The sequence below is a fragment of the Sminthopsis crassicaudata genome, chromosome 3, assembly GCF_048593235.1.
Source record: "Sminthopsis crassicaudata isolate SCR6 chromosome 3, ASM4859323v1, whole genome shotgun sequence".
In the NCBI taxonomy this organism is placed as follows: domain Eukaryota; kingdom Metazoa; phylum Chordata; class Mammalia; order Dasyuromorphia; family Dasyuridae; genus Sminthopsis; species Sminthopsis crassicaudata.
The window spans coordinates 637,140,068-637,201,894 of record NC_133619.1 but is presented as its reverse complement, the minus strand read 5'-3'; the positions used below and the strand labels follow the sequence as shown (position 1 = coordinate 637,201,894).

At 42.8% G+C, this 61,827-nt stretch overlaps 5 protein-coding genes across 12 annotated transcripts; all 5 read left to right on the top strand.

The window, feature by feature from the left end:
- Positions 1 to 1,259: 1,259 nt before the first annotated feature.
- On the top strand, positions 1,260 to 12,271 carry CD22 (CD22 molecule). Of its 8 annotated transcripts, none has more exons than XM_074306768.1 (14): positions 1,260 to 1,307; positions 2,481 to 2,631; positions 2,950 to 3,315; positions 4,120 to 4,428; positions 6,146 to 6,409; positions 6,649 to 6,912; positions 7,533 to 7,787; positions 8,130 to 8,393; positions 8,508 to 8,771; positions 9,699 to 9,795; positions 9,922 to 9,997; positions 10,543 to 10,652; positions 11,228 to 11,306; positions 11,588 to 12,271. In XM_074306768.1, exons 2-14 carry the CDS (start codon positions 2,595 to 2,597, stop codon positions 11,720 to 11,722), a joined length of 2,520 nt encoding a protein of 839 aa, XP_074162869.1. In that variant the 5' UTR covers positions 1,260 to 1,307; positions 2,481 to 2,594; the 3' UTR covers positions 11,723 to 12,271. The 8 variants fall into 8 exon arrangements, with proteins under 8 accessions (XP_074162869.1, XP_074162875.1, XP_074162868.1 ...); XM_074306774.1 differs by having other exon boundaries at positions 1,260 to 1,311; positions 2,567 to 2,631; positions 3,173 to 3,315; XM_074306767.1 differs by having other exon boundaries at positions 1,260 to 1,311; positions 2,525 to 2,631.
- Positions 12,272 to 15,085: 2,814 nt separating this feature from the next.
- On the top strand, positions 15,086 to 16,269 carry FFAR1 (free fatty acid receptor 1). The gene has a single exon (XM_074306765.1). It carries the CDS (start codon positions 15,155 to 15,157, stop codon positions 16,052 to 16,054), a length of 900 nt encoding a protein of 299 aa, XP_074162866.1. The 5' UTR covers positions 15,086 to 15,154; the 3' UTR covers positions 16,055 to 16,269.
- LOC141562581 (free fatty acid receptor 3-like) lies at positions 16,076 to 19,256 on the top strand. Its single transcript, XM_074302585.1, is given in 3 exon segments — positions 16,076 to 16,108; positions 17,905 to 17,952; positions 17,954 to 19,256. Coding segments are annotated over 3 exon segments (1,029 nt in total). The 3' UTR covers positions 18,902 to 19,256.
- A 2,108-nt stretch (positions 19,257 to 21,364) lies between these two features.
- LOC141562580 (free fatty acid receptor 3-like) lies at positions 21,365 to 22,489 on the top strand. The gene has a single exon (XM_074302583.1). The coding sequence runs from the start codon at positions 21,524 to 21,526 to the stop codon at positions 22,487 to 22,489; it is 966 nt and encodes a 321-aa protein (XP_074158684.1). The 5' UTR covers positions 21,365 to 21,523.
- Positions 22,490 to 34,229: 11,740 nt separating this feature from the next.
- Positions 34,230 to 37,888, top strand: FFAR2 (free fatty acid receptor 2). The gene is given in 3 exon segments (XM_074306764.1): positions 34,230 to 34,330; positions 35,676 to 36,510; positions 36,512 to 37,888. Coding segments are annotated over 2 exon segments (996 nt in total). The 5' UTR covers positions 34,230 to 34,330; positions 35,676 to 35,679; the 3' UTR covers positions 36,677 to 37,888.
- The last annotated feature ends 23,939 nt before the right edge of the window (positions 37,889 to 61,827 follow it).

The following is a 61,827-nucleotide window of genomic DNA, read 5'->3' as shown; positions in this document are numbered from 1 at the left end:
AAAAACCTTGTGCTCCAAATTTTCTTTCTTTCCTTTCCCCCCCCAACATGTGTAATTTTTCTATATGTATTTCCACAATTATTGTGCTGCACAAGAAAAATCAGATTAAAAAGGGAAAAAATGAGAAAGAAAACAAAATGCAAGTAAACAACAACAAAAAGAGTGAAAATGCTATGTAGTGATCTACATTCAGTTCCCACAGTCCTCTCTCTGGATGTGGATGGCGCTCTTCATCACAAGACCATTGGAACTGGCCAGGATCACCTCATTGTTGGAAAGAGCCACGTCCATCAGAACTAATCATGGTATAATCTTGCTGTTGCTATGTACAATGATCTTCTTGTTCTCCCCATTTTACTCAGCACCAGTTCACGTAAGTCTCTGCAGGCCTTTTTCAAATCATCCTGCCTTTTGTTTTTACAGAACAATAATATTCCATAAGATCCATATACCATAACTTATTCAGTCATTCTCCAACTGATGGGGATCCACTCAGTTTTCAATTTCTTGCCACTACAAAAAAAGTTGCCATAAACATATTTTTGTATATGTGGGTCCCTTTCCCTCCTTAAGATTTCTTTGGGATATAGGCCTAGCAGAGCTACTGCTGGATCAAAGGATATGACAGTTTCATAGTCCTTTGGGCATAGTTCATGGATAATTTTAAAATGGCAAATAATTTACAATGGGGCAGCTAGATAGTACCTTAATAAATAGAGTGCTGGATCTGAAGTCAGGAAGACTCACTTTCCTGAATTCAAATCTGGCCTCAGCCACTTCCTAGCTATGTAACTCTGGTCAAGTCACTTTACCATTTGCCTTAGTTTCTTCATCTGTAAAATGACTCAACAATGATAACAAATCCACAATGTAATTTCTATTTGACTTCATACTGCTATATATAACTTTTTAAACCATATTGACCCTCAAGATGTTCTGGGCTTATAGATTGTATTGAAATAAATTTAATTTCCTGAGCTGTGTTGATAGAAAAGGGAAAACAAGAGAAGACAGTGGCCAGAGGCATGCTAAGGGTAACCAGCCTGATATTAAACACATTTTGCTTTGTGCATTCCATTATTTGAATAACCAAGACCTGAATCCAAGTAAATTAGTACTCTTTGCCCCCCAACTTTTTCTCTCCCCACTCCACAAAAACTTTCAGATTGGTTCTCAGTTTTCTCAAGACGGGGGAGGAGACTGATTGAGTCACGGATCTGGGCTAGATGTAAAAAGCAAAGAGCTTCCTCTTTTTCATTGATGCTGTTCTCACCCATAAGAAGGAAGAAGCGGAGGATATTCAAGAAGTAGGTAAAAAGGCACCCTGCTCTTTCCTTATGCTATATTTTCCTTTTCTCTCTTGTCCCCTCCCCATCATCCTTGTAATCCCATTCATGTTGCCAAGTGCCCTTCTTGGTCAGCACTGATTTTCTTCTCCTTGATGTTGCCTTGAAAACAACTTTAACATAGGCTACAGTAAGTCCTCCATGTCTGGGTCCTGATTGGTCCCTAATTTCTCTTTCTTTCTTCCTGGATCACTACACTAAGATGGTTGTCTGAAGCAGAGGCAAGTAGTCTAAAACTCATCCATCTCCTTGTGGGGGCCTGAGCCAGGTTACTGATCAGGGTGTCAGGAGGGGACTTGGCCCAGAGCTAAGGAGGTTAGGGAACTGGATGCCACGTACTTAATGATAGAGAAGGATGATCATTACTGTGGTATGGCCCCTTCATCCCTGGGTTCAGCCCACTGAATCTTGGGAATCTCTCCCCACTTCTAACTTGTTGAATTCTATTGATCCCAGAGCATAGCTTTGCCCCCCACTCTCACCCCAGCCAATGGGCCGCTTCCATTTTCCCCTTTGGACCTTTGCCAGCTTCCTATATCCCAATACCTGTCCCATACGAGTTTTTTTTTTGTTTTTTTTTTGTTTTTTTCTTAGACAAACTTTAGGAGAAGAGCCATATAGGGAGGGCAAAAAGGGTAGAGATGGGAGCGAATGTGATGTGACAGGAGACACACTCTATCGGCACATCCTGGTCATTCCCCTAGAGGCCCTACTGAAGGCACCTGCGTGTAAATAGAGACAAATTTAACTTTATGCAAATATTAATCACAACTTGGGTCATAAGAGGCAATATGTGTACATTCAGAAAGTGAGAAAATTTGGGGTGGGGGTGAAGGAGAGCTAAGGGCCACCCGGCTAAGCCCCACATGATGTCTTTACTCTCTCATCAATCTGGCTTAGTGAGACAAAACCTGGGGACGACTCTCCTCTGTGTAGAGGCCTAGACAGAGAAAAAGCAGAAGAAGGCTACTTATTTCCTGTCTCCTAATCTAATAAGTAAGACAAGATATTCAAAAACAGTTATGAACAGACGTGCCCCCAAATGTACAAAGGAGTGATGTACCCAGACAACTATGGAACAATGTAGATATTCTGAGAAGTGTTGAGGGGACTTAGAAGGAAAGCAACGGTCAGAGCTAGATGGGGGCAACCAAAGAACGCATTCTGGAGAAAATGAGTGACTTTCCTGACTGAACCGAGAACTGATTTTCCATTTTCAGGAGCTCTGACCAGACCAGAGGTGCCATCATGAGAGGTCTCCTTCAGCTTTCATTTCTGGCTGTTGGTAAGGACTGTTTCTAGTACCTGGGAGCTGGAGCTGAGGAGGGAGATAGGTTTTAGGCAAGAGCACGCTGTTGGAAGAGGGATGAGAGAAGCTGACTCCATAGGAGAGCCCACCAGGGAGTCACTTCTCTTAACAGACTCGGTCTCCCTCTTTCTCCACGGTTCCGCTTGGTTCTGTATATGTGTTTTTCCCCTCAGTCCAGTCTGTATGTTACTGTCTGTTTCTTGTTCTTTCAGTCTTGCTGTCCCTCAGACAGAATTGGTTTTCTTTCTTGACCCTACTTCTTCCCTCTTTCCCCTGCCTGCCTTTGGGTTCCAGGATTCCCGTTTCTGGGGCTCTGTAACTGGAATGTCAAAGTACCAAAGGACATCTATGTTTGGGAAGGCACCTGTGTTCAGATCCCCTGCAGCTTCAAGATCAACAACGGCGCCCAAACACTAGACGATTTTCTCTTGTACCACAATGCGGTGTATGATAACTCCACCCGGCAATTCCAAGGGACCATTCTCTTCTACTTGCATGATTCCACTGGGAACTCAAGGATAAAGTTTCTGGGACACCAAAAGAAAGAGGACTGCAGTCTGCTCATCCGTCGGGTGCAGATGTCCGACAGTGGGACCTTGGGGCTGAGGATGATAGCCCGGGAAGACAAGTGGATGTCCGAAGTGCGTCTCAACGTCACTGGTGAGGGGCCGGGGGATGGACAAGAATGGGCTTCCCCTTAAGCCGAGGCACACTGCTCATGGCCGCCTTCCCTGAGCAAAGCTTGCCGGGATTTGCTCTAAACAAAAAGCATGCACGAGTTGCTCTGCATTGGATCCTGGCAGGGAGACACAGAAGGAGATGCCAGCCAGCAGATCCTAAGTCCTAAGGAGCCCATGGTCTGGTGGGAGACAGTGTCCCTGCTCTTGTAGAATTCTCAGCTGGGCACATGAGCAAGAATAGAAAGAACATCCTTCTCTATAAGATAGGCATGATACTCATTCAACAATTCTTTATTAAATACTTACTCTGGGTCAAGTACCATGTTAGGAGCTGGGGATACAAAGAAAAATGGAATAGTCCCTGTCCTCAAGGAGCTTCCATTCTGGGGTGAGGGGAGGGGCAGGGAATAGAATATGTGCAAATAGCTAAAAAATAATTTCAAGAAGGGGAGAGGGAACACCATAAACTTGCACTCCCTACCACACCCGGAGGGGCTTTTGTGACCAGTGTCTTATCAACTTTAAAGGCATGATATAAATAGGAAGTTTCATTTGTTTTTGTTGCTCCTTGTTCCTGTTACAGTTATTAAAATTGTTACTACGGCTACAACGATTTTATAAAGTAAACTACCAAGAAGGCAACATTTCTATGGAGTCAGGCAGGGCTAATGGGGAAGTGGTCCTGAAGGAGATCCAGGCTGAGCATCCCAGATTAGAGCTAAGAGGCTCCCCTTCCTCCTCCCATCCTAGACCCTCCTTTTTTTTTTTTTTTTTTCTCCCTCAGCAACTGTGCCTCAACCACACTTTCAGCTCCCCCACCAGCTCCAAGAGTTGCAACCAGTCACTGTAACCTGCTTTCTGAACTATTTCTGTTCTGAGTACCCTGTGAGCTTGCACTGGTTCCTGGATGGACAGGAGGTTTCACCGGACCAAGTTAAGAACCTAGTCTACAAATCACCCCAGAAGATCTCAACAGAGAGCCAATTCACATTCAATCCCAGTTGGACTCACCATGGCAAGGAACTGGCTTGCTGTGTCTGGGACTCGGAAAATCGACAACTCTCTGAGAAGATCGTGCAGCTGGATGTGAGACGTGAGTCTCCCTGAGCGTGTTGTTTTGTGGAACCCCTGTTCCCTAGCTATGAAAGACTTTCTATCATTAGCATTTCCATAATCCCAGATATCTTGATTAGGGTCTGCCCAGAGAGCAGTGGAAAAATGACTCAATCACCTACATCTAAGGATGAGCTAGAGGCAATGGTGGATCCCACTGGAGTTTCCATCTGCCTTCCACACCCCCTTTCCCAACGCTCAGATACAAGGATGCTGGAGTGCCAGCTCCTTCCACCCTGAGTCCCTGACCTCAGAGATTATAGACTTATTTTTAATATCAGCCTCAGGCTAACAGAGCTGAAGGTAGATAGACAATAGAATGACATTCTAGATCCATAAACATTTAAGTAGGTTTGTTTCTCACCCTGATACTCTACTTCCCATCCTTGTGCATTTGCTCTGGCTATTTCCTGGGCCTGGAAGGCTCTCTCCTTACGTCCTTCAAATCTCTACTAAAATCCCACTTTCTCTAACAGGCCTTTCCCAGGTTACTCTACTTCTAGAGATTTTCCCACTGAGATTATCTCCCACTGACACCCCATATGGTTTGCCTGTGGTCTCCTCAGTTAAAATGTGATTTCCTTGAATATAGGGATTGTGGTTTTCCCATTCTTTGTGTCCCTGGCTTAGAACAGAACCTGGAACATAGTAAGTGCTTGATAAATATGAGTCAACATGATTGAATCAACGGAAAAAATATAGAGATAGGAGAGAGTTCTTGCCCTTCCTCAAGAAGTTACCATTCTACTGGCCCAAACATGTATATAAGGAAAAGTAATTCTAGGAGCAGATGTGAGAGCAGAATATCTCAGGACCTTCAAGGAGGCCTTACTTCTTACTTAGGAGAGCCGGTGCTTGGCTGAGCTTTCCTTCACCAAAGCTACAAATTCTGAGGAACAGCATGATCCAGGGAATTATGGGTTGGACTTAGAGGCACTCAAAACCCAAGTTCCATTTTTAAAAATAGGTATCCTCGGGGCAGCAAGATGGCACAATGGATAGAGCATTGGTCTTGAAGTCAGGAGGAGCTGAGTTCAAAACTGGGCCTCAGACACTTAACACTTCCTAGCTGTGTGACCTTGGGCAAGTCATGTAACCCCAATTGCCTCAGGAAACAAAAGAAAATAAAAAATAATAAAAATAGGCATTCTCAATATATAATCAGAGTTCACTTTTGACCCATTTAAAAATTCATTTAAAATTCATTTTTTATTCATTTTTAAAAATATTCATTTTTAGAAGACTTTGTGTTTCACATTTTTCTCCCTCCTTCCATTACCTTTCCTCTCCCCAAGACAGCAAATAATCTGATATGTTAAATATATACAATTCTTTTAAATGTATTTCCATATTTGTCATGTCATACAAGAAAAAAAATCAACCAAAAGGGAAAGAAACTATGAGAAAGAAAATAAAACAAAGCAAAATCCCCCAAAGTCATTTGGAAGCTAGGAAGTGTTAAGTGTCTGAGACCAGATTTGAACTCAGGTCCTCCTGAGCTCTATCCACTGCGCCACCTAGCTGCCCCCCATGCAATCACTCTTGATTTCCTTCCTATTGATGTCCATGTCTTCATCCCTAAGGACTTGTAGATCTCACCTGCAGGGTTCCAAAATCCTAGACCTTTGAGTTTCCAGCTTAATCTCAATCTCTCTGAAAAATTATCTTTTTATTTAATTTACTCTCTGCCCTTCCAGATACCCCAAAGGTAACCATTGGAGCCATCCACCCTCTAGAAGTGAAGGAGGGAAAATCAGTGACTCTGAAGTGTTTGGTCCAAAGCAGCAACCCCGAGATCCAAGGTGGATTTCTCTGGTTCAAGGATGAAGTCAATCAGCTGTATCTGGATGAAAATCTGATTCTGTCCAATGTACATTGGCAACAGACTGGGAATTACCAATGTGCAGCAATGAATGAAATAGGCCAAGGGAAATCAGAAGCGGTGCATCTCCAAGTCCTATGTGAGCCGATCATGAGGTTGAGGTCTTAGAGAGGGATCAGGGAGTCTTTGGAGTAAGTTTGGGGAATGGAGGAAGAATGGTAGCTGATTAATGATTTATTATTATTATTATTATTATTATTATTATTATTATTAGTTTTGTGTAGGACCTTGGGGGCTTGTATTTGAGGGGAAGAGATATTTATTGGTCAGTGGGATCACCCCACCAATCTCATGCCAGCTTCTCTCCTCTCCCTCCAGATTCCCCTAAACTTTCCAAGGTTCAGCCTAGTGAATTCATTGTGCTAGAGAACAACACTGTGGAGCTGTATTGTACAACCAAAGCCTACCCTCCTCCAACCAATTATACTTGGTATCGAGATGAGAAGCAGATTCTGGGAGAGACAAACGAGAAGCTCAAGTTCCAAAAGGTCAACCGACAACAGACTGGCCAGTACACCTGCCTGGCTGAGAACAGTGAGGGCTGGGGTGAAGTCAGTGAGAAATCCAGGCTGGATGTGCAGTGTAAGCCTGGTCATACGATGCTGGGGCTGGGCAAAGGTGGGGTTGGGGGGGGGTGGGAGTGAGAGGATTTGGGATGAGCAAGGGGTTATGTACAGAACTGATTCTGGACATGGAAGTGATACCTCATTGCCATTGTCATCATTAAAACACTAATTTATACTAACAACAATATAATAGTTGGCATTTATGTAGCATTTCATGGCTTACAGAATACCTTCCATACATGATCTCATTGGAACTCTCAAAAGTCATAAAGAAAGTATAAATAAATATATGCCCTTTGTACAGATGAAGAAACCAAGGCATAGAGAGGTTATAGGATTGACCCATAGCTAGAAAGAGCCATACCTTGCATTGGACTAGAGTATATTCCAAAGACACAGTCTATACTCTCAGGAAGCTCACAGCTATAGACACACTAATAATGTAACAGGGGGGCAGAACAAAAACACTAGATTAAAATGTAGCAAGAGAGGGCTTTCTGCCCTTCTCCTGTGGGATACCTAAGAAAGGCCATCAGCTCAGGTAAGTTTAAGGGATAGAGAAGAGGTAGGGTGGAAAGTAGGGAGTAAAGAGGTAGGATGATTGGGTTCCCTACTAAATCTCTGTTTCTTTCCCAGATCCCCCAGCTAGGGTGCTTGTGACAATTATTAGTCAGACACCAATCCAAGAAGGTGACTCTGTGACCCTGGCCTGTTCCTACGAAAAAAGTCACCCCCCCGTCAACAGTTATTTATGGAGGTCACCGCGCTCCAAAAAAGTCAATTCCAACATTTTCAACATCTCCAAAGTCTCCTGGAATACTGAGCCAATCACCTGCTGGGCCTGCAACATTAAATGTTCTCCATCAACTCCTCTCAATCTGGATGTACAATGTAAGAGAACAGAGGAGTGTAAGAAGAAGTGGGGGGGGGGGAGGTCTGCAAGGGAGAGCTGAGAGCTGGAGGGCAGGCTGACCCAGGGAGCTTCAAAAGAAGGGCTGAAAGATGGGACTGAGATGTTTAGGGGTTTGAAAAGAGAGTTGGTCATCAGGAAGGTGAGTGTGAGCAGGGTGTATGGGGGGGAGGACTGGAAGACTAATATCTTGAGTTCTTGAAGGAGAGAAGAGCCTTGAAGGAAAGCCTGAGAGAAGATGTTCAGGAAGTCTTGGTCCTGGGAAAGCTAATACAACAAGCCATCTAGGACCTAGATAAATCAGCAGTAAGTTCTCTCCCTAGATGCACCAAGAGATGTCAAAATCATTCCGGTAACTCCCAAATCTGCCATACGATCTGGAGACCATGTCCAACTTCAATGTGACTTTGGGTCTAGTCACCCCAAAAATGTTAATTATTCCTGGACTCTAAATGGGAAGCACTTCCACGAGGGGAAGTACCTGAATTGGAACTCCATCTCCCCAGAAGACTCTGGACTGTACACCTGTATTGTCACCAACTCTATTGGACGAAGCCATTCTCAGGGATGGGACCTGAATATCCTGTGTGAGTGGCAGGGCTTGGAAACTAGGATGAGTGGGTCTAAAGGGTCAAAGGCTTTGGTCCCGGGAGGGAGAATGGCTAGAATCTCTGGGTTTCTGACTCTCTGGCTCTTTGCAGATCCACCCAGACACCTTCAAGTGTCCATTAACCCAAGTGACATGGTGATGGAGAAGACAAGCGTGGTCCTCACCTGTGAAGCTGATGCTAATCCAGCTATTGACCTTTATACCTGGTTTGACTGGAGAGGGCAAAAGATTAACTACTATGGTCAGAAGCTGACCTTGTGGCCTGTGATGACCTACCAGTCTGGGGCTTATTGGTGCCAAGGGACCAACAAGCTGGGCACAGGACAGTCACTTCCTGCCATGCTAACTGTCTATTGTAAGGCTTCCCCCATCCTTATCCCCACTCTTTGTTTCTCCATAAAGTGAACATTTCTAGTATAATATTGAATAGTAATGGGGTTGGGGGACAACCTTGTTTTACCCTTGATCTCACTGGGAATGGTTCCAGTTTATCCCCATTATATATGATGTTGATGATTTGAGATAGATCCCATCCCTACTTTCTGTTTCTCCTCTTACTGACAAAGCAAACATTTCTAGTACAATATTGAATAGTAATGGTGATGGGAGCAACCTTGTTTTACCTCTGATCTCATTGAGAATGCTTCTAGTGTGTCTCTATTATATGTAATGTTTGCTGATGGTTTGAGATAGCTCCCATCTGCAGTCTCACCCCAAGAGATAACCCTGCTCCTCATCCTGTTTTCTAGGTCTCTCTCCCCATATATACCAACTGCTTCCCATCTCTCCTTCCATTATTCCCCACCAAGCTCCTGGCTCCAGCCAAATTCCTTTGCCCTTTTCTCTTGCTATGCTTTCACAGAGGCCATTTGCCTTCCCCAGGGTAGTTTCCCCCACTTGATCCACCTTTTGAACCTGGCTCAGGGCTTGCCCAGGTGAACCCCATCTACAATGAACCCTCCTTCAGAATGGATTCCCTTGGTTTGCAGAATTCAGTTTGTGCTTGTTATTTTGCTGCAGTGTCCCCAGAGTGGTCCTGTTGCCTCTATGGCTCTCCAAGGGGAAGGGCTTGGGCTCGGGGCTCCACAAGGTCAGAGGGGTTCTGTTTCCCTCCTCATAGCACCGGTAGTCCCTTGTCTAGGATGCTGTAACCCAAACTGAATTTGGCTGGAGCAGGGTTATCCCTCAGGGTGAGAGTGCAAATGGGATCTATCTCAAACCAACAGCAAGCCCAATGACTAACCAGCTGCACCCACAAAGGAGTTTTCCCTTCCTTCTCCAGACAGCCCAGAGACCATTGGCAAAAGAATTGCATTGGGACTTGGAGTGTGCCTGGCTATCTTCCTCCTGGCCCTGCTGGTCTTCCAATATGTCCGATGGTGAGCTTCCTAACCCTCATGTCACTAATCTCTCTCCATCCAACCCCAACCCTTGGCTCTGCTCCATGACCCAAGGGTCCGAGAACTGGAGTCACCTCTCCCCCTTTTACTCTCTTTTGCCTCTAGCTGGAAGAAGATCAGAGAACAGGATTTCCAGGAGCGGCCCAGTAGACAGGCCTCCTTCTTTATCAGGAACAAGAGGGTAAGAATCAAGATCTAGGGGAGAGAGGGAAGACGGTCCCCAGGAGGTGTGATGGGGCAGGATTGGAGACAGCCTAGTATGAGGAAAGGGGACTAGCGTGGGGTCCTGAAAAAAAGAGTTCAGGCTTGAGAGGTGGGAATTATTGGCTGAGACTCTGAACAAATGACTAGCCACTTAGTCTTAGCAAGTGAGGACAGAGCACTCATGTTCACCTCCCAGGGCTGAAGGGAAGATCAGACTTTATTTAAAAGCCATTCAGGGGCAGCTAGGTGGCGCAGTGGATAGAGCACCAGCCCTGAATTCAGGAGGACTCGAGTTCAAATCTGGTCTCAGACACTTAACACTTCCTAGCTGTGTGACCCTGGGCAAGTCACTTAGCCCCAGTCTCAGGAAAAAAAAAAAAAAAAAGTCATTCAAAGTGCTTTGGACCATAGAGCAGGACTCAAAAGTGAGTGGTGATTTGTGATGCTTTTGTGGGGAGATCCTGAGGGACGACACTCTCACACAGACAAAGGAGAGTAGTTGAAGCCTTGTTTCTTTCTCAGATGAGGAAGCCCCCCTCCACCGCAGCTGCCCAGTCCTCGGGTTACTACAATCCTGCAGCAGAGGAGAGGATCGATTATAGCACTTTGCAGTTTCCTCTTCCCAGTTCTTCGTGAGTACCAGGAGCTGGGTCCTGGGGAGGCAGGGGAAAGGGAGAGACATTTATGTGGGATTGGAGAAGCTTGGGGAGTTGGGGGCCAAATGTGAAGTAGAGATGAGGATGTGTTGGGGGAGGAGGAGGAAGAAAGGCCCCAGAGGGAAGAAGGTGAATGTCAGGAGGGGAGATCACCCCTGGGATGTTTGGGGCCTGGAAAAGGAGCCAAGGAAAAGGTGGCCAGGCTGGGCAGAGGGCTGTTAGGTAAGGGAGGCCATAGTCTCGAGGACTAGAACATGGCTGGCAGGCAAGGGGGTGTTTCCTCATACCTGCTTTCTTTTTTATAATTTTTATTTTATTTTAAAAAATAATAGCTTTTCCTTCCCCCCTTACTAATAACTTTTTATTTTCAAAATATATGCAAAGATAGTTTTCAAGCTTTCACTTTTCCAAATAACATGCAAGTCTTCACCATTTACCTTTACTTGTGTGTTCTAAATTTTTCTTCCTCCGTCCCCATCTCCTCCCGTAGACAGCAAGTAATCCCCCAGAGGTTAAACATTGCACCTACTTTCATTTGTCCCCTCGCCCAGGTATCTGGAGACCTCTCCAGTTAATATTCAACCTGAGGATCAAAGTGTTACCTATGCTGTGGTAAAGAAACCCTCTAAGGTGAGGAGGCCGGGATGCTGAGGAGGGGGGAGAAAGCCTCCACTGAGCGAGGGGCTGCTGGACCGAGGCTGAGGCAGAGCCTGAACCACACGTCCCAGAATCCCTCAGCTTAGAGCCCATGTGGACAGGAGCTTTTCTGAGAAGAACCAGATTCTCTGATCAGAAGGGAAGAAGCTGAATGAAGCAGAGGGAAGAGGCGGGCAGAGGGGGAAGCCTGGTGAGGGAGAAGGAGAAATGACAAGAAGATGACTAAGGCCTTTCACTGCCCACTTTCTCCGCAGAGTGATTATGAAAATGTGACCCCACAGTCTCCTCCAGAAGAAGAAGGATTGCATTACTCTGAGCTGATTCAGTTTGGGAATGGTGGGAGGCTCACTCCACAGGAAGGGGTGGAATATGTGACTCTGAAACACTGATGGGGGAGATACAGAGGCCCCACATCTCGACAACCCTGCCTGGGGGCGGCCTGGAGGACTCAGTGCCCCCCTGACCAGCTTGGTGTCCGCCACCCCCTCCCCTGCCAGCTGTGGGGGCCCCCAGCTAATGCTGTGCACTTGCTACCCAGGGCTGAGGGGAAGGCCTCTGACACTTCCCTGGGCTTTCCTTTCCTGCTCTGGCAGTGCTCCCCCACTTTCAAAAGCCATGCCCTTCCTACCCAGCCACACGTGTGTGCGGGCACACACAGCACAAGCTCCAGCCCTCCCTTCTCGCCAGTCACTTCCCCCACCCCATTCTTATCTATCCTTTTCTCCTCTCCCTAGCTGAATTCCCAACTCCAACCTGCCTTCCATGGCACAGGAAGGCCCCACGACAGGGGGAGGACCTGAGGTGTGCCCAGGGGAAGATGGGCCGGGAGCCCAACAGGGAGCTGGGGTCTCTCTGTCAGGCAGTCTCCCTTCCTGCTTGTGCTAGAGCTCAGGGGAATTTCTGAGGCAGACAGAGGGAAATAAAAAAGCTTAAACAAATCCTAATGTTCTCAGAGCTATTTTCATTCTATATAGGTTAGTGCATTTGGGGCTAGAGGAGACAGGGAACAAACAAGACATTATGAGGGAGCCCCCCGATATTTCATGGCCAGATTGGCAAAGATAGGAGAAGTTATCACAGTGATTCTGGAGAAACTCATTCAGTGTGTGTGTGTGTGAGAGAAAGAGAGAGAGAGAGAGAGAGAGAGAGAGAGAGAGAGAGAGAGAGAGAGAGAGAGAGAGACAGAGACAGAGACAGAGAGACAGAGAGACAGAGAAAGAGAGAGACAGAGAAAGAGAGAGAGAGAGGAGAGAGAAAAGAGAGAAAGAAAGGAGAGAGGAGAAAGAGATAAGAGAGAGAGAGACAGACAGAGAGGAGAGACAGAGAGACATAGAGAGAGAGACAGAGAGGCACAGAGAGACAGAGACAGAGAGGAGAGATAGAGAGAGAGAGAGACAGAGACAGAAAGAGACAGAGAGGAGAGACAGAGAGAGAAAGAGAGAGAATGAGACAGAGAGGAGAGACAGACAGACAGACAGAGACAGAGAGTCTGAGAGTAGGGGAAGGGGAATCAGTCCATCCCAGTTGGATGCAAATTGAACTGGGAGAGAAGCTGACTTAGCCTACACATTGTTATAATAGCTAACATTTACCTACTGCTTACTTTGTGATTATCTCAATTCTGATCTCTCTTGATCCTCCCAACTGTGCTGAGGATAGCTGCTATTACCCCCTTGTACAGATAAGAAAACTGAGGCAAACAGGGTTAAGTGTCTTGTAGCACAGTTTCTAAGTGACTGAGGCCACATTTGAATTCAGGTCTCCCTGACTCCATAACTGTTCTTTCTATTCACTGCATCACCTAATTGTCCTACACTAGCAGGACCCCTGGCTTCATAACTATTGGAAGGAGCAAATGGAAAAAAACAAACCCAGGGTGGTAGGCTCAGGTGAGCTGTGGGAGGGGGACTCCAGGATTGGAGGCCCCTTGGGAGTGAAGGCCTAGGTCCTGGGATGAGAGATGGGGACCACTGTCTCTCTTAGGGGAGATCAGAGAAAGTGGGCCACAATGTTCCATGGGGAGGATTTATGGGTCTGGAGACATCATTCCAGAAATAGTCTGTTTTAAGGAAAGGGCTGGTGGAGGAGGAAGTAAAGGTTTGTCAGGTTGATTGGTACCTCGGGGATACTCCCAGTGACTTCCCCGTCTCATTTCTTTAGAAAGGGTTTTGGGGAAGGCAAGATTTTAAAACTTGGGGAAAAGATGGGTCTTGAAGGGTCGCCATGTCAGGAAAGACATACTGTGAAGGCTAGATTTGTGGAGCACAGATGGGGCTTGCATTAATAGGCTGAAAATAAGAACGCATCTGAGAAGAGAAAAGCCATCTCTCGGAGAACTATTAATGGGACCAGGAGTTTCCCTAGCAACCAGTGGGTGCCTTCCCATCCCATCTCCTGCCCTGAGTATTGACATAAGCCTGCTTGGTGGCTAATTGACCTGGTGGCTGTAGACAAGAGCCACTGAGGCATGAGGAGAAGCTAAAATGACTCATGTTAAGGGAAGCTAGGCTTCTGGCAAACATGGACAGCCCCCTGCCCAGCTCCTAACCTGGCTCCCTCTCAAAATCCAAGTGCTAAAATAAACAAATAAATGAAAATAAAAAATTAAATAAAAAAATCAACGTGCTAAAATAAAGAAAAATTTTTAAAAATTTAAAAAACCTCAAGTGCTCTTCAGGCAGCTTTGACATCTCCCAAGCTCTCCTTTCTATCTACATAACAGTTCAATTGTCTTCCTTCCTGGTCCCTCGATTTCCCACAAATACTCTGCCACCCACCAGAAGCCAGGAGTTGGGCCATAGTCCACTTTCCTACTGGGACCAAGGCACTGGACCTTGAGGTTCCAAGCCTCTCCCTAGGCTGTTCCCTAGGCCCCTCCCCCAGCTGCATCCAGAGATGCCCCATTAGCTGCTCAGTCAGGCAGGGTCGCCTCTAGTTTATGGCCCTGACCTTCCCTCCCTCTGTTCTGGGCTCTCTGCCCACAGCTGGAGGGTTGGTCCTGGAGTCTCAGAGGCATCTGCAGCAGCTTCAAGAAGGTGAGTGCTTCCTTTCTGCTCCCCTTGGACAGCCCCAAACTTAACGTTCCCCAGTGGGAGCTCCGACTTCCCCCCCCCCCAGTGCCCTTGTGCCCTGCAGCCCCTCACCCTCCGGGCCTCCCCCCTCCTCGGCCTTTCCCTCACCCTCCATGTCCCCAATCTCTGTCTGCTATTCCTCAGGACATCCCCAGGGGTTATTCTTATCTCTGCTCAGTCCCTAGCTTCCTCCCACCTGTGTTCCACCCTGGTTGTTCCTGGTCACCTCTCTCTCTTTTCCATATACACATACATCCCTACCACTTTGCCTCTGTTCCCAGAATCCCCCTCCTTCTCTTTCCCAGATGTCCTCCGGGGAATCAACTGGGCAAGACATCCCACTCCTGGTACCTTCTTCCCCAAGGTTCCAGGTGAGTGCTAGCAGCCGCACCTCTCTGGGTACCAGCTGCCCCGCTGCCAAGAGGCTGACTTGGGAGAGGGCAGAGGATCCACAGTGCATGTGTCTGGCCACCAAGGGGGAGCCCTGCTTAGCTGAGACCAGGAAGAAATGATTGCATCTGGTCCTTTGGCTTGGAATTCTAGGAGTCCATTTTGCCTTAAAACATGGCTCTCTCTCTCTTTTTACCCAGTCCATCTGTTTTATTTTTCCTCCCTAAGTTTTTCTCAGCTCTGAAGAATGGATGTAACCTTTTTTTCTCTTTCTTTATTCCAAAGACCAGAAGCTAGGGCCCAGAGAGCCCGAAGGCTTCCTCAGTGGAGGTGAGAGCAGCTTTCCGGCCTCTCCACACCATGGACATCCCAGCGCAGCTGTCCTTTGCCCTCTACGCTGCTGCCTTCACGCTGGGCCTTCCCCTCAATGTCATCCTCCTCATCGAGGTTGTGTCCCACGCCCGGCTCCGCCTTACCCCAAGCCTTGTCTACACCCTCCACCTGGCCTGTTCGGACCTGCTGCTGACCGCCTCCCTGCCCCTGAAGGCTGCCGAGGCTCTAGCAGGGGGAGCCTGGCTTCTCCCGGCTTTACTTTGCCCAGCCTTTGCCTTGATACACTTTGTCCCCCTTTATTCTGGGGGTGTTTTTTTGGCCGCCCTCAGTGCTGGCCGCTACCTGGGGGCAGCCTTCCCGTTGGGATACCAAGCCGCACGGAGGCCCTGCTATTCCTGGGGGGTGTGTGTGGGCATCTGGGGGCTGGTTCTTTTGCACTTGGGGCTGGTGCTTGGCCTGGAAACTCAGGGAGGCCGGGTGGACAACAGCACAACGTCCCTGGGATTGACCATTCCTATCAACGGCTCTCCCATCTGTCTGGAAGCCTGGGACCCGATATGGGCTGGTCCAGCCCGCCTCAGCGTTTCCCTTCTGCTCTTCTTCTTTCCCTTGGCCATCACTGCCTTCTGCTATGTGGGCTGCCTCCGGGCCCTGGCCCGCTCGGGCCTAAGCCGAAGCCGCAAGCTCAGAGCTGCCCGCGTGGCTGGAGGGGCCCTGCTCACGTTGCTGCTCTGTCTGGGGCCCTACAATGCTTCCCATGTGGTGGGCTTCGTGAAGCCAGATGCCGGCAGCCACTGGAGGAAGCTTGGCTTGATCATGGGATCCTGGAGCACCGTACTCAATCCCCTGGTGTCGGGGTGCTTAGGCAACAGGGCTGGCCAGAGGCACGGTACCATAGGGACTCCAGGTGGGACAGCCCAAAAATAGTGGCCTCTGTGCTGATGGGGAATGGGACCCGAGGGTCCTGGGCATCTCCTCAAGGTGAGAGGGGGCCTCTGGGTCCTGAAGCACCAGGCCAGAAGGAACCACTGCACCACCTCAAGGGGACTCACTGGCTGGCCATTTTCTGTCTGTTCAATGGGAGTCTGAGCTTCAGCCTCCTTTCAAATCATGAAGAACTCATGGAGAGGCAGAGCCCAGCGAGTAGGAGTGAAACCTGACATGGAAAGAGGTAACATCCCCTCTGGGGACCTCTAACTGTGACCCTACAATCTTTTCTCACCAATCCCAGATGTGGCCAGAAACCCTTTGGTGGGGTGGGGCTGAGAAGGGGCAGCTCCTGAACTAAGATAGGAGCCTCTGCTCTGACACTCCCAGTATGCCATCGGGCAGTCCCTAGACCTGGGACAGGGGGACTCCTTTCCTTCTCTGGCGCCCCCTCTGGGCTCACACAGTTCTAAATGCCAGCAGGTTTTCCTCTCCTTTTAAAATCTGCCTCTTTTCATTCCCCATCCCTCGCTCCTGGAGATGCCAGGTGGAGGTAAGGGGAGCAAGTATTTTTTTTTAATGAACAAGTAGTTTTTACTTATTTATTTTTATTGAACTAAATAGAAAATAAGAAAGAACAGAACAGAAAAAATAAAGACAAAAAAGGAAAAAAAAAACAACAAATTGTTATGTGCCCAATAGATCATCAGGGAGGATTTAAAAGATAGAACAATAAATTTCCATTTCAAGAAAGAATATATAAAAATAGAAGGAATAATATTCATGTGTGTCCATCTGTTCTTTGCTTCCTTGTAGGTTATCCTTTTGTTCTCTGCTGAGCACTTTTAACTTTATTTAACTTTATTTATTGGAACAAATATTTTTTTACATGTTTTACATCTTTTACATGACAGTCTCTCATGTATCTCAAGCTAGCTATCAGGCCCAGAGGCCCCTGCCCTCAGGAAAGACTTGGAAAGGCTAACTCAGGGTATAAAGTAGAAGGCAGGAGAGGATAAGTGAAGGCAGGAGAGAGGAGAAAGTAGGAGAAATTACACTGCCCAGGTGTCCTCCTCCCTTGTGGCCAGCAGAGGGGAGAAGTAAGATCAGCAGAGCAAGATGCCTCAGCTACCACCAGAGAGGAAAGGGGAACCGGGCTTGGAGAGCAGAGTGGAATTAGTCTGAAATTTTCTGCTCTTTTCAAGAATCAGGTGGGAGTCTCTGTGACCTAAGACCCTGAGACATGTCCCCTGGGAGATACAGTCCATCAGACCATGGACGGGCCTTTTCACTCTTGGCAAGAGGGCTCAGACTTGTGCTCTGAAATTTGATTGCCTGTTTGCATATTCCCATCCCCTGGTTTGAGAGCTGAAAGCACCTTTTGTGTGGCCACTGAACAGTGACCTCAGCACTTATTCAGGAGATAAGTAGCCAAGTGGCCTGCCTGCTGTGCCAGTGCTAGCCAAGGGAGGGACGCTGGGACGGTGGAAAGGAGCAGGCTGGGGCTGAGGTGAGTAGGGGAGTGCCTCTGGAGGAGGGACAGGTCTGATCAGTTGGGAGGACTGAGGCTCAGGGGAAGGAAAGAAGAAGCCAAGCAAAAGAAAGGCATCTTCTGATGCCTTAGGAAGTTTTCCACTGACTCAGTTTACAAGGCTGGTGAAGAGAGTGCAAAGGGAGGGAGGGAAACGAGGGGCTAGGAGGCTACAGATCATAGCCTTGGAGGATCATGGGTGGGAATCCTTTCCCTTCATTTTGCACATGAGGAAACTGAGTCCCAGATGAGTCAGGTGGCTTTCCCCCAATTGTACAGCTACTAAGTGGTCTTCTTGAGTCCAAGTCCAGCATTCTAGCCAAGCCCCCAAAGGCTTTCCACACTGAATCCTTTTCTCTCCTTCAGAAACCACCATGGACAAGAGTGCAGTTCAGGGTTACTTCCCTGGCAACCACTGGCTCTACTTCTCTGTCTACCTCTTCACCTTCCTTACTGGCCTTCCCCTCAACCTGCTGGCCCTGATTGTTTTTGTGGGTAAACTGAGGCGTCGGCCTCTGGCTGTGGATGTCCTTCTGCTCAACCTGACCATCTCTGACCTGCTGCTGCTGGTCTTTCTGCCCTTCCGGATGGTGGAGACAGCGAGTGCCATGTACTGGCCTTTGCCCTCCTTCTTATGCCCCTTATCAGGCTTTGTTTTCTTCACCACCATCTACCTCAGCTCCCTCATCCTCACAGCTGTGAGTGTGGAACGCTTCCTGGGGGTTGCCTACCCTGTGTGGTACAAGACCCGGTCGAGGACCGGCCAAGCTGGCTTGGTCAGTATTGGGTGTTGGCTGCTGGGGAGTGCCCACTGCAGCACAATCTATATTGCAGAATTTTGGGAGGGTACCATCCAAAAGCAAGGGCCCAACAGGACTTGCTACCTGGATTTTAGAGAAGAGCAGCTGGCTGTGGTGCTGCCTTTCAGACTAGAGACGGCAGTGGTCCTCTTTGGAGTGCCGTTGGTTCTTGTCAGCTACTGCTACGGTAAAATGATATGGATCCTGAGAAAGGGGAACGGTCTGAAGAGGAGAAAAAGAGTGATGGGACTGATAGGGGCCACAATGCTCAATTTCCTGGTCTGCTTTGGCCCATACAACATATCCCACATCGTTGGTTATTTCCAGGGCAAGAGTCCAAAATGGCGGGGGTATGTGTTGCTGCTCAGCACTCTGAACTCCTGTGTTGATCCTCTTGTCTTTTACTTCTCATCCTCTGGTTTCCAGAGGGACTTTCACAGGTTATTCAGGAATCTGGGGAGGACTTCAGGTCCTTGGGGGAGAAATGGGCCAAAGAAGGAACATTCTACTTGTTAAAAGAGGGACATAAAGTCAAGGTCATGGCATGAGGAAGGAAGGAGTATTTGGGGCTAGAGGGGCAGGATGGGATGATTAATCAGGTGTTTTTGTGTCTTGTAGGGAGTAAAAAGAGAAGGAAAAATCATAACTTGCTCTGCTTGAAAACTATCCAACATCCTAGTATTTTGGGGGGGAGGGGAACTTCTGTCGTTTCCTACTGACTTGGGTGGAGGGTTAACTCTATCAAGGGAGTGCACACTCCCTCCTGGTAACCCTGTAGGCATCCAGGGATGCAGGAAAGAGTCCCATTTTTTTCCCTATGAGTTTCTGCTTCTCCAATGAAATCAAGATCCCCACTAACATTTATGTAAAATTATCAAAGCTAAATTTAAGAAATAAACTTGGTGAATAGAGTAACCAAGAATGGTGCCTTTCTTGCTTTCTCAATTTATGTAGGAGGTTTGAATTTAGGGGTAGTAGTGGGAGTAAAGAATAGAAGGGAAAATAACTGGGCTCTGAAAGAAGATGCACCTCAGAAACCACTTTTTATAAATGAGAACTGACTCCAAGCATGGCTAACTGGTTCGGCCCAAGGATCAAGAGGAGGGGAAGCACTGAAGGTAAGATTCGAATCCAAGACTTCCGAGTCCAAGCCAGCACATTTTCCATTGTACCACATCTCCTTCCCTTCAATCAGTCCCCTCAGTACCCTCCATGACCTCCATGGGCACCTTTCTCTCCTCTTGGAATCCCTTTAAAACATACTTCACACTAGCTCCTCGAACTAGGAGGATCTCTCCTCATTACCTTTGTATCTTATACATATTGTCAGTTTCGTCATCTGTCAAAAGAGCTAGTGAGCTTAATGGCAAATTACGCCAATAATTCTGCCTAGAAAACCCCAAATGGCACCACAAAGAGTCAGACACGGCTTAAAAAACCAACACAACCAATCCCCGGCACCCAGCATAGTGCCTGACACATTATGGTCACTGTTGTTGTCCTTCGTTGGGGAAGAGGACCAAGACATCATCACTATATTGGAATCAGTAGTATGTCTGACTGTGACTTGTTGCGTCAGAAGGGTCTCCCATGGATTGAACACAAATATATACTACATGAATATTTACAGTGGAGATGTTTCTAAAACTTGTGTTTCTTTCTCTTTTTCTTTCTTTCTCTCTCTCTTTCTTTCTTCCTCCCTCTCTTTCTTCCTTTCTTCCTCTATCTCTTTCTTTCTTTTTCTTTCTTCCTTTCTTCCTCTATCTCTTTCTTTCTTTTTCTTTCTTTCTTTCTTTCTTTCTTTCTTTCTTTCTTTCTTTCTTTCTTTCTTTCTTTCTTTCTTTCTTTCTTTCTTTCTTTCTTTCTTTCTTTCTTTCTTTCTTTCTCTCTCTCTCTCTCTCTCTCTCTCTCTCTCTCTCTCTCTCTCTCTCTCTCTCTCTCTCTCTCTCTCTTTCTTCTTTCTTTTTGTGGAGGCAATTGAGGTTAAGTGACTTGCCCAGGATCTTACAGCTAGGAAATGTTAAGTGTCCAAGACCAGATTTGAACTGAGGTCCTCCTGACTTTAGGTCTGGTGTTCTATCCACTGTGTCATCTAGCTGCTCTGGAACAAATATTTTTTACATGGTTTTACATCTTTTACATGACAGTCTCTCATATATCTCAAGCTAGCTATCAGGCCCAGAGGCCCCTGCCCTCAGGAAAGACTTGGAAAGGCTAACTCAGAGTATAAAGTAGAAGGCAGGAGAGGATAAGTGAAGGCAGGAGAGAGGAGAAAGTAGGAGAAATTACACTGCCCAGGTGTCCTCCTCCCTTGTGGCCAGCAGAGGGGAGAAGTAAGATCAGCAGAGCAAGATGCCTCAGCTACCACCAGAGAGGAAAGGGGAACCGGGCTTGGAGAGCAGAGTGGAATTAGTCTGAAATTTTCTGCTCTTTTCAAGAATCAGGTGGGAGTCTCTGTGACCTAAGACCCTGAGATATGTCCCCTGGGAGATACAGTCCATCAGACCATGGACGGGCCTTTTCACTCTTGGCAAGAGGGCTCAGACTTGTGCTCTGAAATTTGATTGCCTGTTTGCATATTCCCATCCCCTGGTTTGAGAGCTGAAAGCACCTTTTGTGTGGCCACTGAACAGTGACCTCAGCACTTATTCAGGAGATAAGTAGCCAAGTGGCCTGCCTGCTGTGCCAGTGCTAGCCAAGGGAGGGACGCTGGGACGGTGGAAAGGAGCAGGCTGGGGCTGAGGTGAGTAGGGGAATGCCTCTGGAGGAGGGACAGGTCTGGACAGTTGGGAGGACTGAGGCTCAGGGGAAGGAAAGAAGAAGCCAAGAAAAAGAAAGGCATCTTCTGATGCCTTAGGAAGTTTTCCACTGACTCAGTTTACAAGGCTGGTGAAGAGAGTGCAAAGGGAGGGAGGGAAACGAGGGGCTAGGAGGCTACAGATCATAGCCTTGGAGGATCATGGGCGGGAATCCTTTCCCTTCATTTTGCACATGAGGAAACTGAGTCCCAGATGAGTCAGGTGGCTTTCCCCCAATTGTACAGCTACTAAGTGGTCTTCTTGAGTCCAAGTCCAGCATTCCAGCCAAGCCCCCAAAGGCTTTCCACACTGAATCCTTTTCTCTCCTTCAGAAACCACCATGGACAAGAGTGCAGTTCAGGGTTACTTCCCTGGCAACCACTGGCTCTACTTCTCTGTCTACCTCTTCACCTTCCTCACTGGCCTTCCCCTCAACCTGCTGGCCCTGATTGTTTTTGTGGGTAAACTGAGGCGTCGGCCTCTGGCTGTGGATGTCCTTCTGCTCAACCTGACCATCTCTGACCTGCTGCTGCTGGTCTTTCTGCCCTTCCGGATGGTGGAGACAGCGAGTGCCATGTACTGGCCTTTGCCCTCCTTCTTATGCCCCTTATCAGGCTTTGTTTTCTTCACCACCATCTACCTCAGCTCCCTCATCCTCACAGCTGTGAGTGTGGAACGCTTCCTGGGGGTCGCCTACCCTGTGTGGTACAAGACCCGGTCGAGGACCGGCCAAGCTGGCTTGGTCAGTATTGGGTGTTGGCTGCTGGGGAGTGCCCACTGCAGCCTAGTCTATATTGCAGAATTTTGGGAGGGTACCATCCAAAAGCAAGGGCCCAACAGGACTTGCTACCTGGATTTTAGAGAAGAGCAGCTGGCTGTGGTGCTGCCTTTCAGACTAGAGATGGCAGTGGTCCTCTTTGGAGTACCATTGGTTCTTGTCAGCTACTGCTACGGTAAAATGATATGGATCCTGAGAAAGGGGAACGGCCTGAAGAGGAGAAAAAGAGTGATGGGACTGATAGGGGCCACAATGCTCAACTTCCTGGTCTGCTTTGGCCCATACAACATATCCCACGTTGTTGGTTATTTCCAGGGCAAGAGTCCAAAATGGCGGGGGTATGTGTTGCTGCTCAGCACTCTGAACTCCTGTGTTGATCCTCTTGTCTTTTACTTCTCATCCTCTGGTTTCCAGAGGGACTTTCACAGGTTATTCAGGAATCTGGGGAGGACTTCAGGTCCTTGGGGGAGAAATGGGTCAGGAATACAAGAGAGAAATGGACCAGAGGAGGAACAGTCTACTTGTTAAAAGAGGGACATAAAGTCAAGACCATGGCATGAGGAAGGAAGGAGTATTTGGGGCTAGAGGGGCAGGGATGGGATAAAATGGGTGGTGGGAAACTGGCTGAGAGAGGCCCACTTGGGAATACAATTTTTGTAGAAACTGTAGATCATGTAAAGATTTGTTGATCTGAGGGGACCAGTTACAGCCAGCTTTCAAAGGAATCTTAACTCAGTTCCCACTTGTTGCAAACCTCCATTGTTTCATGGAATCATTCCTGGGAAGGGGCAGGATGGGATGATTAATCTGGTATTTTTGTGCCTTGTAGGGAGTAAAAAGATAAGAAAAATCATGACTTGCTCTTCTTGAAAACTATCCAACATCCTAGTATTTTTTTTTTTTTGGGGGGGGAACTTCTGTAGTGGGTGGAGGATTAACTCTATCAAGAGAGTGCACACTCCCTCCTGGTAACCTTGTAGGCATCCAGGGATGCAGGAGAGTCCCATTTTTTTCCCTATGAGTTTCTGCTTCTCCAATGAAATCAAGATCCCCACTAATAGTTATGTAAAATCATAAAAGCTAAATTTAAGAAATAAACTTGGTGAATAGAGTAACCGAGAATGGTGCCTTTCTTACTTTCTCAATTTATGTAGGAGGTTTGAATTTAGGGGTAGTAGTGAGAGTAAAGAATAGAAGGGAAAATAACTGGGCTCTGAAAGAAGATGCACCTCAGAAACCACTTCTTTTTATAAATGAGAACTGACTCCAAGCATGGCTAACTGGTTCGGCCCAAGGATCAAGAGGAGGGGAAGCACTGAAGGTAAGATTCGAATCCAAGACTTCCGAGTCCAAGCCAGCACATTTTCCATTGTACCACATCTCCTTCCCTTCAATCAGTCCCCTCAGTCCCCTCCATGACCTCCATGGGCACCTTTCTCTCCTCTTGGAATCCCTTTAAAACATACCTCACACTAGCTCCTCGAACTAGGAGGATCTCTCCTCATTACCTTTGTATCTTATACATATTGTCAGTTTCGTCATCTGTCAAAAGAGCTAGTGAGCTTAATGGCAAATTACGCCAATATTTCTGCCTAGAAAACCCCAAATGGCACCACAAAGAGTCAGACACGGCTTAAAAAACCAACACAACCAATCCCCGGCACCCAGCATAGTGCCTGACACATAATGTTGTCCTTCATTGGGGAAGAGGACCAAGACATCATCACTATATTGGAATCAGTAGTATGTCTGACTGTGACTTGTTGTGTCAGAAGGGTCTCCCATGGATTGAACACAAATATATACTACATGAATATTTACAGTGGAGATGTCTCTAAAACTCGTGTTTCTTTCTTTCTTTCTTTCTTTCTTTCTTTCTTTCTTTCTTTCTTTCTTTCTTTCTTTCTTTCTTTCTTTCTTTCTTTCTTTCTTTCTTTCTCTCTCTCTCTCTCTCTCTCTCTCTCTCTCTCTCTCTCTCTCTCTCTCTCTCTCTCTCTCTCTCTCTCTTTCTTTTTGTGGAAGCAATTTGGGTTAAGTCACTTGCTTAGGGTCACACAGCTAGAAAGTGTTAAGTGTCTGAAGCCAGACTGAACTCAGATCCTCCTGAATTCAGGGCCAGTGCTCTCCACAAAACTAATTTTTCTTTTGAGCTACTGCAATTCTGCTTTGCTCACAGAGCACAGCACCTTCTTAGATGGGGGCACATCATGCTGGTCCTGTGTCAACATCAACCATGTCTCCCAACTGATTCCAAAGTTCATGAAAGAGACCTTGAGAATGTTCTCATTTCCTTCTTTCTGCCTTCATGTGAGTGCTTGCCTTGTATGAGTGAGTTCTCTGTCAAATAATTTTTTAGGCAAATGTACATTTGGCATTCAAACAATATGGCCAGTTTCTGCAGTAGAGTTGGAACTCTTGGCAGTTTAGTTTAAGAAAGGGCGTCAATGTCTGCTCTCTTATCCTTATCAGGACAATTCAAATGGAAGTGATTCCGTTTCCTGGCACGGTGCTGGCACACTGTCCAGGTTTCACAGGAAGATAACAATGAGGTCAGCACAATGGCTCTGTAGACCTTCAATTTGATAGTCAGTACCTCTCCCTTCTCATGCTGTCCTTCGAAACCTCTGAAACACTGCGCTAATGTGTAATGCGTGTGTCAACCTCATCATCTATATGTACATTCCTGGAAAGTAGACAGCCGAAGTAAGTGAACTTCTCCACAGCATCCAAAACTTCTCCATTTGCTGTAACTGATGGCTCCACATCTGGATGATGTGGTGCTGGCTGATGAAGCATGTGTTTTCTTGGAGTTAACTGTTAGGCCCAAATTAGTACAAACTACAGAAAATTGATCCATATTTTGTTGTGTCTCAGCTTCAGAGGCCGACTTAAGCACACAGTCATCTTTGAACAAAAAAAGCCATACACCAACTCTCCTTCCACTTTAGTCTTGGCTTGGAGCTTTTCAAGTTAAATAATTTACGTATCTCTGCGGTAGCTGACCTCGGTGCTATTTTCATAGTTTTTGAAGGTGTCTGACAACATTTTTGCAAACATTGGGCTAAAAGAATATCAATGAATCTCAATTCAATTTAATGAGGATTTATCAAGTGCCTACTGCGTGCTTGGTATGAGAAAGAAAAGGCAGCTTTGGAAACCTTGAAAGATGTTTCTGCAGAGTGATGGGGGAGGAAGTCAGATTGTGAGATGGGGAAGAGCAAGGAAGGGGGAGGTGAGTCACGTAGGCAGTTTTTTCTCGGGTTTTGGCTGTGAATAGGAGAGAGATGGAACCATAACTTGAGGAGACATTGTAATCAAGTAAAGCTCATTTTTAAGCATGTGAGATATCTGGGCAAGATTGCAGGCATCAGAGGAGCAGGTGGCAGATAAAAAGAGACTGGAGGTAAGAAAGAGAGAGGGGATAATCCCAGAGAAAACTGAACGAGAGCCTTAGCATTGCTTGGCAGGAACCGCCTCTTCATTGGAGTAGGTGGTTGGGACTGAAATATGTTGGGACTGAAATACCAAATAAATTGGAAAATTTCATATCGAGAAGAGAAATGTCATCAGCGACCATTGATCCTATCTCTTAACTACTAAATGCTGAAGCAAATTGGTATTTATGTGGAGGAAGGGAAGAGAGGAGGCTTAAGAGGGATGAGGCAGTTAGAACATTGATGGTTCTCTCTCTTTTCCCTCAAGCATAACCAACAACTCACTTTCATGTTCTGTGTTAGTCAGGTGATTGGAAAGAAGGGGAGGAGGAAACGTCAGGTCTTGCAAATGAAGCAAAGTTTAAAAAGTCTGAACTGAACACATAGATTCCAGATCACACAGGTCATTTTTTTTTTTCTTTCTTCCCCTCTAGAGTTCTTGGAGGGAAATTTTTGAAGTTAAGAAATATTACAAGAGTCATTTCCTGTCACTCTCTAGAAGAAGAGGGAAGGATATGGGGGGTAGAGGAAGTATTCTCTGGGGAACCCGAGACGTAGTTTTGCCAGAGGTACACAGTGGGGCAGCTAGTAGCTAGAGCTTAGTATTTAACTAAAAGCATAGCCAATCATTGTCCTCAGTGATTTTGACATAGAAAACTAGCCACCTCAGGTCCAGGGGGCAACTTGGTGGTACCATGGATAGAGCTTTGGGCCTGGAATTAGGAAGATCTGGATCCAAATGAGGCGTTAGACACTAGATGAGTGACCCTAGACAAATCACCTATTTGCCTCATCTGTGAAATGGGAACACCCTGGAGAATGAAATGGCAAGAACTCCAGCCTCTTTGCAGGAAAAAAACAAAACAAAAAACAAACAAACAAACAAAAAAAAAAAAAACCCCACAACAACAACAACAATGTCCACAGGGTTACAGAGTTGAATGGGCAACTAAGTGGTCCATAGTGCAGAGTGCTAATCTTGGAATCAATAAGACTCATCTTTCCAAATTCAGCCTTACTAGCTGTGATGCCCCTTCCAAGTCACTTAACCTTGTTTGTCTTAATTAATGGTAAACCCTTCCAGTATCTTTGCCAAGAAAACTCTAAATGAGGTCACAAAGAGTTGAACACAAATGAAAACAATTTGCACAACAAGAAGTGTAAGGGGCACAAGGGTCTGAGATAAGGGGAGATTCCTGACTCCATCCTTTTCTCCTCAGACAGGATGACCTCCCAAACCATTGCTTCCCTATGTCTTGTCTTTCTTCACTGATCTCCCCCAAAAGCTTTTCCTGACCCCACCTTATGCCTTCTGCTCAGTTTCCTATTGGAGAACCTTTTGCTAATAAATCTATACAGACTTTGAGGCTGCTGTTGACTTCCATTTGTCTTTGCCTGAAACAAGGCCATGCCTTCATTGGCTCTGACTTCTAAAGCAACACATATGGCAGGTAGCAAAATGGACCAATGGAAAGAATGATGGACCCAGAAGAACAGAGATCTCAGGCCTCATTGCTCAGATTTCTCAGTGCTGGCCTAAACTCTTCCTTTGATATTTTAAATGATCTCAGATTAGACTGAGCCTTGAGGAATAGGTGGAAGACTTACACAATTAAGGGTCTTGTTTCTGAGACCCAGAAAAAGTGAGGCTGCTGAGGCAACAAATGTAGAGGAAGAAATGAATCAGGGAGAAAGTATGGTAGTAGGAGACCAGATTTCTAATCCTCACTGATCACTATAGTCATGGTAAATAGTCCAGTTAAATCTTTTTTAAATTAATTAAGTAATTAATTAATTTTTACAAAAATTTTATGCATAGGTAATTTTTCAGCATTGACAATTACAAAACCTTTTGTTCCAACTTTTCCCCTCCTTCTCCCCAGATGACAGGTTGACCAATGCATGTTAAATATGTTAAAGTATAAGTTAGATACAATATTGCTATACATGTCCAACAGTTATTTTGCTGTACAAGAAGAATCAGACTTTGAAATGGTATAAAATTAACCTGTAAAGGAAATCCAAAATGGCAGGCAGGCAGACAAAAATAGAGGGATTGGGAATTCTATGTAGTGGTTCATAGTCAACTCCCAGAGTTCTTTGGCTGGGTGTAGCTGGTTCAGTTCATTACGGCTTTATTGGAACTGATTTGGTTCATCTCATTGTTGGAGAGGGCCTTGTCCATCAGAATTGATCATCATGTAGAATTGTTGTTGAAGTAGATAATGATTTCCTGGTCCTGCTCAATTCTCTCAGCATCCGTTCATGTAAGTCTCTCCAGGCCTTTCTGAAATCATCCTGCTGGTCATTTTTTTCAGAACAATAATATTCCATAATATTCATATACCACAATTTATTCAGGCATTCTCCAATTGCTGGGCATCCACTCAGTTTCCAGTTTCTGGCCACCACAAAAAAGAACTGCCACAAACATTCTTGCACATTCAGGTCCTTTTCCTTTCTTTAAAATCTCTTTGAGATATAAGCCCAGTAGTAACATTGTTGGGTCAAAGGGTATGCACAGTTTGATATCCAGTTAAATCTTGATCCTCATTGACATTTATGGAAAGATCTAAAAACTGACTTTTTCTATAAATTGGATGGAACGTGACAAAAAAATGGTCTCTTCTTTCATTCCCAGGCCTAAGTATGGCTCCATTCTTAAGAAGTGCTTGTGATGAGGGAATAGATTCCCATTTATCCACAGGGTTTCAGTACTGGGGGGAGAAGGCATTATAGGTTTCAAATTGGAAAGTACCCCAGAGGTAAAGCTGGTCCAAGTGCTTCACTACTTAGGTATGGAAGCTAAGCAATGTACGCTAGATGACAGTGAACAGCAGAATGGGGAGGTGGGACTCCAGAACCTTCTCTTCATGCGAGCAAGCTGTCCCCCAAGGACGGGAGCTGGAGAGAATGAAGGGCTAGAAAATAACATCCTTCCATCTCAGAAAGCCCCGTGGATCTGATGCACTGGTACAGAGTACTGGGCACAGCCATTCAAGCCTCCCACCGATCCTGCCTAACCTTTCTTAACTAGAATATTCCATTGGCCCGTCTATGGTTTGAGGGAAAAGAGGGATGGTTTTGGAGAAGGCCATGGACCCAAACCAGCCCAAGATGAAGAGTCATGGATGGGCTTCAATCTCTTTCAGTGAATGAAATGACCAACTGAATATCCTTTGAGATATATAAAATGCTTTGCAATCTAGAAAGGGCTCGGTATCCTTGATTATCACAATTCTCATGATTACTATGGAGTTACCGGCCATTCCCTGATGAGTTATTGGATAGGAAGTATGTTTGCTTAGACTCTTTGGTGGTCATGCTTCTCCCCACACGGGACGTCGGCACCTTGGTGAGAACAAGACTCCTGAATGAGTCACAATGACTGGGACCACCCTAAGGAGAATTGGTTATTTTGGAATGATCCTTCAGCACCTTCTGGAGGATGGCTTTAGTGACTGTGTCTGCCCCCAAAATGAATGGGCTGGCTACCAAAATAGTATTCCTACAGCATTTCTCTATTAAATAAGCTTCAGTGACTCTCAATGGCCTCTAGGGTCAAATACAAACTCTTCTGTTTAGCACATAGAGATATGTATGCGTATAGTACATACAATTTCATTAATTCAATAACATTTTAAACCCTGCACAATCTTGCCTCTAACTCAGCTTTTGAATCTCATTGTATATTAGTTTCTCCATCGATGCTATGATCCAACTAAACCTCCCTTCTTGCATTCCTTCCATGTTAAGGCTATACTAGGTTGCCTTGTATTGGCTCAAAAAAATGGACTTCGTTTTTCAACGTACACATTTACTCCTCAGTAATCAGCAAATGCCACAAATTGTGGCTTGATTTATGACTTTGATGATTGTCTAGACTTAATAATGTAGATTAAACTTTTTGGAGGGCTAGCATCATGAATTTATGAAAAGTTGATTGTTAAACATGTTATGTTAACATTATGTAAACATATGTTAATAATCTTAAACATTGTCATACATTTCCTACCTCCCAGTCTTTGGACCTGCTGTCCCCCAACTTGCAATACTCTCCCTCCTTGCTTCTACCTCTTAGGATCCCTCATCTTTTTCCAAGATCAATTCAAGACCTGAACTGTTCCCACCTCCATCCCTCTCCCCCCCAGCTGCTAATGTTCTCCCCCCAAAAAAAATAAATTACCTGGACTGTATCTTGTATTTACTTATATATGTGTGTATTCTGTTCCTTCAGTTAAATGTAAACTTTTTGAGGGCAGGGACATTTTTCCTTTTTATTATATTTTCATTCTGCAAATTCTGCATTTTTTTTTGGTGGAGTAAAATGAAGATTGTCCTCTACCTGCTATACATCTGTTACCTTGAGTGCTTATACAGAAGCTGGAAACCCTGTTATCCACATTTAGAAAACTAAAGACATGAGCTATAGTCAGGGAGTTCTCAGGATAAAAGCTATGTGGGGGGCATAATGAATAAAGAGAATAAAGTTTTGGTTCAGTCACTGAGATGAAACCGAATCTGGGACTCCTTGGGCCACGGATTGTCTTATCTGTTCCATGGAGTCTTAGATGACCTCCAAAGTTGAATGCTAAAAATCTGATTCCATAACTTTCAAAAACTTTTAGTGTGGTTAGGAATAAGTAGCTCCTACAAATCTTGGAAAGGAAGTCATAATGAAGAGTATATAGATGAGTCTATAGGATTAGATCATAACTTTGTGTTTCCTTTGTATTTGTCCCACTGACTAGTTCATAGATACTTATGTATATAGTACATATAATTTCATTAATTCAGTAACATATGCCAGACACTGTGTTAAATATTAACAAATATTTGTTGATTTGGCTAATACACAAGTGAGTCGACAGAACTGATCGGCCCTTTGGGGGTCCTTTTCTCCTTATCTTCAAGCTTCTGAAATGGCAGGAGAGCCAAAAGTGGACCTATGTCCAGGGAAAGGGGGACACTGTCCATTACCCTCACCCTAGCACCCATAAGTGACTGCCCTGCAGCAGAAGCATTTAATCATCACATAGCCTTTAGAGTATTCATGGACACCCTTCTTTTCTATGGAGGAAGTGGGATTTTAATTTCTTAATCATGATGGTCTCATCATCTGGTCTTTTAGTCATAAAAGGGAGATTTCTTGGGCACCATCAACCTGGGGGATTGTCTCCTGAGTAGTCCCAAGTTGAAGACTTCGGGAATCTAGTCTTTTAGAGAAAGATATGTTTGCTCCTAAACAGAATGCCTCTTAGAACAAGAAGATTGTCCACCGGCTTCATAGCTGATGGATTAATAAGAGGCTAAATCTATAACCTGTGGAGCAGAAGACCTACTTTATTTTGCATTATTAGTTATTTAGACAACACAGGCTTGCCTGTCCAACAGTCCCCAAATAGGTTTGCCTTCTGGGGAAGTTGAAACCACAGGGTGGCGCTACGAGTCTGGGAGAAACTTTGTAGGACCCTGTGGCTGCTGTCCCACTGGCAACCTCAAGCTCAATTCCATTTTTGATATCAATACTTTGAAGGTTTCTAGGGCCCTGGTTGAGACCTACCACAAAAGAAAGATAATTGCATTTATTGCTTATGAATACTAAGTGTTCCATATATTTTCTTTGTATCTGTTTAAAGATTTCTGTAAACTTTTTGCAACTTGTCCATTTTGTTTTCTGGTAGAGTAAAATAAAAGTTGTCCTCTACTTGCTATGCATTTGTTACCTTGAATGCTTATTCAGAAGCTGGAAACCCTGTTATTCACATTTGGAAAACTAAAGACATGAACTAGTCAGAGATATCTCAAAGTAAATGCTCTGTGGGGAGCATAATGAGAAAAAAAAACATAGAATAAAGTTTTGGGTCAGCCATTGAGATCAAACCCAGGCTGTTAGGATTACCAGGTGAGAACTCAGGTTGTCTGGACAGTGACAAAGTGAGAATTCAGGTTGACTTGGCAGTTCTCTGGCTCAGACCTTTGGTTCGGGACTTTAAAGGGAGTTTAGACCTTAGGAATTCTAGGAGGAACAAGCTCATTGGTTGAAGTAATGTTTCCCAGAAGCCCTTGCGTTATCCCACGCCCATTCTCTGGGAGGATAAAAGAAGGGCAGCATTGGGTCTGAGAGAATGGACTCTGGGATAAAGTCTTGACGCCAGGCAGGCTGGAACTAGAAAATTGTTAAGTACCGACTTAGCACTTAGTAAAAACCCAATATCTCACTATCTCAGTACTTAGGAAGAACCTAACACCAGGCCATGCAAGACCAGAGTCTGAGACTCCTTGGGCCACGGATTATTCTATCTGTTTCATGGAATCTTAGATGACCTCCAAAGTTGAGTGCTAAAAATCTATGATTCCATAACTTTCAAGACCTTTTAGGGTTATTAGGAATAAGCTGCTCCTACAAATCTGGGAAAGGAAGTCATAATGAGAAGTGTACAGATGGGTATGTAGGAGTACATTGTAACTAAGGAAGATAAAACCTCAGGGCAGGAAAGTGGGGAAGGGAGAGGGGGAAAAGCTACATTTCTTTTTTTTCAAGATTCTCAAAGATTGTTTATTAAGCCACAAGAAGTTGTAATCTGCATAGATAGTGAGAATATACACTACAGAAAATCCAGAATGGGGAGAAGGTATAAGAGTTTTGTTCTGCCGTTGAGGATACCTTCTGCTCAAAGATATGAACATCCCCACTCAAAGTACATTTGATGTTTTGTTGAGGCGTTGTTAATGTCTCCTGAAGAGGGGATGAATGAGTACATTTGCTCTAGATTTTCATTAACTCAGCTCATTCCCTGGACTAGTGCAATGGTCTTCTGGTAGTTCTCTCTGCCTCAAGAATCTCTCCACTTCAGTAAAGCTTACACTCAGCTCCAGAGTGATCTTGCTATCATGAGTTTGACTATGTCACTCTCTGTTCAATAAGTTCCATTGATACTCTATTACCTCCTGGATCAAATATTAATTTCTACATTTGATTTTTAAAATCCTTCATTAACTTTTCCCTTTATCTTTCTTATAACTTAATTCCCTTAATTTACCTTAAGGTTCAGCAATATTAGCCTCCTTTTTGTTTCTCAAGTAGCATTTTTATTGCCTGTCCTCTGTGCCTGAAATGTGTTCTTCTCTTTAACTCTACTTCATAGTTTTCCTGGTTTCCTTAAAGTTTCAACTTCAACTCTAATTTCTTCTTTTTTAATTTACATATTACTTTTTCTAATTACATATAAAGGTAATATTCAATATTCATTTTTCATATGATTTTGAGTTTCACATTTTTTCTCCCTCCCTTCTTCCCATCCCCCTTTCACAAGATAACAAGCAATTAGCTATAGGTTATACATGTGCAATAAAGGGAACATATTTCCACATTGGTCATGTTGTGAAAGAAGAAACATAACAAAAGGGAAAAGCCACCAAAAAACTCCCCAAAACAACAAAAGCAAAATTAATATGCCTCAATAAGGAATTCAGGCACCATAGTTCCTTCTCTGGATGTGGATAGTATTTTTCATCATGAGTCTCTTGGATCATGGTATTGCTTTGAAGAGCTAATCATAGCTGATTATTGTGAAATGATGCTATTACTGTGTACAATAGTTTCCTAGTTCTGCTCACTTCATTCAGTATCATTTCACGTAAGTCTTTCCAGGTTTTTCTGAAATCCATCTGCTCATTGCATAATAGTATTCCATTATATTCATATGCCGCCACTTGTTCATCCATTTCTCAGTTGGTGGGCATCTTCTCAATTTTCAATTCTTTGCCACCACAAAAAGAGCTGCTATTTTTGTACATGTAGGCCCTTTCTCCCTTTTTTAGGATCTCTAATAGTGGTATTGCTGGATCAAAGAGTGTGCTCAGTTTGATTGGCTTTTGGGCATAGTTCCAAATTACTCTCCAGAATAGTTAAATCAGTTCACAACTGGGCCAACAAGGCATTAGCGCCCCAGTTTTTCTACATCTTCTCCAACATTTATCATTTTCCTCTTCTGTCATTTAGTCAATTTGATAGGTTTGAGGTGGGACTTCAGAGTTTTTTAAAATTTGCATCTCTCTAAACAACAGTGATTTAAAACATTTTAAAAATATGACTCTAGGTGGCTTTAATTTTTTCATCGGAAAACTGTCTGTACATAAATTTTGACCATTTATCAATTGGGGAATGATTTGTATTCTTATAAATTTGAGTCAGTTCTCTATGTATCTGAGAAATGAGGTCTTTATCAAAATATTGGCTGTAACAATTATTTTCGTTCTTTCTGCTTTCTTTCTAATCTTGGTTGCATTGGTTTTGTTGATGCAAAAGATTTAAAATTTAATGTAATCAAAAGTATCCATTTTGCATTTCATATTGTCCTCTAATTCTTCTTTGGTGATAAATTCTTCCCCTTTCCACAACTCTTTCCTTGAGAACTACATTTCTAAGAGGATAATACAACATGCATATAGGACATCTTAAGAAAATGTTCCGAGAGAGAAGAGGAGCATTTGTTTCCAGAAACTTTGAGAATTTTTTCCCAATGGCAAACACTTGAAGGAGCTATCATTCCATCAGCATCAGAGAGTTCAAATTCTTTCTTAGACACTTACTAGCTGTGTGACCCTGTACAAATCATTTAGCCTTTGTTAACCTCGGTCTTATCATCTGTAAAATGAGGATAACTTCCACCTCACAGGATTGTTGTGAGAATTGAGGCTAGAAGTAGGAGAACATGGTTTGGGTTTTTAGAGGAGATAGCTCAACTACTGACCTTCCTCTCTCGGACCATGTGATTAGTCGTGGTATAAAAAGCCTCAGCCAGCTGGGTTTCCTGCTTTTTTCCTTCCTGCATGAAATTGATGGTAGCAGCACTGAAATTCTGTGTCTTGACCTAGAAGACCGAAGGCTCCCACTTGAGGCGGACTCCAGAAGCCATCATCTGACAATAAGGCAAGGCAATCGGGTTCCTATGACTTGTGCTCTTGGAAATGGGATGCTGGAATTATAGCTGAAGGTGTGGTCGTGTCGGGGGACACTGCTAAAGATGGGATATGGGGATGAGGCATGGAGATGGGGGAGAGTGTAGGGGGAAAGTCTGTGGAAGTAGGGACCAGACCTGCAGAAGTAACTGGTGATCAGGGGGAGATCAAAGGTGATATTGGACTGAGCAACTAGTTGGGACACCAAAAAGCCGAAAGTGGTTCTTAATTAGAAGTAGAGGTAGTAATAAAAACTTTCCTATCTCAGATACGGCTTGTGTGTCCTCTTTGATGAAAAGTCACAGGGCAAACCCAAGAGTGAGAACATTTAGATTAGCTAACTCACCCTTTCCTACCTCCTTTGCTCCTTCTCACTCACAGTCACCAGCTTCTCTTAAACACACAAATACAGAGATAAGCTAAGACACAAATGGGATCTGAGAAAGAAAACCTGTTTTCTGTAAAGAGAGTAGGATGTAAGGTGGAGAGATGGGCCAGGAGAACTGGATGTTCTAGAGCCAGAACCTGAACTAGGAATCTGGAGATCTGGAGCAAGTAGCACAAACCATTCCCCCAAAGTAAGGGAGAAGTTAGAACAGAGTAGGAGAGGAGAGCAGTTCAGCTCAGCCTGCCAATTCTTATTCATCAGAAATTAAATTGTCTTGTTTCTAGAATAGTGAAGATTTACAAGTGCTGTCAGTGCCCCAAACATTTTGGGGGCAAAGCCCAGGTCTCCCTCTTGTAGTTACAGATCTGCCTGAAGCCAAGGAACAAAGTAGGATCTGCAGGAGAAAACCAGAGGCTGCTTGCAGAATTTCTGACTTTACATAACACATATCCAACCCTAAGAAAGTGACCCACTTCTCCATAATGGGGCCTGGTTCTCTACTCTTATTTCCTTTGTTTTTATTTTTTTTTTAATTTTTATTAAAGCCTTTTATTTACAAAACATATGCATGGGTAAGTTTTCAACACTGACCCATGCAAAGCCTTCTTTACTCTTATTTCTTGAAGTGGAACATGACACTGTCATGTCTGCACTGTCAGATGGGATTGGGAAGGCTGTGGGAGACAAGGAGAGATTGCCTGTTAGAAGCCAGAGGTTGGTCTCCCCCAGAGATACATGATGGCAAATGCAATAACTGGAGCTTAATACCCCTCCCAAAGCAAAGTCAATAATTACTCTGTGGGGCACTGGCAGGTGGCGTGAGCAGGCAAGTGCTGACAGCTAGATTCCTGGGAGGGGAGATTGGACGGGAGACTGGGTGACCCAGCTTTAAGTGGCTGCCTCCTAATTTTGTCCCTTTCCACCCCAGCTGAATGGAAGATCCAACAGAAAGATACTTGCTCCTTACCTTCTATACCATGACCTTTCTCATCGGCCTCCCTGCCAATCTCGTGGCTCTCAGGGCCTTTGTCCGAAGGGTAAAGCAGCCTCACCCTGCTCCGATCCACATCCTCCTGCTCAGTCTCACGTTGGCAGACCTCATCCTGCTCGTGCTGCTACCTTTCAAGATCTTTGAGGCTGCCAACAACTTCTACTGGCCCCTGGGTAAAGAGGTCTGTGCCCTGACCGGCTTTGGCTTCTACAGCAGCATCTACTGCAGCACATGGCTGCTGGCCGCCATCAGCATCGAGCGCTACCTGGGGGTGGCCTTCCCCGTCCAGTACAAGCTCTCCCGGAAGCCTGTATACGGACTAGCTGCCGCTTTGGTGGCCTGGATCCTGTCCTTTGGCCATTGCAGCATCGTCATTGTGGTGGAGTACATAGGATCGGAAAATAAAACCAATAGCAGCCAGCCGGACTTGGAATGCTATGATAATTTCACTGACGATCAGCTGAAATGGGTTCTCCCGTTCCGCCTGGAGCTGGTTCTGGTTCTCTTCTTGCTGCCCATGGCAGTGACCATCTTCTGCTACTGGCGCTTTGTGTGTCTCATGGTTGGCCAGCCACAGGTGGGGGCCCAGCGACAGCGCAGAGCTATGGGCTTGGCAATCGTGACTCTCCTCAATTTCCTGGTCTGCTTCGGACCTTACAACGTCTCCCATGTGGTAGGATATTTTAATGGCACACCCCCCAAATGGCGAAAGTATGCTGTGATGTTCAGTGCCCTCAATGCCGGCCTCGATCCCCTCCTTTTCTACTTCTCTTTCTTCAGCTGTTCGCAGGTCCGTTGGAAATGGACTGAAGGCACTGCGGAAGCAAGGGACCTCCCTTCTGGGTCACTGTGGTAGAGACACTTCTGAGATGGACACAGGGGACACTGGTTTGAGCCAAGGGGATGTGGTAGCAAGTTCTGACTTTACCACAGAATAGGTACTTACTCATTCCTGGTGTTTGGGCCAAGGTTGGACTTAACAGTTAAGGAAGGGAGGGCACAAGAAAATTCAATTTTTCCATGGTCTCAGAAAGCCTTGTATTACCATCTAACCATGGGCTCAAACATAGGGAGCCACAGACATGGAAGAGAGTTTCGTTTTAAAGAAATCTCTCAGCAGCTCTTCTCTCTCTCTCTCTCTCTCTCTCTCTCTCTCTCTCTCTCTCTCTCTCTGTCTCTCTGTCTCTCTCTCTCTCTCTTACTCTCTCTCTCCATCTCTCTCTCCATCTCTCTCTCTCTCTCCATCTCTCTCAATCTTTCTCTCTCTCTCTCTCTCTCTCTCTCTCTCTCTCTCTCTCTCTCTCTCTCTCTCTCTCTCTCTCTCTCTCTCTCCCCCTCTGCCTGTCTGTCTCTCTTGCGATGTAATAGGGGTTAAGTCACACAACTAGTAAGTGTCAAGTATCTGAGGCCAGCTTTGAATTGTGGTCCTCCTGATTTGAGGCTAGTGCTCTATTCACTGCACACTCAGCTATCCCCCCATCAGGGATAGCTTAAATTTTGATCAAATTTCCTTTTGAAGAGGAACAAACATGGCTCTAATAACACAAACAAAAAATGGAATGAAGGATAATCAAGAAGAGGTCCTATTCCTGCCCCCTGCCTCCTCATCCTCCTTATCAGTGTGAATATATAAGACAGTTTTAAAATTTCGATCAAGAACTTCCTCTTGATGCCCTATTTCTGGCTTCCAACAGTCTTAGGGAGGCACTTGAGGCACCAGGACTCTCTCAGGTGACACAGTTTTAGGCTGGGATTTAACTTTCACCTTTCTGACCCCAAATCCAGTGCTTTCTCCTCAATATTAGGCTGCTGAAGGGAGTTTAAATGGCCCCAAGTTAGTGCAGCTGGATTGCAGGATGTCAGTACATGAACTGGGGCCCGGCCTGGAGCGGAGCAAGTTTTAGGCACTGGGTTCTGAAGAACCCAAGGCTGCCAGAGGCTTAGGAGTATTAGGCATAGTCAGGGCTATAAAAGAGCCAAAAGGAAGGTGTCAAAGGACATGGAACGCTGGAAAAGACAGATAAAGGAGAAAGAAAGATGGAAAACACCATTGACAAATTGATGCTGTTCTATTTTCACTTGTATGTTATTTAGTCATTCCACAGTTGTACTTTGACTCTCCTATTAAACTGGAAACTTCCTAAAGGTGAGATTTGCGTCTTCTTCCTCTTCAACTCCCGCAATGTCCAGGTCACAGCTTGGCAGGCAGGGAGCACTCCATTCATGCTGTGGACTTACAGGCTGACCGTGGGATTGGTGAAGAATGGTTAGGGGGGATGGAAATCACTCAGAATGGCCACAGTTTTACAGCTCCTTCAGTTCTTCAGAGCACTCTCCTCACAAATGCCCTGGGAGGTAGGGATCCCACACAGGTCTTGTACAGAGGGATAAATTGAGGCTTACTGATTTGCCCACAAGGCTACTCCATATCTTCAAAGGATGAAGCTAAGATTTGAATCCAAGTCTTTTTTGACTTCAAGCCCAGTACTCTATTTTTTTTTAACCATATACCACACTGCCTAGTGGATAAGGGAAAAAAATGTTTCTGATTTTCCTTGAGGATTAAAGCTCCAATTATCTTGCTTTTCCTGGTAGACAATATTCCAGGTCCCATCTCTATGCCTTTGCACAGCCTGGAATCCTCCTTCTTCACTTTTATCTTCTGAAATCCTTAATGGCCTGTAGGGCCCATCTCCAACAATACCTTCATTCTCCCTACCTTTTCTCCAAGTGTTACTGTTCTCTCCCTACATCCCACTGAATTTACTTTGTATCTCTATATCTGTATATAGAATGTAAAGTAAGTACCTCAGAGCAGGGGCTGTTTCCTTTTTGTCTCTGTGTCCTTAGCACCAAACATTGTAGCAGCACACAGTAGGTGATTAACAGCTACTTTTTAAATTGAATTGAATTGAGAAGTAACAATCAGAAACTTCTGCAGTTAAGAGGCCTGAGATCTGCTGCCCATGGAGGGAAGTAGTCTGAGATTGCAGTTCTGAAATTCTGTGATTCTGAATAAGAAGTATAGAGTTTCACCAAAAGTGAAGTAGAAAAGAAAGAATCACATCCAAATTAAACCATTTAAATTTACAAATGGAATAGTCTAGACCAGAGAATAATTTCTAATAGACCACATACAGCTTCCAAATGGCAGCCATATTACATCCAGTCTCTTTTTCCTGACCTTCAATGCTACTCCACTGACTTCCTTTTCCCTCTGTTCCACATCATCTCTTTTACTTCAGCAGCTTCTTCCATTCTTCCAGGGGACCCTCCATTCCAGGACTGCATCTTCCTATTTGCTTTTACACTACCTGGGATGTGCTTTCCACCCTCTCTGTCCCTTATCAAACAGTCTATAGCTCACCTACTCCAGACTGCCCTCTTGAATTAGATTATTCACTTACTCTGCAACCATTCAACACTGTGACATATGGATGTGAAGCAAAGGCGAGTTTCTCTTAGAAAGAAATATTCTTAGAACTTCAAAGATCCAGGATTTCTATGTGGAGATATTTCCTAACAAATTACAACTCCTCAAGGAGTGAACTGTTATGGCTGAAAAGCTTGTCTCTTAGAGGCAAACTGCTCTGGATCTCTTCCAATTTAATGAGCCACGTGACACCCAAAGTCTGTTCTAGCCCAATAATCATCTTCAGAACTTCATGGTACCTTTGAGAGTTATCGGAGACTTCAGGGCTACATCCATGGGATCAGGATGCTTCCAACAGGACTTCTTCAGTAAACTGAAGAAAAAATTATTGCAATCTTAGGATGCATTAAAAAGCAGAGCTTCTAAGAATGAAGGGTGATTATTCTGATGTGCTTGGCCCCTGGTCAGACCACATTAGAAGTGTTCCATTCAGAGTGGAAATCTTCAACATAAAGAAGATCCAACTCACTTCCAGTTGATCAATGATGGACAGAAATAACTATACCCAGAGAAGGAACACTGAGAAGTGAATGTAAACTGTTAGCACTACTGTCTATCTACCCAGGTTACTTATACCTTCGGAAGCTAATAATTAATGTGCAACAAGAAAATGGTATTTACACACATATATTGTATCTAGGTTATATTGTAACACATGTAAAATGTATGGGATTACCTGTCATCGGGGGGAGGGAGTAGAGGGAGGGGATAATTTGGAAAAATGAATAAAAAAAAAAAAGAAGTGTTCCATTCAGTTCTGGGTGCCCAACTAGTAGAAAAGAGTCAGAACGGCGAAGGGCCTTGAACCATGTTGTATTCAGTTTGGGCTGAAAGAATTAGGGATGCTTAACCAATCATGCAGAGAACCATGCTAGATGTTTCTGTTTGGCCCAGATTAGAGAAGTGGGAAAAATGAGCAGAAGTTATATGAAAAGATTCTTCAAGCAATTGAGTACAGTGGAAAGAGTACTGGCTTTGGAATAAGAGAATCTGGGTTCCAAACCTGCCTCAGCTACTTCTTGACTAGGAGTTTAGAGCAATCATTTCTTCCTGGGGCCTCCGTTTCCTCCTCCTGTATAAATGTCAGAGTTGATCTTGATGCCTTCTGAGCTACCTCGCCACCTGAGATTTAAGGACCTATGGATCTTAACTATTCAAAAGTGGAATGGGTTGTCTTTGGTTGTGGTTGGTGGGCTGCCCTTCACTAGAAATCTTTTGACAGAAGCTGAAGGTTTCAGACTTGTGGGCATGTTGTCATGGGAATTTCTTTGGGAGCTGCTGAATTCTCTCCCAACTCTGAAATTTGGAGATTTTGTGAATTCTGTAATGATTTTGAAATAGAATGTATCAGGAAAATTGACTTGGAATAAATGTGTTCTCTATTACATTTGAAAGGGCAATCAACCTCTTGCTCTTAGGAGAAACTCCAGTTTCAACGGTGATATTTTGAAATTTAGCAGAATATCACTCTGTGGATCATTATCCTGAGTGTCATTCAGCAGCCCCATTGTCTTTTCCTTACTGTTATTTATTATTTCCAGGTTACTCCTTCCCTGACCCCACCTCCCCCATCTGAGACTTTCTTCCCAACAAAGCACAGTTAAGCAAAAACAAATCAACATATTGGCCATGCCTGTGAAGGCGTGTCTCATTCTGCACTTTGGTTACAGGAGCTGGGGATCTAATTCTGACCAGCAGAACAGATCCCTTCATGTGAGAGGATAATAACAATACATTGAGGATGTTGCATTCTCTGACCTCTCACCTCTTCCCTCTTGGCTCCAAATTATTTCATTCCCAATTCCCAAGCAACATCTGCATCAGTAAATGCTGATTTGTAACTCCTTCGAGTATGTTATGATTCCCAGCGGTGGGGGCTTTTGGAGAATCAATCTGCCCCTTCACAGTTAGGCATGATCCTCAAAAATTCCCCATTTTTTGTTTTATGGGAACACAATTATTTTTCCCCCAACACCATGGTCACTAAGTTTGTCCAATGTTGAGAAGTGGTTGTTATCTGACTCTGCATGCTGAGTAATGCAAATAGCACTATCAAAGTCTTTCCATCCTATTCCTCTGGATGGTTGCAGGGTGAGATGGGATAGCAAGTGTTGAATTTTGTGAGATGTCATGGAGACAAACTTTCTCACAAATGGAGATAGAGTAGGCGTTTTTCATAAGTCCCTCATCATTCCTTCAAGGATGTTATGATTCACAGCTGTGGGGGCTTTCGGAGAACTGACTGGTCCTTTCATACTTAGGCATGGTCCTCAACAGGTGTCCATTACCTCTTCTTAATTTCCCCATGAGTCCTCAGAAGTCACAGAGGTCTCTACACTTCTAAGAGCTCCAATGTTGTGTAATGTTTTTACTTATTAGAGTCACTGTATTAACTATCCTTCTGTTTCTGCTTCCTTAGCTCTACTCTCCATTCATATGACTCTCCCCCAGTTTCTCTGAATTCTCCTTATTTGTTATTATTATTTTGGCATTTAGTTATATTCATATGCCACAAGTCTTCAGCTTTCCCAATAACAGGAATAGCTAGCATTCCTAGAGTGCTTCAAGATTTGCTAAGCACTTTACAAATATAATCTTCATAACAACTCTGGGAGGGAGGTGCTATTATGATCTCTTTTTTACCAGTAAGGCTACCAAGGCAGACAGCAGGGAAGTCTGAGGTCACTCAGTTATGAAGTATCTGGGGTCAGATTTGAACTCAGGTTTTTTTGCTTCCAGGTCAGCCCTCTATCCACTGCCCCATCTAACTACATCTTATCCCATCAATAGCTTTTGCTTTGTTCCCACAAAATTTTACTACCACAGAAAGTTCCGGTTGCTCCAATTTCCTGACCTAATAAAACTACTAAAGGGTGTGAATTATTTCCCCCCACATAACCAAGGTAAGCTTCCTGCCACAGCCTAAGACAACCTGACATCATATGCATGATCTGAATAATGAGGTTCACTATTAACATTTTAGTCAGAGGATATAATGAAATATTATTATAGAGTAAGAAGCAAATATGATGAAAACAGAAAAGTATAGGAAGATATATATGTATTGATGCAAAAAATGAAAGCAGTAGAGTCAAAACAGCATGCAAAAACGACTACAAGAAGATGGTAAATAGAACAAAACCAAGCTTGAATTCAAAGAAGATATGAGGATGTGTCTGTCTCTTATTCCTCTTCTTTAAAGAAGTGAAGGACTAGGAATGTTGAACATTACATATAATAGGGGACTTGGATGACCGTGATTAGTTTTGCTGAACTGGTTATAAAGGATGACTCTCCGAAGGGAGAAATGAAAAGGCTATGGGAAGCGTACATGATGGAAAAACAAAAGAGCAACAAAATGTTTTCAAAGAAACAAGAAAAGTAAGAGGATGTTCCAAAACAAATCTCACCTACTTTGCAATTGTGTGCACAGATAGGTCCGATAAAAAATAAAAACTAGATTTTTTTTTGGCAGAACAAACATTTAAATGCAATATGGATTTTCTGAATAAAATGATTCTGATTGTGAAAAATTGTTTTAATTAAGAAACATATCTTTGTTTGGAATGGGTAATTCAGTTTACCACATATGATTTTTTTTTTAATCTATAGAAATGCAAAAAGGACTTCTCTCTGTATTTATAATTTAATTAAATAAATATTTATTAAGCCTAGGTGAAGGGGAGGAGGAAGAATCAGTTCCTTGCCTCAAGGCAGTTCTGGGGGAGGGTGCCACACAAATAAGTATATTAAGTATAATCACTAACAAATAGAAGGATCAGAAAGGGTTTCATGAAGGAAATTCCTGCAAGCAGGAAATAGGGTTCATCGTGGAATTAGAATATGGTAGGAAAGGAGTGAGGCCTTGGATATAGACCTCAGAGCCCCCCCAACCCTTTAGTAATAATGATAAAATGATCAGCAGATAGAACTCAATAATAGAACTCTAATAATATTCAGGGGAGCGGATATTTACTCTTCTATCATGTTACCCTTTCTCTCTGAGGACAACAAAGTGGCCTCTGCCCCAGTCTCCTGTGTTCTTTCCTGACTGAAACGAAAGTCTCCCTTGGAAAAGATACAACGGCAAAGAAGCTAGAGATATTTATCCATCCTCCCTCCGAGAACAGGCCTCATTACAGATATGGGACCCACTCTTGTTACACAGATGAGAAATAAAGAATGCCTGAACTAGCTGTATAAGGATAGAAATGGGGTCATCTATCTACTGAAATATCATGGAAGTAGAACTTGCCCTTATTTGGGGGTAAAGGAGAGAGAAGAGTAAAGAATGACTCCAAGGGGAAGTGAGAGGAAAGAAGGAAGAAGCATTTATTAATATCAACTATGTGCTAGGAAGTGTGCTAAGAGCTTTACGAATAATACAAAGTTTTACAAAATATATACAAATATTTGATCTTCACAGTTCTGGGAATTAGTTACTGTTATGATTCTTATTTTACAGGTGAGGAAACTGAGGGAAACAGAGGTAAAGTGACCTGGTCAGGATCATACAGCTAAGCAGTACCTCAGGCAGGAGTTGAGCTTTATCTACTTTACCACTGGAGTGGCCTTGTGCCATAGTGCAGAGGTGTCAAACATGGGATCTCGGGGCACAAGCAGCCCACAAAACTCCTGAGGGTGGTCTGAACCAGATTACACTGAATATTGGGAAATATTTAACAAATAAAATACAATAAAACAAAGGATATCAATATGTGGTTTTCTAAGGCAATGTGTAGTCTGCAGGGATCCTTTCAAGATATAGTGGCCCCTGTTTTTATCTGAGTTGAGTACCCTGGATATAGTGCATGGAGCTCTGGGCCTGAAATGTGATACATGGCCTGAGGGAGATGGATGACAATGAGCTTGTGAGTCTGGGGGGCAGCGATGCCTTTGACCATAATAGGGAAGTTTGGAAAAAGGGAGAGTTTGGGTGAAAAGAGAGTGAGTTCTGTTTTAGGAAGGCTGAATTTCTGTCTATGGGCCATCTACTTTGAGGTGCCTGACAGGCAGTTGGTGATGTGGCTCTGGAACTTGGAAGCAAATGAAGAGTTGGATACGTGGATCTGAGAGTTGTATACACAGAGCTGATCATTAAATTCATGGGAGTGAAATTTATCAGGTAAGAAAACATAATGAGAAAATGAAAGAAGGTTCAGATAAGAGCACTGGAATATATATACCCAGTTGGGTAATTAGGAAGGAAGGAGATGAGGAACAGTATGATTGCTTATGAAGGGGCCAAGAGTCCAGGCAAAGGGAGAAGAAAAGGGACATGAGGTACAGATTTGCTGGCCATGGATACAAATTAGTGGGACTCTCTGCCACCGCTGGTTCTGTGATGAAGGAGCATAGTGTTCATGCAGGACGCAGACGGATGAGGATCCTCTAGGAAATATTCCCCGTAAGGAACATGCCTCTGCTTTGTGTCAAGGCCATTGCTTGAGGCCTTGTTTTTTCTATGGCTCTGAGCCAGTTCTAGGCCTTTGCCTGAGATCCAAGGCTTGCCAACTCTAAGAACAAACCCAACAAATGTGGGCACTGAAACTCAATGCCATTTTTCCTGACTTTTTTTTCACTGTATCATGCTGTTTTTAAGCCTTGTCTACTTCACAGAGGTGATATGAATATTAAATAAAATAAAAAATAAAAACTGTACATGCAAGTGTTGTGAAAGCTTTTAAAGCATGTCACAAGTAGAAATGATTATTTTCAGTGACAAAATAGCAGCAGCCTAAAGGTAGGGACCATCTCCCCTGGATTAAATTAGGACCTCTGAGGTGAGCCTGTTGTGCTATGGGAGCCACCTGCCAGTGGCTGCTGGAGGTCTAACTTAGACCTGTAGAACGGATCACTTCCTGTGAGAGGAGGAGGATGATGATACAAGGAGACTGAGAGGCCGTTGCTGTTCTCTGCCCTCCCGACTGAGAAGCAGTTGCATTATCTGACCTCTGTCCTCTTCCCTCTGCCTCCAATTTATTTCATTTCCAGTCCACAAGCAACACCTGCATCAGTAAAGGCTGCCCTGCAAGTCCCTCAAGTGTCATAATCCACACCTGTGGAGTCACTTGGAGAATTGACGTGCCCCTTCCCCCATGGCCCTTAACAAGCCCGTACCTTTATTTCTATCCTTCCTGGCCCAAGGACAGCTGAGCTAGGAAACACTTTCTTCACATAGATAACCATGACAGATGATCCAAGAGCCCAGCTAGAGTCTTCCCTAAAGACAAAAACACAAGGGCTTAAAAGCTATGGTCCTGAGAAGACAGATGGATAACTAGTTAATAAATCATATTCCTGATAAAAACAAAGAAAAAGAAATAGAAACTACATGTCTTGGACAAAAACTGTGTGGGTCACTTCCCTATCAAGATGTGGTTTTGTCCCATTCTCAGAAATCCCCATCCAGCCACACATGTGGGTCTCACCAAGATATGGTTTCATGGTAACCATGGGACTTGTTTCCAGGCCAATTATACATTAGAGATCCTGTCCCTCTATTTCAGGATCCCTCCCTTCTTCGTGGGTCTGTTTATGTCTCTATTTTTCTCTCCCCAACTCTTGTGGTTAATTACTATATCTTACTTGTCTGTTTTTTCCTCTAGTCACAGGAAATGAGATCATTTCTCATTTCCAAATTGCAATCTTGTCCAGGAAATTAGGCCAAGGATCACCAAGCTCTCAGATGAAGCACCCCAGTAACCTACTTAATAGTGCTCTAGGTTGGTTGTTGGTAGGCTCAGGTAATATGGGTGGGGTGTAGGATCTGAGAGTCAGCTTTAAATTACCCGCAGACAGCCTATGTAGTTAGGAGATTAGCCACAGCATATGGTGAATTTCTGTCTTACTTTTCCTGGCCACAAAGGATGCTCTGAGAAATGTTATTATTAGTACTATTAAATAACTGACATTTCTCTAGAACTTTAAAGTTTCCAAAATACTTTCTAAAACTATCTCAGTTGAGCCTTATAATACTCCTGGGAGGTAGGAACTACAGCTGTTACCTCCATTTTACAAATGAGGAAACTGAGACTGAAAGGTTATGTGACTTGATTGTCTCATAGGTAATGTTAAAGGTAGTATCTGAATTCAGATCTTCCAGACTTCAAGTTCAGTACTTTACCCATTGTGCCTCTAAGTTTATACTAATATTAGCCTGAGTATAGACAGAAGGATAAATCAGCTATTTAAAAATTTACATATATGTGTGTATGACAATACCTAACTTCATATATTCTTTCCAGAGCAAAATCACTTTCAACTAAACTTGTTAAATCCCTATTAAATATAGAACACTGTACTACGTATGTGTGGGAGACAGAAAGCCTCACCATGACATAGTTCCATCCTCATGAAATTTACAGTCTAATGCATGTCGAACTCAAGGACTTTTGTAAGCTAGTGTAGGAAGAGGTGTGAAGGCAAGTGTGACAAAGAGAAGGAAAGACTTCCCACAAGGGAGAGCATGTGAAGTAGGTTTTCAAAAGAAGGCCAGGAATCAGTCATGTAGGGAAATAGTAGCAAAGGGCAGTGTAGGTTGGGGGAGAGTCATTAAAAGGGGAGTCACATGAAATATAGCCCAGAAGGAGATGTGTGTGCATGCGCACTAGTTTTGATGAGTCGCACAACCAAAATAATAACTTAGTAGACCAGAAGAAGCCGAGGAAAATTTTTGACCAATCCTATCACAATAATTCTGACCACGGTGTGAAGGATGCGGTGGAAAGAAACAATAGGGAGAGGAAGATTTGTTCATTTATTCAGCAAGTAGTCATTAAGTACTTAGTATGTGCAAGTCATGACAATCTACTTGGAGGATGGTAATGGAAGAATGGAGAAAAAGGCAGGGAAATGATTCTGCTGCAGAAATGGAATCATCAGGATTTGGGAAGGAGCGATGTTGAGGGAATGGGAAAGACAGAGCTAAAATAGCCAGGTATTGAACCTGTGAAATTGTGAAGTAGGTTCTACACATGGAGATGGTGAAAACAGAAAGAGAATTATTGGCTTAGGGGAAAAGTTAACACCTTGACTTTCCACACATGTTGAGTCTGAGATGCGTAAGAAGCATCCAATGGCAAAATGTTTTAGTAAATGCAAGGCAATGGCCTTAGTAACAAGTGAAGGGAGAGAGAGATGGGATCTCTGGATAGAACCTTGGGGGAATAATATAATAATTAACTACTCATTAGACAGCTACAGTGTAGAAGACCCTGGAGCTCCAAAGAGCTAAAGAAAATCTTTGCTTTCAAGAAGCTTCTACCTTCCTGGGAGACATCACATAGACAAGGAAAATAAATGGAAAGTATTCCAAACAGCACAAAGTAATATTTCCTGGGAAAGGACAAAGCTTCTTTCTTCAAAGAAGCCAGGGATTCCAAGAGGCAAAGGTCAAGAGAGTGCATCTGACTAAGCAGTGTGATGATTAAAATAGAGAGAGACAGCTTCTGGTTAATGTAATCATTTTATTAAAAAGGCCAGCAAGTTATTAATAAAAGGATAGTCATTTGGCTGTCTCTCTTAAACCAAGGATCTCTAATGGTGTATGGAAGAAAAGATATTCCTCGGGGGTAAAAATCAACTTGGACTGGTTAACATAAAGACAGGAGTGGATTATTTCAAAATGAAGGTTTTAGGGCACATGACGTAAGTCACTCCAATATTGGTCAAAGAAATATCTGTTTTCATATCACCTGTCTTGATAATAGGGAGAATCAACCTGTCTGAGCAAATACACTGAGCAGGATTTGGCGAAACTTAAAATTTCTTTTACTGTCTGATTGGATCTTGATCTGAGTGAATCTTTAAGAGAAATTTCCCACACTAGTTGATTTCTTGGTGAGGAAGTAGAAAAGGGGAAAAACCTTAGCCCTAATACAATAATTAGTTTTTAAATATGAGGAAATATTCTTTTCTCGTGGTAGGCAGAGGAAGGAAATAGAGGCAGTCTGATTGGAATGGAGAAGGTGTAGGAGAAATCAGTGTGAAATGAGAATGGAGAGATGAATGGAAGCCCAATTAGACTGAGAAGCAGGCTGAGAATGTATTGTATTGGAAAGGGAGGAGATGAGATAATATGATGATCTTCAAAGGCACTGAACCTTTTTGGGCTGCCAAAGGACACCTCATGATGGAGATTGGGAGCAGGCCCTCAATGTCTCACTAAGAAGACCCAAAGAGACTCCTGATTGGGAGTCAGACTTAGCCGATGGGGAGGGAGTATAGTTATAGGAGAAAGTGCCCTCTACAATAGCCAGATTTACTTGTTTTTCCCCCTTTGCATTTGTATCTGATCCCCCCCCCACTTTCATTCAAGCTTGAGGGTCACCCCAGAATATCTGTTATTTCAGGTTTAAGATACTCTATGGTGCTGAATTTACTCTAAACCATGTCTCACTCATAAGCCCCCAGTGATACATTTCCTTTTCCTATAGTCCTTCAGAGAACTCAGATACTTCAAGCAAAAGCATTTAAGGAAATAGCACAGTAAAACGTTGTAAAAGAACATCACTCTCCTGACTCCTGCCCCATAAACTCAGGGCACACACTCCCACAAATACTTTCTAAAACTATCTCAGTTGAGCCTTATAATACTCCTGGGAGGTAGGAACTACAGCTGTTACCTCCATTTTACAAATGAGGAAACTGAGACTGAAAGAAGTTATGTGACTTGATTGTCTCATAGATAATGTTAAAGGTAGTATCTGAATTCAGATCTTCCAGACTTCAAGTTCAGTACTTTACCCATTGTGCCTCCAAGTTTATACTAATATTAGTCTGAGTATAGACAGAAGGATAAATCTGCTATTTAAAAATTTACAAATTTATGTGTATATGTGTGTGTGTGTGTTTTAATGACAATACCTAACTTCATATATTCTTTCCAGAACAAAATCACTTTCAACTAAACTTGTTAAATCCCTATTAAATATAGAACACTGTACTACATATGTGTGGGAGACAGAAAGGCTCACCATGACATAGTTCCTATCCTCGTGAAATTTACAGTCTAATGCATGTCGAACTCAAGGACTTTTGTAAGCTAGTGTAGGAAGAGGTGTGAAGGCAAGTGTGACAAAGAGAAGGAAAGACTTCCCACAAGGGAGAGCATGTGAAGTAGGTTTTCAAAAGAAGGCCAGGAATCAGACATGTAGGGAAATAGTAGCAAAGGGCAATGTAGGTTGGGGGAGAGTCATTAAAAGGGGAGTCACATGAAATATAGCCCAGAAGGAGACGTGTGTGTGTGGGAATGAGTGGAGAGAGTAAGCATGACTAAGAAGCACCCACAAGGGGCAGGTATGAGCAACAGTGGTAGAGAACACATCTGGAGGCAAACCTCACAGCCCTGATGCTGCAGGAGCAGAAGTGTGTTCTTGTGATGGCATCAGGCTGCCCTCCCTGGCAGGAGGCCATGTCTCTGGACTGTTCTCCCCTGGTTATATGGATCGTCTATGACAAGGAAGCTGTTCTGCTGATCCTCTGGATGTTTGATGGGCATTGTTCCTTGTTTCTTGCTCCTAAGTTTATTTCTGCAGGGCTGCCTTCATGCTATTTCTCAGTTCCAATCAGCTAGGATATGAAAGCTAGAAATTCTCCCTGTAATGGGTAGGCAGATAGCCCTCTAGTCATAGTTAAAGGCTACTTCTCATTTTCTCTGGCTTCACAGGCAAATGAATCTGAGTCAGAATGAAAGAAAAACCAAGAAGACATTGCCATCATTCTCTATCTAGTGGTAGAGAATTGGATTCTTACCTCTGGGAGGCGTACCTGCTAACAGCCAAATCTAGATGTTTTTGTGCTGTGTATTTACTGTCTTTCCTATCCAAGGGACAGCATAGCCAATTTGTGTTCACGGACACAGTCTGCTCTCCGGCAGTTAGCAAGCATTTATTAAGAGCTAGACGTGTTTTAATAAAACTAGAAAAAAAAAACCAGTAACAAAATTCATCTGGAAAAACTAAAAGTCAAGTATATCAAGGAAATCAATTTTTTAAAATGTGAAGAATGAGGTCAAACTGTATTATAAAATGGTAATCATCACAACAATCTGGTACTGGCTAAGATATAGAGTGAAGGATCAGTGAAATAGATTAGGTACATAAGAAACAGCAATAAATGACCATAGTAATCTAGAGTTTGATCAACTCAAAGACTTTTGAAACAAGAACTCACTTTTTTTTCCTGAGGCAATTGGGGTTAAGTGACTTGCCCAGGATCACATAGCTAGGAAGTGTTAAGCATATGAGATCCAGATTTGAACTCAGGTCCTCCTGATTTCAGGGCCAGTGCTCTATCCACTTCTCTACCTAACTGCCCCAGAACTCACTTTTTTTTTTTTTTTTTTTTTTTTGACAAAAACTTCTAGGAAAAACTGGAAAACAGTTCAGCAGAAACTAAGCAAAAATCAACATCTCACACTGTATACCAAGGTAAAATGGCTACATGAGTTAGACATAAAGGCATATCAGGGACAAATTAGGGGAGATAAAATAGACTTATGGAGAAGGAAAGAACTTATAACCAAACAAGATAAAGAGAGTATTAAGATGTAAAATAGATAATTTTGATTATATAAATTCAAAAGTTTTTACATGAACAAAATCAATGCAGCCAAACTAGAAGGAAAGCAAAAAGCTGGAGAAAATTTTTATGGCAAGCATCATAAAGACCTCATTTCTCAAATATATAGAGATGTGAGTCAAATTCATAAGAATACAAATCATTCTCCAATTGATAAAAGGATACAGACAGGAACTTTTCAGAAGAAATTCAACTTATCTATAATTGTACAAAAAAATGCTCTAAATCACTATTGATTAGACAAATTAAAACAACTCGTGACCTCACATGTGTGAGACTGGCTAATGTCAGAAAAGAAAAATGACAAATGTTGGAGGTGATGTGAAAAAATTAGAACATTTATACACTGTTGGAGAAGTTGTGAATTGAATCAGTCATTCTGGAGTGCAATCTGGAACCATGCCCAAAGGGCTATAAAATTATTGATCCAACAATATCACTACTATATCTATGTCCCAAAGAGATCCAGAAAAAAGGAAAAGGATTATCTTTCTATACATCTATACAAAATATCTATAACAGCTCTTTTTGTGGTGGCAAAAATTGAAAATTGAGGGGATGTCCATCAATTGAGGGGAATTGCTGAACAAGTTGTAGTATATAATTGTAATGGAACACTATTGTGTTATAAGAAATGATAAGGGGGGGGGTAACTAGATGGTGTAGTGGATAGAGCGCTGGCTCTGGAGTCAGGAGGACTTGAGTTCAAATCCAACCTCAGACATTTAACACTTCCTAGCTGTGTGACCCTGGACAAGTCACTTCTGCCTCCTCAAAAACAAATTGATAAGAGGGATGATTTTACAAAAACCTAGGGAAACTTATCTGAACTGATATAGAATGAAGTAAGAGGAACTAGGAGAACACTGAATACAGTAACAGCAATATTATATGGTGATCAAGTGTAAATGACTTAATTTTTCTCAGCCACCCAAAGATTCAAGACAATTTCAAAGGACTCTTGATGAAAAATACTATCCACCTCCAGAGAAAGAATTAACGGAGTCTGAATGCAGATTGAAGTATACTCTGTATACTCTAAATTTTTTAATTGTTGTTTTGTTTCTATTTTGGTATATTGTTTTCTTTCACAACATGGCTATTATGGAAAAATGTTTTGCATGATTGCACATTTTTAACCTGTATTAAATTGCTTACTATATCAAGGAAGAGGGAGGGAAAAGAGATGGAGAGAATTTGAAAATCTGTTTTAAAATACAAATGCTAAAAATGGTTTTTACATAGAACTAGGGGGAAATAAATATTATTACATATTAAATAAATAAATATTATTTTTTAAAAAGCCAGACACATAATAATGGGAACTACCTTGGAGACAAAGTTCTCTTCATTAATTGGAAATAAAGTGACAGGCACTTTCCCCCAGTTTTTAGGCCACGGGTCAAAGCCTGGTGACCTAAGAATGGATTTTCCCTGCTCAAAAGATGGCAGCAACTGAGGCAATGAGAGAGTTCCTGAGGAAGTAGACGTGAACTTGCTCACTCAGTTCAATGGAGTTCACAATATTCCTGAACCCAAATCTCCTGTGTAAAGGAAGATTTCTATTTTTGAGGCTGTATTATACCAGAATCCAGTCTTTTTCTTAAAGAAGTGAGATTTCCTTAGTAACACCTGTCTTTGGGAGACAGCAGATTGTGATAGTCTCTAGGTAAAGAACTGTGGAAGTCAATTTTCTTGTCAGAGAAGGGAAATTTCCAAGGCAAAAAGACTCTAGAATCCAGCCTGCTGGGTTAGAAAAGAGAGATTTCTTGGTCAGTTCCAAAGTTAAGGGGTGTCTCAACAATAACTCTAAATTTGAGAAATTGGGGACCAGATATTGTTGAGAAAAAAAGTGGGGATTTTCTCAGCAATATTCCTACTAAGAAAAGCATTTTTATGTTGTCTCTGAAGTTAAAGGAATAGTAAGAGATTAAAATTAGGTATTGGAAAAACAAGTAATTTGGACTTTACAACCCATCCACATGACAATGAATTATTTTAACAATGCTGATCTAGTGGTGGGGAAGATAGGGGGGAAGCTGCCCGTTTACTTAGCAAATCCCAAAGGGTTTGCTTTCCAGGGGAAATTCAGATAATAAGGTGGCACTCCAAATCTGGGAAGAACTATATGAGACACTATGTGATCTACAAGAGTGAGACAGGTTTCTAATGCAAACTCAAGTATTATTTCTTCTAGGGAAAACCAATGTGAGGGATTCTCTTTTTCTAGTATCTGCTTATAGACTCCTTGTCTTTTGATTATATGTTATTCATATCATATATATTATCCATATATATATATTCATATAATAGAACTCTTTTGCACTCTTTATGCATTTTCTGTGAGGCAAAAAAGACTGTCCACAATATACATTTTTGCCTCAAGTGTTCATGTAGGAGCTAAGAACCTCATTTGTGCAAATCTACACGAGTTAAACTTGGAGATTTTCCCCGGGTAAATTTGGTGATGTAATGAGCCAAAGAGATAATGACCTTCTGAGGTCAATACCCAAGATTAGACTCAGTGAATGTGAGCTCAAAGTCTTAGGTGGGCCGTGAACCTCACATTACATATATGAGAAGTAGTAAAGGGCCAGTGAAGATTTTTAAGTGCTTTTATTGGGGGAGAGGGATGGGAAGAGAAGCAGGGAAATGAGATGATCAGATCTATGTTTTAGGAGTATCATTTTGGCAACTATTTGGAAGATGAACTAGAGAATGGAGATACAAGATGCAGGAAAAAAATATTGGGGCTATTGTGAGAAGACTGGGAAGCAGTGGAGTAGACAAAGGATTTGTTAGAGAAGAAAGAGAATCATTGCCACATCACATCTCAGTTGCCAAATGGGAGGGAAGGTGAATAATCTGCTGTATTAAAAAGAGATCAAAAATGTTTAAAGACTTTTTTTAAAGTCAGGAAATTGACAATTAGATTTTTGGCCACCCCTGGGAGAGCAGTTCTAGTAGAAGGATGAGGCGGAAGGTTGATTGCAAGTGATTGAGGAAGTGATGAAATGGGACAGTGATAATTTTTTCAAGAAGTTTTGTAATATGGGGGAAGAGTGGAGCTAAATAAGTCAAAAGGATTTTTTAGGACCAAAGTGACTCGATCATGTTGGTAGGCAACTGGGAAGATGGGAGATATATAAGAGAGTGAGAGCAGGAGGGAGGGGTTATTGCTAGAATGAGATCCTGGGGAAGACAGGAGGGAATGGGATCAATGTTACAGATAGAAGGATTGTGTCTAGGGAGGAGCAGATGCCTCTTTTATCTGCAATCTGAGAAAAAAAGGGGCTTTTAAGGGAAGGAGACAGGACAGAGGACAAGAAAGTTCTATTCATTAATCATTCTGCATTGCCTTTCTCATGAATAGCCTGAGAGCAGTCAGTCTCTTCCTTGTTGTTTGCTGCTGTTTGTCCTGCCTTCTCAAAGAAGAGCATGGCAAATAGAAAGTGATGTCATGATTTACAAATGAATTGGACTTAAGTGAGGCAGGACTGTGCAAAGTCACCATCTCCACTCTTTCCTCCTGAGCCATCTGGGTATCCAGGGCGTCATCATTTCCCCCCTCAAACAAATGGGACCCCAAATCTTTTGAGATGAGGGATGAAGATTTCATGTTCCAAAACCTTCTTGATGAGATTGGGAGTAGAGTTGTCCTTCCCTCACAGGTCTTTGTTCAAGGGTTAGGTCCTTTAGTGGGTGGTTAGAACTTGGAAGGTGCCAGATCCAGTGGACTGGTGAGCCTTTGCCTTGATAAAGCATCTAGAGAGACATATCTTGGAACTAAATCTAGGAGCAAGGAATTTGGGCAAACATGGGACAAAAAAAGCGAGACGAAGAGGATTAGAAATGGGGTGACGATAGGAGCCAAGCACAGACAGTAGTCAAGGTTCCCATAAAGAGGATTGCTTTGGGAAGCTGAAAATATATTTAGCTTAAAAGTAAATTTTTCACTAAGTTAACAGAGGCATTCACAAATACTTCCCTATCAGGAGTTTTAATTCATTCAGTGACTGTGGAGTTTGATTTCTAAGCCAGGGAATAAACCTTTGTCAAGAAGCAGGGCATTGAGATAGAAAGGTTAGCCTACAAGGGAATGACTGCCACAAATGGGGTAGTGAAGAGTTTTAGAAAAGTAATGTTAAGAAGAGGGGCCTACAATTATAAAAACTCCCTTTGGCTGAAGATGCTGGTTACCTTGTGATTATGGGTGACACATCCGACAATCTGGGACCCCACCTCAATCTATTGAGTTTCCTAGTTTTACTAAGGCATTATCTTCCTGTTTATGGGGGAGCTTGAGGAATCAGAGAAGGCTGAACCATTGTATTTTGCAGGGAGCTAGGCAGACCAAAGAAAGATATAATCTCTTTTAGTAAATACCTCAACACAATACCAAAAGTACTTTGAAACCCTTGCATGGGGGCACACGTGTAAAATCTATCTGCCAGGCCTTGCCTGGTTATGTGTACTTTCTCTAAATACATTTTAAAAGAAAGGGGGGTTAAATGGCACGATCAGGATTCACTGGGGCACAAACCTACTTTATGTTTTTTCCTAGTTTGTGTCCAGTGAAAACAGGTTTCATAAAGGACTGGAGAGGATTTTTTCCTAAGTGAGTGGAATCAGTATAGATGTTAATTCTCATTCCTCCCCCCGCCCCATTTCTAAAACTCTGATGTGGGCAATGAGTTTGGTCCTCTGCTCAGAAGTAGCGGGAAGGGGAGAGGGGGAATGGTTTGGCCTCCAAGGTGCATCCTCTGGAATCTGGGTAAGGAGAGTGAAAGGGTTAGACACTATTGGGTGCAAATGAATGACAGTCTCATTCACAGCCCTGAAAGTCCTGAACCATGTGATGTTCCCCATTTGTCTTTTTAACTTGGGGAATAGGAATATTACAGGGAGACTGGCATGGAATCAAAAACTTATATTTTATAAACATTTCAATCAAAGGTTGCAATCCCTCTCCGGTTTCAGGTTTCATTGGGAACTGACACCTATGAGGAAACACATGAGGATTTTGGAATCACATTATAACTGGAAGGTATAAGTTACTTGACCTGGAATTCCCTCCTAGACAGAAGAATCCACTTCCTCCCAGATTTAAAGTGGGATATTGGAGGGCCTCAAGAGAAGTGTTAAAAGTTTTCCTGGGAGTGGATATCTTCAACATAGAGAAGAGCTAATCCAATTCCAATTGATCAATGATGGACAGAATCAGCCACACCCAGAGAAGGAACACTGGGAAATGAGTGTAAACTGTGAGCATTTTATTTTTCTTCCCAGATTATTTTTACCTTCCGAATACAATTCTTCTTTTGCAACAACAACAACAACAACAAAATTCTGTTCTGCCCATATATTGTATCTAGGATATACTATAAGATATTTAATATGAATGGGAATGCCTGCCATTTAGGGGAGAAGGTGGAGGGAAGGAGGGGAAAAATTCGGAACAGAAGGGAGTACAAGGGATAATGTTGTAAAAAAATTTACCTATGCATATGTACTGTCAAAAAATGTTATAATTATAAAATTAATTTTTAAAAAAGTGTTCCTGGGGGTCTGAGAAGAGAGAATTGGGTTCCCAGTTTCACCATCAGATCCCGTCCTCATAGGGGAGCTAGACAAGAGAGGAGAATTAGAAGAGTGTTTAAACTACAGATTTCCAAACTGACAGGGGAGAAAGAAGGTCCCAAAACATTCCTGTTGCCCATCAGTCTTATGGAGTCCTGGTGTGTAGGGCCAGAAAGCTGCAGTAGAACAGAGTAAGTGGCTCCTGTGTCAATAAGAAAATTCATGAAATTACCTGCCACATTCAAAATATTTAGAATTTGGCCATTGTGAAAGATTTTGGGGGAGCCTGGCCAGTTCCCAGGTTTTCCCTTCCTGGTCTTGAGAAAACTGGGAAGCAGAGAAATGGAAGAAGCAGGTCAATCCCTGTGTTTGCAGACTCTTTTTCAGTTCCCTTCTCTTTGCACAAAAGATTCAAGCCTGGAGGTTTCTTCTGAGGGCAATTTAAAAACTAATAATCCTGTATATAGCATCAGAAGCACAAACCTCCACGAGATAGGCCCTTTGGGGCCTATCTGAGCCAGATTTCCATTCCTAACCCTATTCTTTCAGTCCTGCCTCCCAGTTGCACCATGGTTCCTGTTGTTAAAAACTCCAAAAGCTTGACCAGGGGAGTTCCAGGACCCATAGCTAACTTCTGCAATTTCTTCTGAAAGTCTAAGGCAGATTGGCTAATAAAATGCATGCTAAGATCAGTGGTCCCTTTAAGAGAAATGGGGTCCAAGTTTGTATATTTCATATCCTGGAGGCATTTTTGAACTTCTGGGGTTAGGCAAAGGGACAGAATGAGAAGTTTATGGCTCCTGAAGCAAGCGCAGATTTCTATTTGCGAGGATCATCTAAAAAATCTTTTTTCTGTCTCCAACTTCAATTTTCTTCCTTCAGATTTAGCTAGTAACACACTACACTGTTGTCTTAAATTAGGATCCTGAGGTAAAGGCCTGGACACATGGAACTTCAGTCCATTTGCCCTTTTGGCAACAAAATAGATCAAGCTGTAAAATAGTATTAGAGTTTAGAGACCCATTGACATGCCATTTTTCCTGATTCTCCAGGTTATATTGGGATCAGGCTTGATTACAAAAGAAAACAAACTCTTCTTTTGGAGAATAAGTAGGCCAAATTTGTCTCTGTTTTTTTTTTTTTTTTTTTCTATTTTTTAAGAGACTGCCTAAGGGAGAATCTTTGGGAATAGAAGAGATTGTCCCATCTTTGTCACCAACCAAAAAAAAAAGTTAAAAATTTCTACTCTTATAGCAATTCATCTCATTTGGAAAAAAAATGTCCCAGAAAGGTGAAAATGACAAGTGTTCCCAAAAGAAAATAAGCCCCAAAGTGCAAGTGTTTCCAACACCAAGTGTCCCCAGTCAAAGGAAATTTGCTTGAGCATAGAATTCACTAAGCATAGAAATTCACTGAAGACTCCAAGCCTTCTTCTAAACACATTTCCACATTTATCATGCTGCACAAGGAAAATCAGATCAAAAAGGGGGAAAATAAGAAAGAAAAAAAGGCAAGCAAACAATGACAAAAAAAGGTGAAAATACTATATTGGGAGCCATGGTCAGTCCCCATAGCCCTCTTTCCATCACAAATCTATTGGAATTGGTCTGAATCACTTCATTGTTGAAAAGAGCCACATCCATCAGAATTGATCATCACATAATCTCGTTGTTGCTGTGTGCAATGATCTCTTGGTTCTGCTCACTTCACTTAGCATCAGTTCATATAAGTCTCTCCAAGCTTATCTGAAATCATCCTGCTTATCGTTTCTTAGAGAACTATAATATTCCATAACATTCATATTCCATAATTATTCAGCCATTCCCCAGCTGATGGGCATCCACTCAGTTCCCAGTTCCTTGCCACTACAAAAAGAGCTGCCACAAACATTAGTGTACATATGGATCCTTTTCCCTTTTTTATGATCTCTTTGGGAGACACATCCAGTAGAGGCACTATGAGCAGATCTTTTACAGTGGATCTATAATTTGGGGGTTTGATTGGCTATATAACTTGGCTTTCTGATTGGATACATAAAGTAGGGTTACTGGGGACCTCCACCTGGGGTGGGACTGTGATCAAAAGTCCACTTGTACAAAAGGCCTGCTCAAGGACAAAATGCCCACTTAAGGCAGAGGTGATCCCTTCAGTGCCCTTTCTAGCTTTCCTCAGACAGAATTATAATCCTATCAGTGCTTTGGACTTCTCTGCTAATGCCAACCTGGATGCCCAGGACTTCATCAATAAAGCCTTCAACATAAGTAGAAAAGGATAGAAGAGTTTTTGGGGGAAAGAGGTTGAATTGTATTTTGGACATGTTGAATTTGAGGTGTCTCCAGGACTTCCAGTTTGAAGACTGAATATGGCTAAGGAGATCTTTGAAAGCCGATAAGATTACCAAAAATTATGGGGAAAGAGTACAAGGAGGACCAGGACAGAGCCTTGAGGAACATTTACAATTGTTTCTCAGTCATGCCTATTGACTCTATTTGAGATTTTCTTGACAGATACTGGTTTGCCATTTCCTTTCTCTAGCTCATTTGACAGATGAGGAAGCTGAGGTAAACAAGATGAAGTGACTTGCCCCAAATCACACAGCTAGGAAGTGTCTGTAATGAGTCTTCCTGAGTCCAAGCCCAGCATCACTGAGCTATTCTACACTTACAATTTAAGGTCATTATATGCATGATGAGCTAGCAAAGGAGGCTTAGGAGAGATTAGACAAGTAAGAGAGCCAATGAGAAAATATTGTTACTAAGATCCTTCCATCTTAGCTCCTGACTTTCTGGATTTCCAAGCATGGCTCAAATTGCTGTCTCAGCACCTGGGGCCTCTTTGCCTTGGAATTAATTCCTTGCATTTTTTGACCCTGCAATATCTTCTTCCAGGACATTCTTCCAAAATTGGGGGTGGAGGAGGAGGAGCTGTTCATCAGACCACTCATCAATCGATTCCTTTCAACCTGCTTGAAGAAATTATGGCCAGGAGGGTCAAGTTCTGGAGACTAGGACTGCCCTTTGAAGTGGACTTTTTTGCCTTTAAAGGGTGTGCCCTTTTTAGATGTTTACTAGCCAGAGTGAAGTTTTATACTTCCTGATTCCTTAAGGAGGGGTGAAGTTTCTTAACTTCAGAGGTTTAGAAACCTCTGGCTAATGGACAAAAGCAGCAGATACCACACAAGCAATGGGTTCTGGGTCTTCCACTTAAGAGAGGGGCCAAATACAAGGTTCTCCCTATTTCCAATACTCTGGACTTTTTTTTTTTTTAAAGTTCTCTCCTTCCTTCTCCAGGAAACTCACATCTTATCAGTCCCCTGGGCTCCTTAAGATGAATTTTCTACCTGGAGAACAAAGCATGGGCTTCATGGCCTCTATTTAAGAGGAGGCTTATCAGCCAATACCGCGCCATCTTTATGTGGAACCATCAGTTATAACAAATAGAGAAGTTTTAAATGCTGTGGATAAATTTATTTTCCTTGACAGTATATTTTCCAAGGATGTACCCCATTAATAATGAGGTTGTCACCCACATTGCCAGTGCTATCTCAGCATTTGGGAGACTGAAAGAAAGTGTAGGAGAGAAGAGATAGTAGACTGACTACTAAGCTGAAGGCCTACAGAGCCTTTGTCCTGATGCCATTATTGTCTGAAGCCTGGATTCGCGCCATGCCAGGAAACTAAATCACTTGAGTTTGTATAGTCTTAGATTCTGAAGATACCAAGAGAAGGTATCAGTCACTGAGGTCCTTTCTTGAGGTCAGCAGCCAAGCATTCCAACTCTGCTTCAGAGAGCACAACTCTGTTGGGTTGGTCACGTTGTTTGAATGCCCAGATGTCTGCTTGCCAAAAAGATAATCTTATTATCGCTAACTCACACGGGACAAACGTGGTCAGAAAAAATGATACAAGGGACAGAATATGGCTTCTAGGGGAGACATCAATAAAGCTACTTGTCCTTAGGGTGCTTCTGTTCTAACAATCTGTCAGTGATTCTAAAGTCTTCTGGCTTCAGAATCTGTGATTCCTTCTCATTATTTTCATTGATTCCTTTAATATTTTTGACCTTTTGTTCCTCTAGATAAATTTTATTAATTTTTTTCTAATATTTTGATAGTTTGGCATGGCACTGAACAAATTAATTTAGATATATTGTAATTTTTTATTATATTGGCTCAGCCACCCAAAAGCAATTAATATTTCTCTATTTAGATCTGCTTTTATTTATATTAATAGCATTTTGTAATATAGTTCTATGTGTATCTTGGCAGGTAGACTCCTCAGTGCTTTGTATTATTATTTCTTTATTTTAAGTAGAATTGCTGTTTCTTTCTGCTAGATTTTATGGGTAACATACATAAATACTAATGACTTGTGTGAATTTATTTTATTATTTGTACCTTTGCTGAAGTTGTTATTTTGATGGATTCTTTAGTTGATTCTCTAGAATTCTACAAGTAAACTACCTTATCATCTGCAAAAAATGATAGTTTTGTTTATTTCTCACCCATTTTTAGTCCTTCAGTTTCTGTTTCTTATTTCTTTAGTTAGGATTTCTGGTACAATACTGAATAGTAACAGTGATTATGGGCATGCTTGCTTCACTCTGTATTGAGAAAGCATCTAGCTTATTCCTGTTACAGATCATGATTACTCTTGATTATAGATGTATACTGTTTATCAATATAAGGAAAGCTAATTTATTCCTTTACTACCTAGCATTTTCAAGAGGAATAGGTATTTTTAATTGCTTTCTGCATATATTGAAATAATCACATGATTTTTGTTGTTTTTTTAACAAATATAGCCAATTATATTTATATTGTCCCAATATTGAATCAGCCCTGCATTCCTAATATACTGTGTGATTTTTGTGCTATATTACTGGAATCTCTTTGCTGATATTTTATTTAGTATAATTTCATGAATTGGGGAAATTGGTCTGTAGTTGGCTTTTTTTTATGTTTTGACTTTCTCTAGTTTAGGAATCAAAAGCATATTCGTGTCATAGAAGGAATTTGACAACATGCCTTCTTCTTTACCTTTTTTTTCTCAAATAATTTATATTGTATTGGAATTGATTGCTTTTTAAAATGTTTGTTAAAATTCACTTATAAATCCATATAGTCTTGGATTTTTTTTTTTCTTTAGAAGTTAATTTATAGCTTGTTCCTTTTCTTTTCCTAAAAAAAGTTACTTAAATATTCTATTTTCTGTTTTATTGATTTGGGCAATTTACATTTTTGTAAATATATATCTATTTCATTTAGAATTTTAGTCTTATTGGCACATAGTTGGGCAAAATAGTTCCTAATAATTGCTTTTATTTTTTTCTTCATTGGTTGTGAATTGAGCTTTTTACTTTTTGTGCTGGTAATTTGATTTTCTTGTGTTTTTTTAAAAATCAAATTAGCTAATGGTATACTATGTACATGCATATACAAATATACATATATGTATCAATGTGTATATAAATACATACACATATACATATATA

Bases quoted from the DNA above. Each gene is read 5' to 3' on its own strand.
- CD22 (XM_074306768.1), top strand. From the start codon at position 2,595: ATGAGAGGTCTCCTTCAGCTTTCATTTCTGGCTGTTG. The intron at 3,316-4,119 runs GTGAGGGGCCGG...TTTCTCCCTCAG, and splicing joins AGTGCGTCTCAACGTCACTG to CAACTGTGCCTCAACCACAC. The intron at 7,788-8,129 runs GTAAGAGAACAG...TTCTCTCCCTAG, and splicing joins TCTCAATCTGGATGTACAAT to ATGCACCAAGAGATGTCAAA.
- FFAR1 (XM_074306765.1), top strand. From the start codon at position 15,155: ATGGACATCCCAGCGCAGCTGTCCTTTGCCCTCTACGCTGCTGCCTTC.
- LOC141562580 (XM_074302583.1), top strand. From the start codon at position 21,524: ATGGACAAGAGTGCAGTTCAGGGTTACTTCCCTGGCAACCACTGGCTC.